Source organism: Myotis myotis, unplaced genomic scaffold, assembly GCF_014108235.1.
Source record: "Myotis myotis isolate mMyoMyo1 unplaced genomic scaffold, mMyoMyo1.p scaffold_m19_p_15, whole genome shotgun sequence".
Lineage (NCBI taxonomy): Eukaryota > Metazoa > Chordata > Mammalia > Chiroptera > Vespertilionidae > Myotis > Myotis myotis.
The window spans coordinates 5307682-5379770 of record NW_023416319.1 but is presented as its reverse complement, the minus strand read 5'-3'; the positions used below and the strand labels follow the sequence as shown (position 1 = coordinate 5379770).

The 72089-nt window shown below is 42.4% G+C and overlaps 1 protein-coding gene across 3 annotated transcripts; it reads right to left on the bottom strand.

Annotated features, from left to right (window-relative positions):
- Positions 1 to 18935: 18935 nt before the first annotated feature.
- Positions 18936 to 63788, bottom strand: CACUL1 (CDK2 associated cullin domain 1). 3 transcript variants are annotated; one of them, XM_036335830.1, is made up of 9 exons: positions 63207 to 63788; positions 52590 to 52716; positions 51622 to 51724; positions 38563 to 38658; positions 36219 to 36321; positions 34318 to 34407; positions 30271 to 30409; positions 23714 to 23802; positions 23133 to 23312 (listed from the first exon to the last, which is right to left on the bottom strand). In XM_036335830.1, exons 1-9 carry the CDS (start codon positions 63553 to 63555, stop codon positions 23272 to 23274), a joined length of 1137 nt encoding a protein of 378 aa, XP_036191723.1. In that variant the 5' UTR covers positions 63556 to 63788; the 3' UTR covers positions 23133 to 23271. The 3 variants fall into 3 exon arrangements, with proteins under 3 accessions (XP_036191725.1, XP_036191723.1, XP_036191724.1); XM_036335831.1 differs by having other exon boundaries at positions 23714 to 23757; positions 63207 to 63787; XM_036335832.1 differs by lacking the exon at positions 30271 to 30409 and having other exon boundaries at positions 18936 to 23312; positions 23714 to 23757.
- Positions 63789 to 72089: the final 8301 nt, after the last annotated feature.

Here is a 72089-nt window from a genome sequence, read left to right as displayed (position 1 = left end):
GAGCAAGGGAATGAATTGTCTGTCCCTAAGAAGTCAGGCAGGTATAAGGAAGACGATTACCTTCCCAAATCTTCCCCACCCTTTTAAAAACAACCCACCTTCCCCATAAATAAAGTCTGTTAATCTCCCGATAAACAAACAGAATCTGTGCTTAAGTAGCTGTTGCCCTCGGGGTTCACAAATTTCCATCTCGTTGGCTGTGTTAACCCTTGGCTCAGCTTCTGGAATTGATTTCAAAGTGTGTAGGTATAGATATTACCTGCACCGAAGCATCGCTTCAGGGCCAACTATCTGAAAAGAGAACCCCAAGCCTCTCCCCAGAGAAACACGACAGAGCCCCCAGGTACAGAGCACCCAGAACCAAGTGCAGAGCACCCAGAACTGAGTACATAGGACCCAGGACCAAGTAGCACACCCAGTGCCACTTAAACAGATATTTTCATACGCTTAGAAGATAAAAATGAAAAAGATAAAAACAACAGAAAATAAACCCAAGCCTTGACAGTCACTGATCTCCAACAAGGGGGCCAAGAGCACACAATGGGGAAGAGATAGTCTCTTCCATAAATGATGTTGGGAAAACAAGACATCCACATGCATCAGCGTGAAACTGGGCCCTTCGCTCACTCACACCCTGTGCAACAATCAACTCAAAATGAGCTGAAGACTTAAACTGAAGACCTGAAACTGTAAACTGTGTGAGGTCACCAATGAGCTTGATTACGGCGATGATTTCACCACGCACACATATATCAATGGATATATCCGAGTGCCCATATACAAAAGCATCAATTCATGTACCTTAACCATCTAGACTTTGTATTTTGTCGGTTGTACTTCAAGGTAGCTGGGGGAAGGAGAGAGAGACGGAAGCCCTGCACTTAGGATGACCAAATAACTCGTAGTCTGAACCCAAATACTTAACTGCATGGCCGGCTTTGCTGGGTCGCCCCGGACTGAGGAGGTTATCAGGACACGGGACTCTCAGTGCTGAGACCGGAACAGCCCTGGGACAGTCCGTCACAATGCCGCCGGGAGAGAACGGGAACGTGACTACCCCTTCAACTTGCAGTCCTTTCTGACCCCCCTGGGGATCTCCGCTTTGCCCAGAGGGTTTTTAAACGTCTGTTAATTGCCAGACTGTTAATTTTGAGATTTCTCTAGGTATCTCCTGTGTTTTTTATGTCAAGTATAATTCTGTTTTGACTAGGGCGCATTCTTTATACGATGTTAACCGTTTGAAGTATACTGAGACTTGTTTTATGATCCGGCCTCCGGTCTGTCTTGGTGAATGTCCCACTTACAGGGGGGAGAAACGTGTGACCTGCTGTCGGGTGGAGGCGTCGATAAACGTCGCCTGGGCCAGGTCGGCCTGCAGTTTTGTCCACATCTTCCGAATCTTCTGTCTACTTGCTCTATGGGTTCCCGCGGGTAATAGCATCTCCTACTGTGGTCGTGGGCTTGTCTGTTTTCCCCTTCAATCCTGCCAGGTCTGCTGCTCCTATTTTGAAGCTCTGTTATTAGGCACATATACATTCAGGACTGTTACGACTTCTGGTGAATTGGGCTTTGTCATCGTTAGGAACGGCCCCTCTTTATCTCCGGCAGGATTCTTCATCTTGAGGTCTAGGTTAAATAATTCATAAGCTCCCTTCTGCTTCTAAAAATGAAAAAAAAACAAGAACGTATGTATGTCCCTGCAGAAGCCCTGGTCATTTTAAAGTCAAAGATATTCGGGGTTGGGTGTTGGTTTTTTCCACTCCCTCTCTTGGAGCACAGCTGATCTCCATGCTTAGAGCATCCATTTATGCAACAAGAAACGGTCCGTTAGGTTTAAACCTTCCCAGATGTGATTCCAACTCGCTGCAGGGGAAGCAGCTGTTTCTGTCAGCTGGGCTGATGAGGCCTTTGGAGGGGGGGGGGGGGGGGGGCGGGGCAGACAATTTATCAGGGCTCTTAGACCCAAATCACTGCTTTTCCAGGCAGATGCTATTGCTGCCCTTTGGAAGCCTCAAGAACACAGGAGACCTTGGGTAGCGATCTCCTCCTCTTGTTGGCCATTTCATCTGCACAGGGATATGCTAGGATAGAGATATATAGGATAGGATAGGATAGGTTAGGATAGGATAGGATAGGATAGGATAGGATAGGATAGGATAGGATAGGATAGGGCCTTGGAACCAAATCAGCAATTTATCACCGCTCACTATGAAGCCAGGACCTGTAGCCGGGCCGTGGGGACCCGAAGGAAGTAAAAAGAGGAGTCAGGAGCGTGGTTTCTAGTTTGGAAGATACGACACTAGGTTCCCACAGGCTGGAGCAGGGCTGCTGGTTGGTACCGTCTTACTTCACTATCCTATCCCCCGAGTCCAGCACAGCGATAAGCACCTCACAAATGCTTAATACTTTTTTTTTTGTTGCTAATTCAACAAATAAGTGAATGAAACTAAAGTTAGAATACACCCTCGGAGAAAGTCAAGGAATAAGTAAGGGTCCAACACCCTTTTCCTTCGGGGGCCCTATTAGTCAGGTTTCAGTTGTAGATAAACCTAACTACTCTAGCTGGCTTAAGCAGAAATGAATTTAATTCCAGGAATTAGATACCTACAGAGTCATCGGTTGCGGGCTCTATCCCCAGGGTGGGTGGGGCATGCAGGAGGCAGCCGAGCAATGGTTCTCTCTCTCATCATTGATGTTCCTGTCTCTCTCCCCATCTCCCTTCCTCTCTGAATTCAATAAAAATATTTTTTTTAAAGAAAGAAAATCAGACGGGCCCACGGAGAGGAGGGGGTGCTCGTGCAGTAATCAGGAGACTGCGGTGCAGGAGCCGGCGCTGGCTCAAGGCCTGCAGCCCTGGGGTCGGGCGTCAAGGTGCTGCCCTTAGAGCTGCGGCTCCAGCGCCGCTCTGTGCCGCTGCACCCACTGCAGCCAAGCAGATGCCGTGACTCTGCCCGCTTACCTGGGTCCTGAGTTCAGGTCCCAGCAAGCACGTCTGATGGTGAGTCTGAGCAGGGCGTTTGGGAAACGCAGAGCTTAGCTTCCCCGTGTCTGCCTTGGACTGGGCAGGGCAGGGTCGAGGGACTGCAGGTCCACTGCTCACATCTGCTATTTGAATAGAAAAGGCACCAAAGAAAATAGGACAAGGTGTTAACAAGCCCTTAAGTTAGGTGCTGGCGACATGGGTGTTGGTTATATTCTGTTTGTACTCACTTTTCTGTGCAATTTAAGTTCTCATGAATTCTTTTTTGTTTTAAGAAAAGGACACGTTTGGATGGGATGATTGACGTCCAGGGGTCCCAGCTAATCCCGCCTCCCCTGAGGTTTTAGGCAAACTGCTGGGGCCTCAGGCAGCCCATCTCCGAACATGGAGGTACAGTTTGAAATCATCACAGCTTCTGCTTCCGGGGACGTCTCTGCCCCCGGGGGTGGGGGGGGGGAGGAGATGGGGGAGGAACAGACAGGCAGGCTCAGCAGCCTGGGGGGACGTGGGCTGGCAGGAGGGAGGGGGACACCTTAGATCCCTGGTCCTCTGCAGCCCCTCCCCTGAGCTCCCCCCCCTCCCCCCCCCCCGAGCCCTGAGGAGTCAGAGGAGAGTGAGTGAAGGATCCAAGGCAGGGATTGGAGCGTCCTTGAAGCAGACAGAGCCTCAGACCTCGGCCCTCGGGGTGCTCCCCAACTCATGTTGGTCGTTTGTCTCCTCCTCTTCCTCTCTGGGGCAGAGACTGGGAGAGAGCCCCGCTGGCTGAATCCACCCGGGTACCAGGCTCTGGGGTACCAGGCTCTGGGGTACCAGGCTCTGGGACAGGCGCTTACTTATACCACGTGACTCGCTCTCGTCTCATAATTTAGGGTTCTTTGGTTACAAGCAAGAGAAACTAACTTCGGAGAATGGAAGCAACAGAGAACCTACTGGAAGGAGATGGCTTAGCTCATGGCAGGGACGAGAAGGCAGGAGAAATGGGGTCGTCCGAGGACCTGGAACCCAGACAGCATTCTCTCCGGAGTCTTGTCAGGGCTTGGCTGCCAGAAGGAATAGCACCTGTCATTCTGAGAGTGCCCCCACCTGGACTCACTGTGATTGGCTCAATTTGGTCACGTGATCACTCAAGTCAGGGGCGGTCTGGGCACCTGGCTTTATGTCTTTCTGATACTATACCTGGAGGGGGAGGTAATTCCCCAAAAGGAAATGGAGGCGCTGTTACCAAAGGAGGGAGAGGCAACGTTGAGCAGCCAATAAACAGCCAACGTCCTATAGTAATATCCTGTTACAATCCAACCCGTTTCACAGATGAGAAAACTGAGGCTCAGAGAGGTTTAGTCAGTCATTTTCCCAGGGCCACACACTGAGGACAGAACTGGGATGCCAGCTCCACACTTTGGGCTCCAAAGCCCGTGCATGGCACTTCCTACCCACTCTCCCCAGGTCTCCAGAAACCAGAGGCAAAGCACAGCCTGTGTGTTCCCTCCGGAGACCAGTCATCTAACAGCTATGGCTTCTCCAATCTTCCGTTCAGTCTCACCCCAGATGGAAATTAAGGCCGTGACCACGCTCAGAACTTGTTGCCAGGATGCGGACGCTGCTGGAATAATTGTCTGATTACAGCAGCCCCACAGATGTAATTCCTCAGACCCTCTGGCTGGAGTCCGTGCTTGCGAAGGGCACATGAAGATGCCCTCGGAGAGACTAACCAAATAATAAACGGCAGATCCAATCCCAAGAGGGCTGGTTCATGAGCAAATAGCCCCGGCAGCGGTTAAGGACCCTGAGCCGAGACAGCCGGCCTGTGTGCCTGCCTTGATGCCTCCCCGTCTCTGGAGTGAGAAGGCACAGCTGTCCAGGTGGGGAGCCGGGGGGCAGGAAATTGGGCTCCAAATGGGAAGCTTTCATAACAAATGAGATGAGCGTTTGTTTCTCTCTTGAGGAGCCCAGTTGATCACACGCGAATAAAGCAATTTAGATACACTCTCCCACGAATCTCATCACCATGATAATGACCAATATTTAAGGCTGAATTTTCTCCAGGAAAGGCTGGGAACGAGCAGGGAGGGGGCTGAACTTGTAGAAACATCCGTCTGAAAGCTGCCTCTGAACGCGGAGCAGGCAGCTTGGAACTGGCCTGAATGGGCTCAATGATGAGCTGGCGTCGGCTGGCATTGAGGGACGATCCCCCACCTCCTAACTTAGAGTTAAGAAGGTGTGTGCATGAGCATGTGTGTGAGCTGTGTGTGAGCATGTGTGTGAGCATGTGTGTGAGCATGTGTGTGAGCATGTGCGTGGCCTGCAGCCCACAGGACAGCCCTGAACAAGAAAGATTCATCCAGCCCAACAGGCATCAGGGGTTCTCAGCCTCCGCACTACCATCACTTGGGGCCAGTTCATTCTTTGCGGTGGGGCTGTTCTGTGCATTATCGGATGTTTGGCAACATCCCGGGCCTCTACCTACTCTACCCACCAGACACCCATAGCGTGTGTGCACACACACATGTGAACACACACACACACACACACACACACACACACACACACACATCTCTCTCCAGCTCCCTTCTCCTTCCAAGCCCAGCCCTGTCCATCCCACCAGCAACTCGGACAGCCCAGGCCAGGAACTGCAGGGCTACTTTAATCAGCTACTCACCAGCAGAAAAGTCAAATTTCCTTCTCATTCTGACAATTCAGAAAGTCTGAGAAAACAGCTGAGTTCCCCCGCTGGAGCAGAGTGGGGCTCTCGCTGCCTCGTCACCATGGCAACCTCCCATTCTGCTCCCTGACTGACAGGGTCACCCTGGCCTTCAGGTGTTTGTACTAATGGGGAAAATGAGACATTTTTGGGGGGCTAGCCATCTGAATCTAGTCACTGCCCCTTTAATTATCTGGTCCTGCAAGACCTGTTGACCCAAAATACTACTCCCATTTCAGAGGCCATAGACCATCCACAGACGGAGTTATCAGTGCTGGCGACAGGCCCAGTCCTACTGCCCCCATCCCAGCACAGGGGGCTTTTTGCAAAGCCCGGGAAAGGTCCGGAAGCCTCATTCCACATTTGGGAGACAAAGAGAGCTAGAGAAGATAAAAAGGGAAAGCCTCCTCCATGGTGGGGCTCAGGATTTGGAGAGAAACAGACTGCCCTGAGTCACTGGACCGGTACATGTGAAATGTCTGGAAATAAATGGGTTTTTCCTGGGCCTCCGGTACGCCTGTGTATTTTTTCGGTCGCCTGGTAAATTCTGTAACAGTGTGTGTAACTATGGTCAGTGCACTGAGCATCTCTGTAAACGCCCCCCCCCCCCCCCCCGCCGCCAACCTTAGGTGGACCCTTCTCACAGCAGGCCCTCTCTCCATGGGGGCCCTCACAGTCTACGGGGCTCCCTCACCATCTCCCGGTCACCTTCTTCCTCTTCAGAACAGTTCTAGAAGGTGGAAGGTGGAGGTACCATCTCCCCCAGAGCACAGGAGGGGAAACTGAGGACCTCAAAGGTGCGTCAGGTCATGTCACCCAAGTGACCCAACCTATAGACAGAGGAGCTGGTTGGAGCCCAAGGTCCTGGACAGGGTGTGCTAGGGACGGGATGCGTGTGTCCCCCAAAGTCATATGCTGCAGCCCTAGCCCCCGGGGGGGCTGTATTTGAAGATGGGCTTCTAAAGACACAGTTGGGGTCACATGAGGTCATGCGGTGATGCTCTGAGAGGACTGGCGTCCTTATAAGGAGACAGCAGAAAGTACCCCTCCCTACACCCCATCCCCTCACGCGAGGACCCAGCAGGAAAGCAGCTGTTTGTAAGCCAGGAAGGGGGTCCCCACCCGAACCGACCCTGCAGGCACCTAGATCTGGACCATCCAGCCTCCAGAGTGAAGACAATAGATGCCCGTGTTGATGCCACCCAGCCCGTGGTGCTCTGTGTGGCAGCCCGGGCAGACCAAGACGTCCTCCACCGGCTAATTTACAAAATCCTTTTCGCCGACTAGTGTGTTGCAGGCAGCTTTGGGGTCCTTCTGTGTCAGGGCTCCCTCACCATTTTTAATGCCTACTTCCAGCTTCTGCAATGGAGGCTTCCCGTGTCAGAGCCAGGCCTCCTCTGCGCCTGGGAGCAGGGACTGCGGAGAGCAGAGCCCACGTCCCCGACAGCTTCGTGGGCAGAGAAGTGAAGGCACTGGTCATCACCACCCGGGACAAGCCCCCTCTCACAGGGCACCCGCCAGGGGGCAAGGGCTGTGAGCTCCCCCTCCCCCAAGGGGGATCCAGCTCAGAGGCGCTGCCGCGGGAACTTGTAGGCAGAGGTTAATGCATTCTCAACGTGATGAGGGATAATGGCTCTGAGTCAGACGGGAGGTCTGACTTTTTCAGCTCAATTTTTCAAATTAGGGCTGGAAAAGCGTGACGACGCCACCCAGGCTGGCTGCCTGCAGCTCCCGCACCTCCACCCCCACCCCCACCTCCTCCCGGGCACAGGATTCTCAGAAATAGGAAAATCCCACGTCTAATTAAAAGGCGTGAGACCCCCTCCCTTCACTAGTGCTGTTGACAAAAAACTGCCTGCGCTGAGCAGGACCGCTGAGCGCCCTGCCCACCAGCTTTCAAAGCCTGGGTGTCTGTGCCTGGCCCCAGCTGGGGCGGGGAGGGGGGGGGGAGGGTGCTCCGGGTGGGGTCTCCTAGACAGGAGGGCAGGGCCAACCTGGACAACCATGATGCAGGCCCCTTGCTACCCCCTCCAGCAGGTCCCTCAGTCCTCCGGATGTAGCTGAGACAGCAGCCCCAACCCCTCCCCTCCCCCTGGGCTGCCTCTAGGATCTCCCCTTCCTCCCCATTCCCAAGACCCTGTGATGGCAAAGAACCACTCTGTGCGCCAGGCCCGGTCCTGAGCCTCTTACTCAGACCATCTCACTTAATGCTCAGTCTGTCTGCGTGGGGCAGGTCCTAATACTGCCCCTCCTCAGACAAGGGACAGAGAGCTTAAGGAAACTCCGTGGGAAGCAGTGGCAGTGGGTTTTGGGCCTAGCCCGCCTGCTCTCCCAGACCGGTGGGTAAAGAGGAGGAGGTCCTAGGTTGCGGGGCAGCGCTCTCTGGGGTGGGAATGAGCAGCACCTCCATTAGATGCTGCTCTACTGTTCTCACATCTGACACTTGGATGGGGTCAGTGGTCATAGGAGGGAGGAGCTTCGTTTTCAACTCTCAGAAGGCACAGGATGCCGGACAGGCTCTACCTGTAAGTTCTGACAAGGTAAGGCCTGGAGCACCTATCTGGTCTGGCTGTGCAACCTCAGGCAAGTTGCTTAACTTCTCTGAGCCTCATGTTTCTCAACTGTCAAAGGCAGCATTTAGATAAAATTAGATGCAGTTTTCAAACACTTTTAGCAGCAGATTCTTTTTTTAAATATATTTTTATTGATTTTTTACAGAAAGGAAGGGAGAGGGATAGAGAGTTAGAAACATCGATGAGAGAGAAACATCGATCAGCTGCCTCCTGCACACTCCCTACTGGGGATGTGCCTGCAACCAAGGTACATGCCCTTGACCGGAATCGAACCTGTGACCCTTCAGTCCGCAGGCCGACGCTCTATCCACTGAGCCAAACCAGCGAGGGCTAGCAGCAGATTCTTGAACTGTAAAACAAGTAAAGGCCCAGCCTGATAAATTTGGGGGTTCTGGGATAGTCAGAATGCTCAGCCAAAGACCTAGCTGTGCGGTTCCTCTCTCAGGCTGGCCAAGGCCCCTTCATGGACACCAAGTGCAGCCCATTCACCGACAATCATTTTGCAAAACAGAAAATTATTCAAACGAACTGAAAACATACATGAAAATTAGCATAAACACTAAAATTCTCTAATGAAATGCTGGTACTGTCTTTCTGTTGATGAAATATCTTAAGCAAAAGTGAACTTTCCCTTAATAGGATACTAAGTATTACATTGACCAAATCACACCAGAAATCGGTGATGTAGACAAACTGGCCACCTGGCAAATGGATCGGTGAGTATTCCTACGCTGCAAACCCTAAAGCTCCATTTCCACACCCACTGAGTCGGGGCCTGAACTGCCCACAAGTTCTCCAAGGCATTCCTAGCGCCCTTCAAGTGTGAGAAGAGAAATGGTTTCTGGTCTTGGCCACATTAGAATCATGGCGTCCCCATCTCCGGGATGTTCACAGCAGCATTAGTCACAACAGCCAGGACATGGAAACAACCTAAGTGTCTGTCAATGGAAGAACGGATAAAGTATGGTGAGAGAGAGAGAGAGAGAGAGAGAGAGAGAACGAGAACACAGTGGACTGCTACTCCGCTATTTAAAAAATGGCAGGAAATCCTATCATTTGTGACAAGATGCATGAACCTTGGGGGCATTATGCTAAGTGACAATAAGCCAGAGAAAGATACATTCTGTAATATCTCACATATGGAACCTATAAAAGCCAAACTCATAGAAACAGAGTAGATTGATGGATGCCAGGGGCTGGGAGGAAAGGAAGAGATACAGGTCCAAGGGTGCAGACTCCCAGTTATGAGTAAGGTCTGGGATTAGTGTACCCCATCATGACTGTAACTAACAATACTGTATTGTACACTGAACGTTGCTAAGAGACTAGGTCTTAAATGTTCTCACCACCACCACCACCACAAAATGGTACCTGAGTGTTAGCCAATCTTGTCCTGGTAATTCCTTTGCAATGTATGCACACATCCAATCAACACTTTATACCCCTTAAATTACACAATGTTAAATGTCAATTGTATCTCCATAAAGCTGGAGGGGGGAAAGGAGAAAGAATCATCCAAGGAGCTTTTAAAAACCATCAGGGCCCAAGTGCCACCCCGGGATCTGATTTCCATGGCTCGGGCTCCCCGAATGCAGGCTCCCAGATGATGTCAGAAGCAGCCAGAGCCCTGCGCGCATACCTGTGCCGTCACCTGCACAGCTGGTCTGCGGCTTACCTTTCCCCATTGTCTCTTCCCCTTCAGTTCTCTTGGGGACCTGGGAGCTCCGGGATGTGGCAGATGCTCTTGCTGATGGCTGTCATCCGAGGCTGACGACCAGTCACAACAAGCCATCAACCTGGGAGATGCATCCCTTTCAAAACAAGTGGGCAGCAGCATCCGTGTCCACGCCACTTTCCATGGGGCTCATTACTGGAAGGGTAACTGTCTGAGAGGCAACCCCCAGAGATCGCAGATTAATGATGCCCAACCGGGAGGCGGGCCAGCAGCAGGGCGACGGAGGCGGGCAGCCCTCACTGACGCGTGCTTCTTGGCCTACTCAGGTCATGAGCAGGTCTGGAGGGGAGGGCCCTGTCCAGGCACAGACCACAGGGCGCCCAGGGCGGACGAAGGCTGCTGGGCTGGGGAGGGAGTTGTGTGGGGCCAGGACAGAGCAGCGGCTGCTCGAAGCCGATTCTCAAGGCCCTGTGAGCTATGCTCCAAGCCCTCGCCTGCCCGAGAATCACCTGGAGGGCTCGTTACAACAAAGATTGCTGGCCTCACCCCCGGAGTTTCTCACTGTTGTTCCAGCGTGGGGCCCAAGAATGACACCCCTTTTCATGGCACCCCGTTCTCCACCCCCATGAACTCACAGACTGCAAAGTAGAGGGCAAGAAAGGAGATCCTATCATGTTCATGTCCTCCCCTGGATAATGAATGGAGCCAGGCCTGGTTGCCCCAGTAACCATTAAAAATCCATGTATTTGAGGAAATCAAGAATCCTGTCTGTGCCCATTAATCTAGATTAATAAGCTCTGACTGCAGCGGGCTCGGGGGGGGGGGGGGGGGAGCTCCCTGTCCCCATCCGCTGCTGGCTGGGCAATCAGTTCGCCCTGACTGGGCCAGTAGACAACGGCCCCCAAGAACCCTGTTCCTGACCAGGACTCAGTACCAAAGGTCGGAAGAAAACCCAGCAGAGCTAACACAGCACCAGCTCGCACACTTGTCTGTCCAGCCACATGGAGGGGGACAGATGACAAGGCCTCCAACATCACCCCTCCCTCCAAGGACCCCATGGTGCCGCCATGCGTGGGGCCGGCTGTGCAGAACCAGAGACCAAACCTCATGTGGAAAACGAGGTGAGTAACTGTTCTCACAGGGCCGAGTGGGGTGCCTGCCTGGCACTGCGTTGGCACAGAGCGAGGATCTCGCTCAGCGGGCTGTTCCTCCATGGCCTCGTTTAGCAGTGGGGGTCCTTCCAGGTATCATGTGCTGGGTAATGAGAGGGCCACCTCGCCCCTGCCCACCCCCAATCATTACGGCCGATATGTGTGGGGCCCACCCACTCCCTCCCCGGGCTCCCACTCGAAGCCCAGGAGACCAGCGCCGAGGACCAGGCTGTCAGGTTGGCCCTGGGAACTCCTGCTGCCTGGAGATTGTTAATGCATTTTCACTGTCGGCACCAGGGCCAGAGCTGTTTACAAATGGTCAGCCCGAAGCCACGGGGTTTTGCAGGTCATTAAACAGTGTTGGCCAGCGCTTCCTCCGCACCGACGACCCTGCAGAGGCTGAGCAGAGGCCGGGCCGTGCCCGACAGGCTGGGGTGAGCGGACACCTGGCTTTCAATGCTGGTGGGTGAGCAAGGATGAAGCTCAGGGACTATTTCCTTGCTCCCACCAACCTGGGAACCTTGGGTTTGGGCAGAGAAGAAACCAGCTCGTCTCCGTCTTTTAACTGTGTTAACTTATTGGTTCACTGCCTTGTTTCAGAAAAGCTCTGAAGTGGGTAACAAAGACGCGTCTTGTGAGGAAGGGGTCACAAGGAAGAGCCTGAGAGGTCTCGCAGGGGTCTCAGAGCAACGAAGTGACCTTCACACTTCAAGGTGAAGGCGGAAGGCAGAGCGGAAGAGCCAGCCCTGGGGACAAGCACCTGCAGCTCCACAGTCATTGCAGCAGGAACCCTGGCCTTGGCCCAGGTGTGTCTGCTCCTGGAAAGGGCCAGCACCTGCCTGTCCTTTTCAGATTTCAAATTGCTCCACAGACAATTTCAACCCCAGGGGAGAGAGCCTGGTTGGCTTGGGTCCTGTGCCCATCGATGGGTGGGGCAGGTGAGACAACTTCACCAGCAGCGCGCCCCAAGACTGTGTCCAACAGGGAGGAGCAGTTCCCTGAAATAAATCCTATGAAGAAGGGCACGGAGGCTGAGCAAAAACAGTGTTCACCACCATGGGCCAATATTTTGTTTTACAGACAAGGAGACTGAAGGTCAGAGTGGTTCAGTGACTTGCCTGACGAGTTAATGGTGGAGCCTAAATTCCCAGTCCGGTGCAGATTCTAGGACAAGCTCTCCCTACAACTGGGTCAGCCTCCCCTGAGTATGTTTGGCCTTGGCCTACAGTAGTGGTCGGCAAACTGTGGCTCGCGAGCCCCATGCGGCTCTTTGGCCCCTTGAGTGTGGCTCTTCCACAAAATACCGACTTCTGCGCATGGGCCACGAAGTTTCAATCACACTGTACGTGCGCGCCCGCACGTGGTATTTTGTGGAAGAGCCACACTCAAGGGGCCAAAGAGCCGCATGGGGCTCTCGAGCCACAGTTTGCCGACCGCTGGCCTACAGCATCCTCCCTCCGAATTGCATACAATGATTGGCCACTCAACTGTGCTTCCTTGATGTGCTGGCAGGACATTCGTTCTAGTTTGGGAGTGTCTGGCCCTGCTGGAAAGAGCCTACTCTTGACAGCCCTGTGGAGCACCCCTCTCTCCGAAAGTCTGGTCTTCCCGTGCACTGGCAGAGCAGAAAGCTGGAAGAAACCGGGGCCCCTGCAGTGAAGGAGCTGCTGTGAGAAATGAATTCCCCATAATGTTTAAACCAGTGGTCTCGAGCAAGATCGATCCACAGAGGTGCAGGAAGGAAACAGCCTATATAATAAAGAGCTAATATGCAAATGGTTGTCACCCCTTTGCGCCATAACAACTCAGACACTCAACACTGGGGAGAGAGGAATGGGGACCAGCCAGGCACAAATGAGCTCGCAAGAGGAATGAGGACTGGCCAGGCTCTGTCCGGGAGAGGGACAAGCCGCCCACCCTGTGGTCCTGGGCGTCTGCCGCTGCGGCCCAGGCGAAGCTGCCCACCCATCGTCCCCTGCAGCTGCAGCCGGCCCAGGCGAAGCCGGCCCGGGTCCTGGGTGCCTGCGGCCGCCAGAGGGAGGGAAGCCTGGGTCCTGAGGGACTGCAACCGGCCAGAGGAGGGAATCCTGGGTGCCAGGTGCTGGGTGAGGCAGAGGTGGTTAGGGGTGATCAGGCCAGTAGGGGAGCAGTTAGGGGCGATCAGGCAGGCAGGCAGGCAGGTGAGTGGTTAGGAGCCAGCGGTCCCAGATTGCAAGAGGCAGTCAGACATCTCCTGAGGAGTCCCAGATTGGAGAGGGTACAGGCTGGGCTGAGGGACGCCACCCCCCAACCCCCCCGCCTGTGCACAAATTTTGTGCACTGGGCCTCTAGTGAATTTTATATGTTCTTAAGAGTAAAGAAGCGTGGCCCATCATACACACTGCACGTGGTCAGGTAGCACATACACCTGAGGGGTCCCGAAAGCACTGGAAGGGGGGACACTGGTCCATTCTTTCAGGACACTGTCATTGGGGTGCCCCCCAAAAGGCACTCTTTACAAGAGTTTACGCGACAGAAAAATTTAAACCCCAAAAGTGGTTTGCTGGTTATCTCAACACCAACATTCTTGGTACTATTAAAGATGTATTTTTTATTGAAAAAAGACAAATGTTTGCAATTTGCCAATCTTTCTGGTGGTGATGACAAGTGCTTAACAGAAATATGTAATCTGGAAAGTATTAAGAAAAAAAAAAAGAACAGATTTTATCTGATGTTTCAAGGTAAAGATGATAGACTGACAGTAAGTAGCTATTTCTAAAAGAAACTCACGTAAAGTGCCTTGTGAAAAGGGTTAGCCATGCTTCAAGCTTTGTGAAAATGTCCTGCCAAAGACTGTTGCCTCCTCAAATTCCCCTAAGTGCACACTTAAGCTTGGGAAGTGAAATCCCAACATGAGTTCAGTAGGTCCTGAACCCCTTCTTTACCAACAGTGAACATGCCGCACCCCAGTTACTGAGCAAGAACAAGGCCTGACCGTGAGAGAGATGGACATTTATTATAAAGATTTCAGCAAACACTTTGAGACTAGCGGATGGAATTGGAAATGAGCTGTTTTTCAGTAAAGCAGTCATTTGGAACCACAGACCGTAATGAAGTCGCTTTTTCAGCTACAACAGCCATGAACATAAACTTACCTTGGAATCAGACATTAAATTGTCTTTATCATAAAGTGTTAAAACCAGGAGTTGCAAAAATAATGAGGCATATACTAGTATATATTTGATTTCAGAGAGGAAGGGAGAGGGAGGAACAGCAATGAGAGAGAATCACTGATCAGCTGCCTCTCCTGCATACCCCCCTACTGAGGATCAAGCCCGCAACCTGGGCATATGCCCTTGACTGGAATCAAACCTGAGACCCTTCCGTCCACAGGCCGACATTCTATCCACTGAACCAAACTGGAAAGAGCAATAATGAGACATTTTTAATCATAAGGCTCTCACTAAAAGGAATTTTTTTTATAAAGAGCAAAAGGTGCTTTTTCAACCGCAAATACACACAAAAATATTTTAAAACATTTAACCTCGTCTTTTTTCTATTTTCTTACATATATTAGCATAGTACATAGACATTAATTTTAAAAGGTCCATGTACATGTTACATACACATACATACTGGAGGCGGCGCTCAGCGGCATGTGGTCAGGTGACTGGTTTACGCAGAGTTGTTTGTCACTGCGTGTATGCATGGAACAAACTTCTTCAGCCCCAAGACAATATTAACTACGATGTCTCCTAGCTTTTTATAACTTAATTGGCTTTCGTGAATGGTGCAATAGGAAATCAATTTAATTTTCTCCAGTTCTACTAATGCCTTTTCCTGAATAATCCATCATGGCTGCAATTATTTCAAAAAGCCACCTTAAAAGTATTTGGGTCTATTTTTAAAACCGTTTTCCATTAACTTGTCTATTTTTGCACCAGTGTAAAAAATTAATTTTTCTTTTAAAAACATTATTCTTTTGTTTTTGGTACAGCTAAGTTCCTTTTATTCCCCTTTCAATGAAGGTTTTCCTACTTTCATGTTTATACTTCCATATGATTTTTTAAAGTCATATATATTTGCTTAAAACACATAACAATGATCTATTTTTTTGAAAAGCCATTCTGTGCATTCCTTTCATAATATTCATCCGATAAGTTCATTATGCAATCTTCTACAAGACCATTTAATGCCACCACTATATGGGCACACTACAATCTAATCAATCCCTATTGTTGGGCATTTAGGTTTCTAATTTTTTTTTTTTTTGAGGTAAAACTGACATATTACATTAGTTTCAAATGTACATGGTGGGTTTTAATTGATATTGAAATACTTGTTGGTATTTGTTTTGGCTCTGCACTGAATGCACCGCATTAACTCAAGAACTGACATGTCATAGTGTTCCAATATCAAGTGCTTAGAGGCCCCCGTGCTCTTCAGCTCACCCCCCAACCCCCACCCCTCAAGGAAACCAAGATCTTGAATGCTGTTCATTCTTTTCTTTACTTTTACTACAGTGGGGCCTTGACTTACGAGTGTCCCGACTAACGAGTTTTTCATGATACGAGCCGTCTCTCGGCCGATTTTTTGCTTTGAGTTGCGAGCTAAAATTCGGGTTACAAGCCAGCTTCAGATACCCCACCGCTAGTTGGCGCAGCGAACGTCATCCACTCATTACACTGTAGATGGCCTTTGGCTTCCTCCTTCCCTTCTTTTTGGTTATTACACATAATGGTGTGACCACTCCCTACACGTGTCCTGGGTGTGTACACCACACAGGAGTTTCTCTAACAGCATAAATCCTGGACTGTAAGATATGCCTGTGTCCAACGTCATAGAAAATACTGTTTTCCAAAGCAGGTAGTGCCAATTGACACACCCACAGTAACAGATGAAAGTTCCTGTTGGCACAATCTCTCCAATTGCTGGTATTTTCTAACGTTTTAGTTGCTGCCAATTTGGTGGCTAGAAAATGGTATTTATGGCTTCAATGTGCATTTCAATGTGCAACTAATGAAGCTGGCCATCGTTTCTTGTTTATGGGCCGTCTCCCTGTCTTCTGTGAAATTCGGGCTGGCGTTATTGCTCACTTCTCTCCCGCACTGCTTCCGTTAGATTTGCACTCAGGTGCTGTTATGTCCGTATGTGGCGATCTGTCTCCTCCTCCAGTGTGGGCTCATTTGTTCACTCTGTGGCGTGTTTGGTAAACCAAAATACTATCAATGTAGCCAAAAAATTACCTTTGAGTTAACGATTTGCTTCTCTATTGCCTTGTAAAAGTTTTACAAATTTACGTTTCCTAGTAATCCTCTAACCCACCTGACTTTTGTCCCTGGTGGAAGGTCGAGGTCCCATTTGCTCTTTTCCTTTGTGAAGCATTTCCTTTCTTCCTATTCATCTGCTCATAATCTCTGTGCCATTCCCACACGTTTTAACCACTATATTTGATGTTACGTTTTACTGTTGAGGGGAATGCTAGTTTCCTTTCACTCTTTTTAAGGAATGTCTTGGATATCCTTGGTCCTTTGTCTTCCATTTATATTTTAGGAACAACTTGTCAAGCACCACAATGAAAACGGTTGAAATTACTTATGGAATTGCATTAATGTATTACCCAATTTGTAGACACAGGTGAGACCTACATGATCTTATCCATCACAGTCTCTCCATACATTTAGGCCAGTAAAGGTGTTTTTTTTTTAAATAATCATTTTCACATTAAAAGGCGATACCTTTTATTAAAATTCATTCTTAGGTACTTTATATTTTGTTCCTACTGTAATTTTTATTTAATTATGTTTAAAAAGTTTAAAGCCATTATTGCTTGTAGCTGGTACATGAAAACATAATTGCCATTTGCATGTTGCTTTTCTTCTAGCAACTTTGATAAAGTCTCAAGTCTTCTAATTTGCCTTGTAGGCTCTTTGGATTTTCATAGACAATCTGATCATGCAATGTTAATCCATTAATAGATGAGACACATTAATTGATTTCCTAATACCAATTTGCATTCCTGAGATAAATCCAATTTGGTTATATTTTAAATATAATGTTAGATTTGGTTTTCAAAAATGCTTATTTTCTTATTAGAGGGTACAATGGGAGATATATATATATATATATATATATATATATATATATATCTCAGATCAAATTTAATAACTATGCTGTTTAAACCTATGCTTAAATCTATCTATTATCATTAATTTTATCTTCTGCGTGATCTATTAATTATGAGGAGGTGTGTTAAAAACGCCCTTTATGTTGGTAGATTACTCTTTCTCCCTGTAGTTGTGGTCATTTTTTCTTTATATGTATTTTGAGGTATATTATTAGTCACTTAGGTGCGTACTTTAATAAGCTTAGAACTGTTCTATCTTCTGGAAAATTAAGCCCATTGCCATATATAGACTATCACTAGCAATCTGGGGTGGGGGGAGTGGACTTAATATGGAGAAACTTAAGTTCAGAAAAATAACCTACCCAAGAACATACACAACTAGTTGAGACTAAACTCTTGTTCTCCGATTATATATGTGATATTCTTTCTACTATATCATGTTTTTTGAAATTCAAACGTTTTAGAATTTTGGATTATTGAGAAATAGACCAATTGAGAAAATAAACATGAATATATACTAAAAACTGGTTCTAGTAGAAAAGTTTTATGCTCAGTTAAAAAAAGAATTGCTAATAGAAGAGAGGACTTAAACAGCTCCCTATTTGGGGGGAAAAAACAAAACCTGAAGGAAAAATGTCAGGTGACTTAAATGTAGGGAAAAAGAAAATGCGAAGTCACCGAATCCAGCTCTGCGTGGCCATCAGAAGCAGACACCATTACAGCACAGCGCAGGTTACTCACAAAGAGGGCAAGAGTCGGCATCTGAGAAGACTAGGAAAGGACACTTGCAAAGGGACAGCGAGGGAAACAAAACTGTAAAGTAAGATTTCAAGAAACCTTAGGGGAAATAACTGATTTCATAGCAAAAAAACACAAAGGCTTATTTTTTAAAAAGCACGGTCTAATCAATGCAAAAAAACCCAATCAGAAGTTTTGATTAAAAGTCCACAATGGATCCAGTGTCTAAAAAAGAAAAACTACATATATTTATGCACATTTGTACATACACTATATATGTATATAGCTAAATACACACACACTGTTTTCCATCACTGGTACAGAGGTCAAGATGGACACTCACTGCAGGCTAATGAACATGGCAGAACAGACGTGTGCTGAGTGTGGTTATCGCTTAGGAGGCATGATGAATGTGCTCTGAGCAAAATCATGAAGTTCTATATATAACAAAGTTCCGGTGAACCAGGTGTCAATAGAACAAGGCCACGGACATCTGTACAAGATTTCATTAACCACAATGTTTTAGAGTGACAGTCTACACCCTAACACAGAAGGACTGACTCAAAGCAACCAAGAGTTAAAGGTCAGAACCCAGGTCGGTGGCTTTGAACCCCGGTCAATGGGAGTGTCACCCACCATTTCGTTTTGCTTGGTCTATAAAGGAGTTGATGTGCGGGACATCTTGTTCTAAGCTCTACCACGCTTTCCAACCAACAAGCACCACCAGGGACCAGATGTCAGTGCTTCACCCTCGCACTGGCCATGCCGGTGGGCTGCACAGCCTCCTGTCTGCCTTGACCTTCCTTTCATCATTAGTATTCCCACTTCCAGCCATATCTCCCCACCACTTCACATGTGAATAATCTCCCCTGGACTGCATGGCTGCAACAGTGACAAACAGAACTAATGACCCAATTACACTGCCATCTGTTCAACAAAACGTGACCTTCTAAGAGAATATCCGCAGTCTTACTGGGTTTAGTACACAGTCACAAAATTAAATGACATGTGGGAATCAATACAAAATATTTATTTTTTTCAAACCACAGAATCCACCCCAGAGCCACACTATAAATTTCCCAGAATTGGAAGCCGTTAACATTTCCCTAAAGAATCCAGTCCAACCAGAAATGAAGATCATTCCCAACCAGCAGGGGTGCAGGGTCTTAATGTGCCTCTGATCAGCATTGTCTGTAATTCTCCCACAGCCACATCCACATAAGCAGAAATAGTGTATGCACTTATGCCACTCGGCTGTGGAAAGAGATTCAAAACAGGGGCTTGGCCAGTGGAGGAGGGAACATGTCAATGACTTAGTTCTAAAACAGTAGAGACAGATGAGGAATCATTTTCCTTGGAAAATAATAGGGGTTCTTTCATATACAGGGTGGGGCAAAAGCAAGTTTACAGTTGTGGGTATGCGAAACCGAATTTATTTATAATTAATTATTTTAGTATTTACTAATTACTATAGTACTTTCCAAACAATGGTAAACCCACTTTTGTCCCACCCTATATTCTGGTGGCCAGAAACTGAGGCAAATGTCAACAACGTAATAAAAATAATAAGAAATCCATTTCTCCATGAACTACTATTTTTAACTTCCAATAAACATAAACGTCATCTTATGCGATTATATTGAAAACAGTAACACAATGAAAAAGGTCCTATAAACCTCTTACGGGTGTCAGTCACGGAATTCACATTCTGACCTTCAACTTCAAAGTCCCCTTAAGAGGCCTTGCCTTGGAGTAAAGTAAACATATACTCTGAAGCTCAATGAGACACCATGAAAAACCAACTGAAAACATCCTAAGTGACTGGATAGCTAATGTGGGTTATCTTGTGTTGGTTTTTTTAGTTGTAAAGTTTTTAATATCTCAGATTAGTGTATACTCCTAAAACAATGTTCAGTCATTTTTACAACAGCTGCTTACTAAACAATTGACTTTTGGCTTAAGGGCAATAAATCTTGCATGATAATCACGAAAATAATTGTGATAAAACAGAATAAATACAGAAGAAATTACAGCCAGCCTCCATAAGATGACGACCAACCTGGAAGGTTACCCCGGGAGAGTAAAGGGTTTATTAAAGACTATGATACAAGTGCTCCTGCTCACTTCATACCTGTAAAAACCATCGTGTCCCTGGGTTACCATACCTCTGGCTAGCGCGTGTGCACCGATCGCCACTCCCAAGTTCTCTTTGTGCTGAAGGACGTTCGAATCCCTGTGCAGTCAGTACAGAATATTGCAAGGTGATGTATGTGCAAACTCTTCCTGAGGAATTCTTTGTGTGTGCAAATCTGCTACCCGACGAGAAGCATGGGCAAGGGCACCGGCAGCGTGAGGGGGCTGCAGTGCTGGGGACTTTGGCGTCCATTCTTCTGCAATCTCTCTTACTCACAAATAGGTTTTCATCCTGTACCCCAAAGAAATGGAGGGGAGCTGCCTCAAACTTGTAAGAGGAACAGGAAAAATGTAAAATGTAGTAACGCACGACTCCTGCATCCAGGTCGGTGTTTCTTCTCAGATTCTACGTAAGAACTATATATGTCAGGGTTTGCTTTCTGCCCCACAAAAAACAAAGTAGTTGGTGGGCTAGGGTACAGCTGTGACAACAGAGGGCATCGGATGACACTGTTACTGAAGATTCAAGCCAACTTTAAAATAAGTACCGTCTCTCAAAACCATTATCATCTGCTCATACTTTTTCATGCCATGACTTCAATGTGATTGGACTGGCTTTCTTGTTGATGGTTTAGATTTAGGCTGCACACACACACTAGTCAATTTAGCCAAATCAACTTGTTGACCATCGACCTGCATGTACAATTTTCTGACTTGGGCCCCACAAAAGTCAACTGGTGGAGAAACGATATACTATCCTGGCAAGAATACAGGTAAACATGAGAAAATACTTTCTGGCCAACAATGCTTCGTCAAAACAAAAATGGAGGACAAATCTTATTTCTTCTCATGTTGCAAACTAAGAATTTAGCTAAGAATTCCAATTAAATAAGCAAGGTCAACTTTGGCTTGAAATAAAGAAATGGGTTCTTCATACTGCAATGTACCTCGGGGGTGAGAATGAGAAACCACTGGTCACGTGCACCAGGAGAGCGTGTAGTTCCTCCTACAGCGCCTTCCCTCCGGCTTTGCAGGACCAAGCCCTGGCCCAGGGCTGGCTACAGTCACTGCCCAAAACTTTAGAGAAACTACGTTTCGCAGACTTTGCCCACTTTTTGTTTACACATATAATAAAAAGAAGACAATATAAAATATTTCTCCATTAACTTAATAATGCAAAAACATCCAACGGTTTTAATGCCAATTCACATCATAATACAATGCTTTTATAGGGAAAGTTCTGTTGTTGGCCAAACAATAGTCTCTCCCAGAAAAGCATCTGGGTATATTATTAAATTACTGAAGAACCTATCAACATTTTTCTTAAAAATCCAATTTTATTCCTGCAGAAATATTATTAAAACCACTCAGGAGAGACTTTAGTTGCAAGTGTTATTTATAAGCCTGCAGCAAGCAGTCCATTGAGAAAGTAAAATTTGGCCTTCATGGTAAAATGGAATTTTTCCTTGATACTAGAATGTTACTGGTGCAGCAAATCAAACTATTCAGGGCATAGGGAGAGCCCGTATATATTCTTACAGTAATTCAGTGTTCAGCAATACAATCCAAAATACTCACAGAATTAATGAGCCTAACTCAAATCCTCCACAAAATCTATCAACTCTGGCTGACAAGTACTTAGAAAAATAAAATCTGACCACCTTTACTTTTACTTCTCTGAGTAATAATTTCACAAACAGAGGACTTCTATTAGATGACTTACGTGCTCCTAAGATCACACTTCTAACTCTCCCACCCCCTAAAAAGAAACAAACTGAATTGGCAGAGGCAACTCTTAAAAAACCCTGCAAATCAGAAGTGTGACAGTATCCCTAATGTCTTCTTTTTCTGCTCCAAGTTCTCTGAAGAGGTGACCATTAGTCTGACATAGCCTAAGAGACTCAAGCATAATGCTCAATGTAGAGTCAAGCAGAATTGAGAACAAAATTTTTTCCCGTTTGCCACATCTTTCTATTTTCCTTTGCCTTTCAAGAACAGCTAGAAAAAGCTTCAGAGTCTAAACAACTAAATAGCACTGTGGGTGTAGAAAACAAAACAGCTTGGCCACAGCTGGAAGGGGGCCTCAAAACCGCAGCAGTGCTACTTCTTTTCAGACTTAGATACAATGTTTACAAGATGCAGACTACAGACTTTAATAGAAAGTACCTATCCTACCCATTTAAGATGAAATGGATCAGGAATCCCACGCCACTGATTATATTGGGATTTAATAACCATATCCGTTTCCTAGAGCATCGCCGGAGCCAGCTTTTACTGTTGGATGATTCTCAACATTGAAAGGGGAGCGTTATTGCTGAAGTGCTGGCCACGCCTGGACCAGCGCGATGCCAATACCACAGCAGCTGGTGAGATCATGTTAAGTGGTAGAGGGAATGGAAAAGTTCTATAAGAGTTGGTCCCTGACATTAACATGAATATGCCATGGTGAGGCGGGGGGCAATCTGACCAACAGGTGCCGTTTCATTTTCCCACTCACTCAGCATCCTGCTAGGAAGCCACTCCTGGCATCTTGGAGGGTTACTCCATGATACCATAAGCTTTTTCAGGAAGCATCTGTGAGTGTGACAACATGGTCACAGAGTTGCAAAGTGCACAAAGCTCAAGGCACAGTAGAAAAAAGTTGTGAACTAATGGGGAAGAAGGTATAGCAAAAGCAGAACTAGCATTTTCCTTTCACAAGACTTCCTAATCTAAACAAAGACCAACTCTTTTCAAGGAGTTCGTTTTGGTTAGGGGTGAAAAATACTGTATTGTAATGATCCGCTTGGTTTTAAAGCTGAAGGTATCCTGATGTGTGAAACCAGTATGCCGAGCGCCGAGCCCACACATGAGCAGAACAGCGCTGTAAGAGATTCTTCTGCTCTTGTATTTGTGGAGGAAGCTGCTGATTCCGGCTGTCGGATTTCACTTAGCAACGGTCACTTTTCAAGATGCCTGTTCCTCATGGATTAATAGATTTCATTAAAAGATTGTCCCATTTCAAAAATCCCCAAGTCTAGCAGCAACTGACAGTTATTTTGTTAGTTAAAATTTTGTTTTGTTTTTTAAAATTACGAATCAAAGTAAGAAGTCCGACATCCTCTTCTGAGAGCAGCCGTGTGAGAGCGCCTGAGTGCAGGACCCGCTGTGCTCGGAAAAGTCTCTGCAGCTCCAGTGTGTCCTTGTGGCAGGAAGGAAAGTACATTCAACACAGTCACTATCTGTACCCTCTGGAACTCGCACATGCTGAGGAGCTGTCTGCAAAAAATCATCGGAACAGGAAAAAGTATGAATAGCAGAGAGCACTTAATAATGGTAGGAACCTGCCTATACACATATTCCTCACCCCTCTCCCCATCGCCCAAAAGGAGGTTTTTAAAAAAGTGACTGTGAGTGGAGTGAAAGGGGGGCTAGATCATCAGCTGCTGAAGCTGGGTCACTCTAGGTCTCAACAGAATCTGGCGGCCTCTTGACAAATGCCTGAGAACCACCACCACCAGCTGGACCTCATCTGGGCACAGCTTGCAGAATAGTCTGTCCTCGGTCACATTCAGAGCCTAATGAGCCCCCTGTGGGTATCATTATTCTCACTGCATGGCCACTGCCAGTGGCTATCTACATCACAAAACATCCAAGATGGTAAGGAACACACTACTTACTATAAGCCAGCTCATCCCCAGCTCTCTTCCGGGACTGGTCACCTCTGGGGTTAAAAAAGGAAGAGTGAGTCAGCAGGGCTGAATGACATCTTCACATACCGACAGGAGAAATGGATTGACATCATTGATAATGGAAGTACAGCAGACATTGCAATTCTAAACCAACCACCTATTTGAACACATATCAAACGTACATAGTAACTGAGTCATTTATAAACTGAATATTCTTAGCTAAAGGTTGCTGTCTTTTAAATATAGAAGGCTATTAAATGAAGGAGAGATTATCTACAAAGATGGTTTATACTGGGTTCTAGAAAGTTCAGAGTAAAATGTCTTTGAAGACTAAATGGGTTTATCAACATCCCTCATAACCTTATACTAGGGCAAATTTCAAATATAAAATACAGAGGATAATTCAAAATCTTACCCTAAAAAGCTCTATTATGAAACTGAAAACTGCTGAAAGCTTTTGAAAAATCTCAGAATCTCATTAATAATGAATAAGAATACCCTTCTAGCAATAGAATAACATGAACCTTTACACACATTAACCAGTTCATCTTCAAACACCAAAGAAATTCTAGTTCCACTTTAGAGATTAAAAAACAGAGATTCTCATCAGGTCCTATGCTACCCATTAATGCTATTTTCATCTCTCTAGTTTCTCAGACAATAATTCAGACAAATGACTAAAATATCAAAGCAATGAGTAATAACCAATTCACCAGCTTTTAGCTCTGGCCAATTCTCTGTCCTTGGCCACTTTTCTTTTCCTTGTATATTCTCCTTAGTCTAGAACAGTGGTTCTCAACCTTCCTAATGCCGTGACCCTTTAATACAGTTCCTCATGTTGTGGTGACCCCCAATCTCATTGTTACAAATTGAACATAATTAAAACATTGTGATTAATCACAAAAACAATATGTAATTATATATGTGTTTTCCGATGGTCTTAGGTGACCCCTGTGAAAGGGTCTTTCGACTCCCAAAGGGGTCGCGACCCACAGGTTGAGAACCGCTGGTCTAGAACAATCATCATACAGGTGCTGTGACTTGAAATACTACCTATACCCAGTGGGTCCCAGAGTTCTATCTCCAGCTCTGATATTTCCCCTGCACGTCAGATGCAGGTCCAAGGGCCTCATCATCACCAATAATTTACACATACTGCCGATGTACATGGCCAAAACGAACGCTGCTGACTCCACTCCTTCCTCAGTCTTCCTCAATAAATGAACCCAATTCCTCAGGCCAGAGTCCAGCTCATCCCTGATTCCCCTCTTTCCCTTACTTTGGAAACATAATCCAAAACAAGCCAACCCTCATCTACTCCACAGCGACAACCCCAATCCAAGACACTATCATCTCTCCCCTACACAACCACAAGTCTTTCTATTAGTCCAGACAAGAGCCAGAGTGATCTTATGTAAAAGCATACATAAAATTATTTCATGCCTCTGATGAAAGCCCTTCAGTAGGTTTCCATTACCATTAAAAATCAATTCACATTCACTTCCCCAGTCCTGCGAGATCTGGCTGCTACCTCTCCATCCTTCCTACCGAGCTCTGGTCCCTTCAGCCGCTCTGGTTCTCTCTCTGCCCCACAGACACATTAGCACGGCTGTACTTACTATCTGCTCTGCCTGCAATACTCGCCCCTAGTCAGCCAATGGCTAGCTCCTGACCACCTCTTCCCTAGCGGGAATGTCTCCTCCCTGGAAGGCATGACATCACCAGGTTAGCTGGAATGCCCCTCACACATGCCCCGGTCACTCATTCTCTATCCCACACTCTGTTTCATTTTCTTCATAACGCTTATTATTATTTGAAATAAACTGTTTACATGTTTATTATTTATCTCTTACATTGAAGCACAAACTCTGTAGGAACAGGAACTTTGTTGCCTTGTTCACCAGTACCCAGAACAGTGTCTAGCACACAGCAGAAAATAAGTATCTGCTGAACAAGCTAGTAAATAATTCATAAACAGCCTCTACAGATTATTAAAATGCCAGCTCAAGTTAATTATTTTCTGCTTCTGAACAATCTTAGTCCAGACAAGAGCCAGAGTGATCTTTTGTAAAAGCAAAAATAATTTCCCATTTTCTTTCTCTGGTTTTTGCTCAAGACTAGGAAAAGAAGACCTCCTGCAGGGCTGGGTGAGGAGCCTTAATGACGGGCAGGAGAGCAATGAAGGCCCCTTGTTCTTCTCTGGGCTGAGCACTGAGAGAAAAATGTGCATACGTTTAGCATGAACTAGCCTCAGGCAGCTTAGAGAACTCTGCATGTTAGAACATGAAAACAGATATTTTAATGCCACTTTCCAAAGACCTCTGTTGTGAACACTATACAAACCAGCTGAGTGTCTTACATCATTACTATTTACACTGGTATTGTCACAGTAGCATTCACCAAATATTCTTGAAACAAACAGTTAATGCTGATCAAAAGGAAAATGTAGAATTTCATATCCGGAACCTCACATTCCCAACCCCCAAACGCCAAATGAAAACTGAACCTGCAGAAAATAACAGGAGAGAAACACAGATGTGAGAATGACAGGGAAAAAAAGGTAGTGGAAAGGCTGCCAAAGACACCTAATGCGGCAAGCAGGGAAAGCTGTAAGCTGCGCTCCAAACCAGACCCTTCTACTGAAGGGAAAAGCTCCATCTAGAGTCACCTCTCAGCGAAGAGACCAGTACCCCTACCTGCCAGGCTCTATTTGGTTTCAGAAATCCAGGTACCAATTATTCAGAAAGAACATTTTATTTGCCCTTAAAAGCTATCGAGTAGCCACTTTGAGGAGGACCACAGGCTGGTTTGAATGAGATACTCCATCTCGGGGCATGCACGTTAGATGTTCCCAAATGAGCTTATCTTCTATAATGCAATATGACAACAGCAGATACCAATCAGTCTTCCCTGACAATCATCAATGCAATTATGCAGGTAACAGATAAAAAGAAAATGTTGCTCTTAGTTTATTTGTTCATTCTAGCTTTGAAATAAGTCCACATTGTATGTCCATGCACCTGAATATTTCACATAACTCCAGCTCAAATGAGAATCTGCCCATCAAATGCAAAAGAGGATATATTTACAACCCTCACACATTATTTTGAAATATTTCAAAGACTTACTCTGTGCCATCCACATTAAAGCTGTGTACTGCCTATTCAGGACTCCATACATCATGTAAGTGGAACATAATCTTAAATGAAAAAATAGTTTGCAAAGCTGAACAGGAATTGTGGTTGATAAGGCATCCTATCCTATATTATAAAGAGCTAATATGCTAATTAGACCAGAAGGCAGAATGACCTTCTGGAAGGACCAGTGGGTGGGGCCGAGGGGCCGTGAGGCAGCCAGGGCTGCGATGGGCCGAGCCCCTTGCACAAATTTTGTGTATCGGGCCTCTAATAAACCATAAAATGACTGCTCATATCAGAATAGTCAGTAACAGAATTCTTGTTAAGATAGCCTGTACTATATTCTTTGTTTTTTGTTATTTTTTTTTGCATTGGTGGGTACAATTTCTTCTAAAACAATTCTAGCCAAATACTGATCAAGGAAGGCATCACAGCTAGTGAGGCAAAACGTGGAACAAGAGCTGAAGTGCAGGCAGACTCCCTCCCAGCGGCTACATGTAGGGTGCTGCACATCCTTTCTACCGGGCTGGGCCAGCTCAGCAGTGGGGCGGAGTGAGTCCAAGAAGGTCAGCTTGGGCAGGGCCTACTCTGTGCTAGGCACTCCTCAGAATAATTTTTGAGGCAAACCTTAATTCTCATAGTAAATGTGTAACGAATTGCTAACTTAATTCTAGAAATGGCCCAATTCAGTCTGTGAAATTAAGCATTTTAATTTTCTCACCTCTGGAAAACTAACATTTAAAAATTTCAGGCAGAAGGTGTATGAAAGAATTCCACTAAGAGAAACAAAAAATCCAAACTCAACTCCAAGGCACTTCCCTGAATATGATCAACTTGGCCTTGGCAAATAGTGCCATGTTAGTCCCTGTACAAGAGCAATGTTCCATGAAGCTGTTTATGGAGTCAGTTACTCATCCCCAGCAAATTTTATAGTCCTGCAACCTATTGTCTTATACCAGTTCCAAAATTAGGGTTAGGAAATGTCTCTGGATGTGTTTACATAGTTGCCCACACTGCTCGGCAAGGTAAATTCAAGATGCTCAGAGAAGTCCACGAGAGCTTACTTCCTAAACTGCTTCATAGAGATAAAAGTTTTCGGAAGGCTATTTGTTAAAGACACCAATAAGTTCATCTCTAAAATTAAAAGCAAACACATAAAACATGAATATAAGCATAAAAGACTTCAAATTTATGGTGATTTCCCCCCACATATTATGGGGGGAGAAGAGGGAACATAAAAGGTATACTCAGATTATTCTGCATTTATTTTTAAATATGTAAGGAAAAACTTTAAACTAGAATTCAAAACACATGAGCCAGAAAAAGACAAAAACCTGACAAAGTTAGTTACACAAAAATAAATAAAAACTTCTACATAACTTAAAATTAAAAAAACAACAACAACCAACATCATAAGTAAATCAAAAGACAAACAAAAAAATAAAGTCTTATCTCAGGCAAAGAATCAATCTTTTCACTATAGAAAGAGCTTCTAGAAACAAAGAAAAAAACAACTGATAATCAAATAGAAAAATGAAAAAAGGACATGAACAGGCAGTTTACAGAAAAGGAAATACAAACATGAAACTATGCTCAACCTCACCCTTAACAAGAAATGCAAATTAAACCAACCCTGTGAGGTTGGCAAAAATCCCAAAGTTTAACAACATACTTCACATGCAAGGCCATGAAGAACAGGCACTTTCAAACTCAGCTGGTACATATGCAAAACAGACAATCCCCTATGGAGGGCAATTTGGCAATATTAATCAAAATTACAACTGCTTTTACTCTTGACCCAGCAATCCCACTTATGGAAATTTACTCTCCAGATATACCTGCAACAGGTATAGAATTATACATGGACAAGGCTATTCATTGCAGCATTCTCTGTAACAGCAAAAGGCTGGAAATAATTCAAGTGGCCATCTACTGGGGACTGGTTAAATAAGTTGGAGTACAGTTACATAATCGAACATGTAAGAAATGAATACAAATCAAAACTACTTTGTATTTCTTGTACCTTAAGAAAAACACTGGAAGGAATCATAAGAAATTTAAAAATGATCACCCAATGGGTGGGGGGAGCTAGGGAGGCAGGCGGGGACACACCGCTCGCTCAGTGTGCATCTTTTATTCTCATTTTGATTTTTGAACCACACAAATATATTAGCTCTTTGACAATGAATAAGTAAAACGACTATGGCATTAAATGGCCTCATTCTGTGTATGAAAATAATGCTGCTGTTAGAAATGTTACAGTCAATGTCAGGAAACAGGTAACCACTGATCATCAGGGAGAGAAACTAGCTGTTTACGTTCTACTAGTATTTCCCACTGGCCTTTCCTTCCCTAACTTGCTCTAAGAAAGTGGTGTTTAGAGGCCTATCTAGCCATACAGCTTCACGGAGCCTTTCCAGTGAGAACTGACAGTGGTTACTCAGTGCCCCCACTACCATATGGGCATAGATGCCACCAAGACAAAATGGGGGAAAATGCCAATCCCTGGGTCAACAAATTATCTGCTTTATTTCCTAACCTGTGCTGAAACCACAGACTTGGTAACAGTGGTCTTGGTCAAGACCAATATTCTGAGATTTAATTTGGCCTCAATGATCAACTTACTGCTACGTGTGGTCACCACTATGCCTAATGAGGGAACCCGCTGTCTTCCTTCCCACAACTTTCTTCCTTTAATGCCATGGATCCAAATAAAAGAAGATAAATAAAAATGTAAGTAAAGAATAAGGATACTGAAAATACAAGGTATTATGCACCCTTCAGTGATGTGGTGACATATAGGGTATTTTCCCATAGGGAATCACAAAGTTTTTATATAATTTATTTTTGTTGAAAAGATGTACTTTGCAAGATTTCCTGGGTTATAGTCATGATACAGAATTGTAAATTTTAGAGAAATTAGCGAAGTGTATATGTTAAAACCAAGGAAGGCAAACATCCGGCAACATTAAAGAGATACCTTCTTTTTTAAGAAGGAACAACTAGAATTTAGGGCAAAAGTGAAAATAAGAAAAAGAGAATCTAAAGCCTCTTTACACTAGTTTAGTCATAAAAGTGCCTATAACTGATCATAAAATTTCTATAATGCTTTTCGAAATGTTCAGAACTAATATGAGGATCAAAGTTTGAAGAGCTCTTGGAGGCTGCCCAGCTAACTGCCCACCCAGTGAGAAATTGCTTCTTCAAAATCCATTTAGTGAAGAGCAGCTTCCATAAAATCAAAACGCAGCCTAAACATTCCACAGACATAGGTAGCCTACCTCTCCCGGGAACAGCTTGACTCTTAGACAGTTATTTCCGTCTAAGAACCTTGGCATCCCTCCCCTGCCAAGCCAAACTGGCCTAAGGAAACTGATGTTATTTTGTCACAAAGGGGAAAAAACTTGCCTCATAAAACCATTCTGCATAAGTTCTCTTTGAAGTTTCTGATCTTGAGCAGCATATTCAGAAAGTTCAGATTCCACCGCCGGAGGGAGAATATTTGGAATAAATTTAGAAAATAGAGTTGGAGCCATCTGAACCCACTCTGTGAGGGAAGGAAACAATTCATTAAGAAAATCATAGAGGCAAATTAAGTTAAATATATATTAAACCAAACTTAGGTGCAATCCCATTCTGATAAAGAACATACAAGAGGTTAAATTTCCTTTCTAAAAAGAATTTACAGTGTAAAGAAAGCAGATGTTTTTACATTTTGCCACTATAACAAAATTTAATGAAAATCTCTAGAGAATTTTAAATGATCCTTATCAAAACTTCTAAACGTGAGGGAAAACATGAACGAGATAACTTAAGAATTCTGAGTGGGGGGCAATTGGAGGGAAGAGACTTGGTGGGAATTAGCCCTATAAAGCATTTGTTAAGATGGCTGGGGAGGGTTGGGGGGCAGAAGGGAGGGCGGTAAGAGATCAACCGAAGGACTTGTATGCATAAATATAAGCATAACCAATGGACGTAAGACACTGGGGGGTAGGGGAGGCCAGAGGATTGTCAAGGGCGGGGGGGGAAAAAAGGACACATATGTAATACCCTTTGTAATACTTTAAGCAATAAAATAAAATAAATAAATAAATAAATAAATAAATAAATAAATAAATAAATAAATAAATAAAAGATGGCACACTGGACCAAGAAGAGAATTGTGCGGATAGTAATAAATAGACATATAAAAGGAAGCCCACAAAAATGGATGGGAAATCAACATTTAACAAGTGGGCTGGAGATAACTAGTAAGTCTTTTGAAGAAAGACCTATTTGACCTGACCCATGCTAAATACAGCAAATTAAATATATGTAAACAGTAAAAGAAAATAATTGTATTGTTATTTAATTATTTAAAAAGATAAATGATCAAGAGAACAATCTAAAGAAAAACATTCAGAATAAATAGACATAGAGAAGTCTAAGGAAATATCTGCATTGATGATTAATTCATATTTTTATTATGGAGCATTTTTACAAATCAGTTAAGACCAGATAAATGAAAGACAGGAATGAAAATAATTTACAATAAAAAAGTAGAAAAGCCTTGTTAATATTCACAAAAACTCAAGTAAAATAAACACAATCTCTTCCCACTGCTCACTGAACTCTAACTGTAAATAATGAGCACCTGGAGCAGGTGTGATGAAACCAGCGCTCCTTGCTGGTGGCCCTACTGAGCATTGTTACCCTTTTGGGTTCTTTTAATCTGACCTCTTCAAATGTTCCCTCTTGGAAAACATCTTAGCTGTGTACCTCAAGAACCATAAAATGTCAAAGCTCTACTTATTCCAGTGAGTTCAATTTAAAAATAATAATCTGAGTAAATGTAATTCTAAATTTGAAAAAAATTGCACTAATGCTGTGCAATGCTGAGTCAGATAAGTAAAAAATTCAACAGAACAGCCAAGTTAGAGATGGTAAAAAACAAAACAAAACAAAAAAAACACCAAATAAATAAGGACCACAAATTACACGGGTCAATCCACTCATCCCTTGTTCAAACTCATGGCAAAATGTTCTCAATCATTTCCTTCCATCTAGCTCATCTCAAACATGGTTTAGAAAGTCTCAATACAGTGCTCAGGGGAACACTAACCATCAGGGTGAGCTGGCAGGAATCAAACAGACCTGCCCTTTTATGAAACTCCACGTAGTCATTAAAATATATATGAACAACAACAAAAGTGTTTGTATAAATGAAGGGCAGGATGGCACGCCTACAACTATTTTCAAGCTGAGCTTCTAAAGACCAAATGAAAACACACCTAAAATGATAACAGTCATCAGAATCTCCAAGGATTAGGGCCCAGGAATCTAGAGTTTAGAAAACCTTCTTGAAAAACAACAACAACAACAACAACAACAACAACAACAAAACCTTCTTGGGTGATCCAGATACATTCATTATACAAAGACCAGCATGTGAGAAGCGCCGTAGTAAAAGAAACTTTTACATTTAAAATTCAACTTTTAATGACGATTCTCAGAGGGAAGGGGAAGAGGGCAGGAAGAGATTAACCAAAGAACTTATATGCATATTAGAGGCCCAGTGCACAAATTCATGCACCAGTGGGGTCCCTTGGTTTGGCCTGTGGGATCAGGCCGAAATCAGCTCTCTGACATCCCCCAAGGGGTCCCAGATTGCAAGAGGGCACAGGCCAGGCCGAAGGACCCCCACCAGTGCATGATCGGGGCTGGGGAGGGACACAGGAGGGCTCCAGGGCATGTACGGCCAGTCTCACTCAGTCCCAATTGGCCGGATCCCAGCAGCAAGCTAACCTGCCAGTTGGAGCGTCTACCCCCTGGTGGTCAGTGCACGTCACAGTGAGCGGTTGAGTGGCCTTAGCATATCATTAGCATATTAGGCTTTTATTATATAGGATATGCATAACCCATGGGCACAGACAATAATGCGGTGAGGACCTGGGAAGGGGGTCAATGGGGGCAGGGAACATCTGTAATACTTTAAAAAATAAAGATAAATTAAAAACTCAAAAATGAATAAATAAATAGATAAAATTCCACTTTTAAAATATTTTAACCTTAATCCATCAGGTGAATAAAACTGCTTTAATAAACCAGGAACAAATATTTTCAATAAAGAATTATTTTTAAAAAATAATAAAATAAACCATGAACACAATAGGCAAGACATGTAAATGTCAAAATATGTTTAATTGTATCTCAGAAAATGCCTAGGGTTACAAAAGGCTAGTCTGTGATACAATTCACCTTTTGAAAAGGACAATTCTCAAATACAGAATTCTCCTCATAAATAGTATGAATCCTGTAAGAGCTCAAACTTAGATAAAATAGCATTTAGATGAACATGTAGCTATGAGTCTTTCTACCCATAGTGATTACTTTCATTCTGCAACTTGTTACTCATGCTGAAAGCCAGAGCTTTTACGATAAAGCTACCTACTTAAGAAGTAGAATTTAGAAATTTGTCAAACTGCACTTGGATGCCTTCCAAACTAAAATAAAATAAATCATTCATAACCTAGTGCTAAAGGACAAATCCATGAGCCATTTCATCACATTTAGTAAAATGAAATTCAAAATTCTGAGAAACTACAAAAAGAAAAATATGAGTTTATTGGACACATGAATATATTTTTGCTACTTTATATAAGTACTTTATACACATAATTTGTTTAAAAATTATGGAGAATGGAGCAAGACCTGGTCAAAGTTAAGTAACATTAAATTTGAATACTGTAGAAGTCACTAACTGTTTAAAGTAGAAAGAAGTATTTGACATCATACTCTACCTCAAATATAATTTTCACCAAGTTTCCATTTTTAGCAAGCTAAATTCTGACATATCTTTTAAATTAAGCAAACAATCAAACCACCAATTAAAACAACCACTGAATCCAACTGAATAGTAATAACAGTTCATGTTAGTATGCTTATTATATTATCAGGTACTGTGTTAAGCAATTTAGATCAGGTCTTATTTCACTGAATCTTCAAACGATAAAAGAATTTCACAAAAAGGTAATTAAAGTAGTCCCTCTTTCCCCAGGGGAATACCTTCTAAAATCCCCAACTGACTGCTTGCAAGTTACATAAGAGGCCAAAGAAGATGGAGTTATGAATTTATATGTCTATGCATAGTATCTGTAGTGTGGGACAGAAGTGAAGGAGAAACTCCCTAACAAAAAAGGCAAAGATTAATGCCAGGCAGGAGAGTCAATTTTATCTAAAGTGTCTCCTACAAATTATTTCTTGTACTTCCGTTGGCTTTCACTAGAATAGAGATAACTGCAACTGAGTCCTGAGTTTACATTTCACAATGATGAGTATCTACTCAATATTTTTTGCCATAACAATCCAAATGCCATTAGGCCTCAGAAAACACAGGGAGAAACAACACTGTCCACGGGTAGGCATGGAACTACCACAAACAAGTCCAACCCCAAAAGAAATGATGCAGGAGTTTACCTGGTCGGAGAGTGTACAGGCCTTTCACAATATTTGCCATAGTTGAAGGTGTGACCTGAAATGGTGTTGACTGGGCTTCTAAAAGTAAAGCTGAAATAAAAAGATAAAATGGGACATAAAAATGATGTAACACCTCTTGTCAAGGTTTCTCTTTCTATTACTATTTCTCCCAAAGATGGAAGAGTAAACAAGTGCAAGAAAAGAACGCCCCAAGAGGCCAAACCGAGAGTTTATACACTAAAGATTGTTTTTAAATCCAATGCAACAGAGCTCGAACAAGTAAATGTGTACAGGTCTGTTGAAATGCTAATGGAAATTACTCAACTCATGGAGGTTCTGAAACAAGTAAACCTTTCTAAAAGCACTGGTATTCGTGGTACCTAGTGAGTAAGCTGAAAGTGCTTCCTATTATGTTCCTGATTCAAAAAATTTGCACCTGGGGGATGAAGTGTTCTGTAATTCTCTCAATCATTTCTCTTTCCCCCAAATTACCATAGTTGAGGCTCTTGGAATTTTCCTGAAAGACATATTATTGGTAATTTCAGTAACTACAATCACAGAGTCAGACTGACTCTCTGAGTCAGACTGACTTCCCCAAATGCTACAGCTGTATGTACTTTTTTTTTTTTTTTTTTTTAACTAAAGGTAATGGCAAGAGAGATCACGCTTGCTCATCCTTCTCACTTCCATAACTCTAGTAACCATGCAACCCTGACTGAACATGACAACAGAATCAGTTTCCTTTCAGGTTATCCACTGCAGGACAAAGATTTTATTAGAACATTTTTAAATGGATAGAAATAATTCTTCTAGGTAACATCATTAACAGACACAAACGAATTCCATTATTTAGTGGATACAAAAGATACTCCTGACACAGAACAACAGTTCATTTTTAATTTGTCTAAGACCTGCGATTTACTAACCAAAATACTCCATAAAACATGGCATAATTTTACTGTATGCCAGGGTTGTAAAATTGGACAAGCTGTTTCCTTCTGTTCTTGCTTTTTTTTAAATGGAAAAGCCATCTCACTTGGCCAACAATCACCTCACAGTTTCAAACAGATGTGAGTTACACTGAATTTATATGAAGGCCAAAGGTGCATTGTTGAAGTTTATCATTCGAATTTTATCATCAGTAGACAGTTATAATTTTGAACGGCATAGATAAATTTTAAAGAGACAAGTGTTAATTTAAGCACTATAGGAAATGTTTTCAAAATATAATGTTTAAAACTGAAATTCTAGCCTGGCCAGAATGGCTCAGTGGTTGAGCATTGACCTATGAACCAGGAAGTCACGGTTCGATTCCCAGTCAGGGCACATGCCTGGGTTGTGGGCTTGATCCCCAGTTGGGGATGTGCAGGAGTCAGCCAATCAATGATTCTCTCTCATCATTCATGTATCTCTCTCTCTCTCTCTCTCTCTCTCTCTCTCTCTCTCTCTCTCTCTCTCTCCTCTCCTTTCATCTCTAAAATCAATAAAAATACATATTTTTTTAAAAATTTACAAAAAATGACAGAGCCAGATGAGGGAAGGGTTTTTGCACTAGAGAGTAAAAATCAGGGAGGATTCTGTGCTACACCTCAAAGATATCACACCAAGCTCCTTCTAGAGTTACCAGTAACAAAGTCAGGGGTGAACCCTTTGATAATATTTACTTCATTGTCAGAAGAGGGAGAGGTAGCAAGTGTCAGGCCAGATACGAAGGCACTGTCCAGTAATGGGGTCAAGCAGCTCCCAGCTCACTGGGTGATCTTCAACTCACATTTTCAATTCCTCATGCCTCTCTCTAGAGAACTGGGCTTCAACACCTTCTGCTGTGCCAGTGTTCTCTGATCAAAAATTATGTATATCATTGCTAGTGTTATCGCACCCCTATAAGCTAAAGTACTTACGCATTAGGCTGTAAATGTGCTTTTCTGCAACATGTTCCGTAAACAGCTTTATAAGGTCATCTTTTAAGTCTCTGTTAAGTTTTGTTTCGATGTAAAACTTATTCTGAAAGGGAAAATAAATTACTTTTCAGTGCATCATTAGGGGAAATGATCAGTCTAAAACTGAAACACTAAAAATAAATTTTTTTAGAAAACAATTCATAAAAGCATCAAGCAAAACATAAAAATGCAACATCAAACAACAGATAGAAAGCCCTGCCCTATTTATGTGTCTTTCTGGCATGGGAGTAAAAGCACATAAAGATGAAATGCAATGAACCATACACCTCCAAAAGAACACGGGCGATACCTGACACGACCTAGACAGAGATGATGTACAGATACATGGAACCACTGTGTGACAAGCACTTAGTGTGCCTTTTGAAAGGTCCCCATTTATTAGTGACCTACGCTGAAAGCAGGTATTGAACTTGCACTGTTGACTCCCCAACATACGCTCCATTCAATGCGTAGCCATTCAGCCTACGGCATTCCTTAGAGATGGTCTCTGGTTCAAAGATAGACCCATGACCCAAGATAGCCCAATAACTGAGAGAAACCCAGGCTCGAGTGAAGAGTATCTTACAGTCCTCTTACCACCATGAGAACATGGTGTGTTCCAAGATGTTGTGTACAAAAGAAAGAAAAAAACCTGAGTCCTTGGTGACACTTAAACCACAGATTCAGCCAACCCTGGAGACTGCCTTATATCCGGGTATCATTACAAAAGCTAATTCTTTCCCTTATTTAAATCACTTTGAATCAGGCCTTCTATTTCTGGCAGCCAGAAGCATCCTGATTAGAATGACTGACAAGTCACAAAAGATTGAATTTGTTCATGTGTAAATGTTAACTCAACGTCTAGGAATGGAAAATGCAAAGAGGAACACTAACAACGTGCAGATTCTCTCAATTCTTAACACAAGTTTTATTTTTCTCTTTAAAAAATTATAAAAATAATATGCACATGGTCAAAAATTAAAACCATGCAAAAGGTTACACAATAAAAAGAACTGTCCCCCAGCCAGACCCTGTCCCATTCCCAAAGGTCCCGTCCTACAGTAGGGACGACACTTTGTATAATCTTTCTAAAACACTGCTTACGTAATATGGGGATATACATTTTTCCCTAAAGAAGAAGAAAACACTTGCTAATGGAGAAATATTACACACTGCTTTGTATCTTGCTTTGTCACCTAATGTCTCTTAGGGAAGATTTTTCTCTAAAATAACATGGACATGTCGTTATTTTTTTTTTAAATGTATTTATTGATTTTTCACAGAGAGGAAGGGAGTGGGATAGTTAGAAACATCGATGAGAGAGAAACGTCAATCAGCTGCCTCCTGCACACTCCCTACTGGGGATGTGCCCGCAACCAAGGTACATGCCCTTCACCGGAATCGAACCTGGGACCCTTGAGTCCGCAGGCTGACGCTCTATCCACTGAGCCAAACCAGTTAGGGCAACATGTCGTTATTTTTAACTGCATATTTTTCAACTGTAATTATCTTCAATAAATTATTTAAATAATAGTCCCTGCTGATCACAGAAATTCCTCCCAGTGTTCTGTTTTGGGTTTTTTTCTAGTTGTTAATTTGTGGTGTTTTGTTTTTGTTTTTGTTCTTTTCAGTAAAGTATATCTTATGGAGAGTAAATAATAATTTTGAAGACTGGTATAAAACATGCAATCTCTATGCTATAGAAAATAGGACCAACGTAAACATCCCATTCCTTAAATCTAATAAACAAAGAGGAATTGGGATAATGATTTTACTCATTGAGATAAGGAGTCCCTCCATTCAATAGGAACACTAACATTAAGATTCTACAACTTTAAATATTTAAAGAGGGGAAGGACTAATCAACAGAGTCAACAGACTACAAATTATACTCAAGGCATTAATTTTCCAAATGAAAGAGATCATCAGAATGGAAGCAAATTTTATTGTTCTATTTTTTTATAGAATGACTTACTTGGCACTCATGATTTTAGATACATGTCTTAATTCTCTTTTTTCTGAGGACAAAAAATCTTTCTTATACATATTTATTTTCCAAGCACAATATCTTCCATTATGGCAGAAATAAAATAAATGCTAATTGGGTGGTTACTGATATTAATGCCTAATTATCTACATAGCAATGTTTTTTATGTAATTTTAAAACAGAAAATTCTTCTATGCCAACACTATCGAACATTCCTAAAATAGATTATTTTCCATTTCTACCATAATATATAGTAAAAGAAAAATAGAACATGCTTCGCACTCGATACTCAGACCAGTAAACCAAGCTCTGACTTACCATGTATATGAAAAGAGGCACAATGCTCTGCAGTGCTCCCATATACTGTCCAAGGGCTATGTTAAATCTTTCAATATAGACATCTGGAGGGCTGGCCTGTGAGAAAGAACAAACAGAATGTGAGCATCCTGGGAAACAGGTTTACAGACCTTCTGTCACCATCTAAATGCAAAGGGTTCTTCTTACAAGCTTAGAATACGTATAGGGGTCTCTCCTTCTAATTCAGCTTCCATTATGGACTACTTAAACGTTTGGTGCACACTAGTGCTTTTTTAACATTTTCTTAGTCTTCCTAACTGTCTGCAAATTGAATGTTATTTCCACTTTACATATGAAGCAACTGGGGCTCAAAATATTTAGTCCCTTGACTATGGTCCCACAGCTAAGAAGCCCAAGAGCTAAGTCTCAAACTTTGGTCAATCTAAGTCCTTCCATCAACTTACATTCATTCCTACAACCTTTAGAAAAAAGTTCACATTTCCAATTTAGGGCACACTGTTTACCTCCTTCTGTTCATATTCTGCTCTTCCTCTTGCACAGCCCAGCACAGCAAACATATGGAAGGAACTGCTAGCAGTTACCAAGTATCAGTCAGTGTGCTGTCAGGCTTCCTTGAGTATTTTCTACTTGAACAAAGTCTTTAACACACCCCCTCAACAGATTCACCTGGCTACTTCTAGCTATCCTTCAAGTTTTATCAGTTCCTCATAAATATCTGGGATACATGGCCTCTCAACAAGGCACCATCACACTTATTCACTTCTCCCACTGTCCCTAAACTTCCAAGTCCTAGGAGGGCAGGATTTATGTCTTATCTTTCTATCTTCAGTGCTGACCACAGAGCCTGGAACATAGTAGGTATACATAAAGGCATGTCTTGCAAGAACAGAGCTTTACTTAAATCTAAGTAAAGTTTTACTTAACTTGTTGAAATCTGACCTAGCCTTTTTAAAATCTAAATTATTTTACTTTGTAACAAGGCTGTATGACATTACACAATACATTTAGTACTCTGAATTTCAATTTCCATACATATAAAATTAAAAAATACTAATTATGCTACTTCTAAGTTGTGCTTAGATTTAAAAAGAATACTGTGTAAATATTACAAGCATATGCTATATTTGCATGTGCAAATACTATATATGCATATGCAACTAATAAGTAAACTTAATGAATTAACTACCCATTTGTCAAGTACTTCATAATAACCCATTAACATTATTAAAAGCATTCCTTATTAACTAAAGAAACTGGGGAAATGGTCCTACATTATGGGCAAACTTTTAACTATAACTAATGAACAGAAACACATGCGGTATCTTTCTCTAAAGTGCTTCAAAGAACTCTAGAAATGGTATTTCAGTATTCAAAGATATAAATTTTAGAAGTATTATTTGAAAAAAAATCTGAAGAGTTTTTGCATTAAAATAATTTTCCCTTTCCATGAAAGGACACTATTTCAAAGTTAAAAGCATGAACATTGATCAAAAGCCATACTTAACAGCAGACAGAATAAAGAAAATTGAATTCCTTAGCTATTCTTTTCAAGAATCCCCAAAGGTTATGAGTAATAAAAAGCACTTTTTGTACTGAATCAAATGTCAGAACATTTACTTAGCTTCCACATTTCATGCAGCACTTATTCAAAACCTTTTAAATGACAGGACTATAAATTATAACAATCTCCTAAAATAAATTTAATCTCTTTACTAGGAACCTAGAAAAAAAACTATTTTTAAAAACTAATCAAATGGTTCGTCCTTAAAACTTAAATTCAGTATACTTTGGGCCCCACTGGGAAAATTGCTACCTATTTGATTTACGTTATTTCAACATGAATATATTTGGCTTGGACATAAAATGAAATTTTTTACCCTTGAAACAAGCAAGCTTCATTTTCTTCTCAAACAAGAAAAAAGCAAGCTGCCAGAAAAATAACTGCTTCTCCAAACTTGCTCCAACTTTTCCTAACAGACCTAGATTCCCGGAAATGTATAACATGGCTGGTAGGAGGGGTGTTTTAAAATTTGTTTTAAGGATTAATATAGTCATCTAGTTTAAAATCCAAATGAGTTCAAAAAGGTTTAGAGAACGTACCTTTCACACCTTCCTCACTGAGCCAACACTTAATTCCTTTATATCCTTCCAGAAGAATTTTATGTATATACAAAAAAACAAGTATCCCATTTATACCCCTTTTGACACAAATGCTAACATACAATCACACTGACCTGCAATTGTTCTAAAAACGTACCTTGGAAACTGTTTTATCCTAGTGATTCTCACATATTTTGGGCTCAGGACTCTTACACTCTGAATTGTTACATATGGCTAGAGGCCACCGAATTGGACACCACAGATGTAAAGTGCAAATAAGTTCCACAATTTCTTATTTATATCCCTCGTCTACCTACACCCCATCCCCATCCCACCAAAATGAAACAGAAAAAATAAGACTATGTGCTTTTATGTTCACAAAAACATTCTTGTTTTCTTTAAATAATGACTTTTCCATGTTAAAATGAGATAGGGAAGAAAAAGGGTCGGAAGGATCTAACAAACACTACAAGGGCACTAACATCTATCTTTACAGAAGTAATGCACGTTCGCTAAAATTTTTAAAAGTTAAAAATGCAGTTATAGGAAAATGACCACTACCAACATTGGGTAGATAATTACCATTAACATGTTCTTCTATTCTTGTGTCAGTGCGTGTAACCAATATGGAACTCCATTATTTTGTAATCTGCTTTTATCACTCAGCTACATAGCATCATTTACCAGGTCAAGTATATTTCTACAACATAATTTCAGTAACTGTCTGGACACACCATTGTCTATTTCATCAGTCCCTCTTCATTAGATTCTTAAGCTGTGATTTGCTGTTTGTGCTGCCCAGGTTTGCCTGGATACCTCTAGCCCAGAACACTTAAGGGGTGCATATGTGAGTAGTAGCTTCAGCAACAACACAGTCTTATACTTAAACATAAGATGGCACCACTCCGAGCTTAAGAGCAGACCAGCTTCGGGATCAATGGTTCTTCGATAGCCCAGTGACTCTCAAAGACTGCAGCTCTTAGCTCTCCAAATCGTCTGAAGAACTTGTAAATGACAGATTCCTTTGCCACACTCCAAAGTCCTGACTCAGAAACTTTCCAGAAGGTATAGCTTTAATGAGAACTTCAGGGGATTCTTTAAACAGCTGCTCTGGCAGCTGTTCAGCATTCAGAAGTGTCCACTTCAAAGGAAAGAGGAGCTCTAAGGGAAGGAAGTCTAGAGAATTCAAGAAAAGGTTGAGCAGTAATTACCGTGCAACACAAGGCATTGACTGCATGACAATAGTGACAATTTAGCTGCCAATTATACTGAAATCAGTAAAAATGCGATACACTAACATTTCCACATTAGTATTAAGACTATAGGTGAATTTTTTCTATAAATTTAACGATTTCTTGACTTATCAAATTCAGTGATTATGAAGTTATTAAAATAGAACAGTGAAGTGCCTCCTCCACTTAGAATGGGAAAATTCATGAGAGAACATCAGTCCCACACTTATGATTATGATTATACTAGAGACCTGGTGCACGAAATCTGGCCTGCACCCTCTCCAATCCAGGACCCCTCGGACATCCCTCTCGCAATCCGGGACCACTGGCTCCTAACTGCTTGCCTGCCTGCCAGCCTGATCGCCCCTAACCGCCTCTGCCTGCCGACCTGATGCCCCTAACTGCTCCCCTACCGGCCTGATCGCCCCTAACCACCTCTACCTTGGCCCCCGCCACCGTGGCTTTGTCAGGAAGGACATCCGGAAGATGTCCAGTCTAATTAGCATATTACCCTCTTATTAGTATAGATTTTTTTTAAAAAGTCTTGTTAACCTACTACAGAATCTATTTTTTGACCTGAAGTCTCTATATTTTCCACACGCCCAACCAAGTGAAATGAATTCTAAAGAGTGACCAGTTCCTCTATGGAAATACCCGAACTGCATCTCCTTTGGTGATGGCAGCCATAAAAGCTGGCAAGAAAACCATAGGAGTTGAATGAATCATTAAAGGCCAAGTGTGAGCTAACAGCACAGAATCCCCCAGAGCCTCACACAAGGGCAGTCCCCACCTAGTCGCCAGCTCTTTTCCATGGGTTTCCACTGGGTCTTTGAGAGATGAGTGAAGGCAGTGAAAGAGATGTGAGAGCCACTCTCTGTGGCACAGAGGTGCCAAGGTTTGAGGACGGGGCAGAAGTACCTGAAGAAGCCCATGCATGCTCTGCACCCTACTGGAGTTGAAAAAGTGGTGATTAGCTGCCAATGGAAGACAAACAAAAGCTGCAAGTACCCTGGACCCTATTCAGATACAAAGCAAAAGTCATTTGCTGAAGGAAGAGGTGACCCACCTACACCTGATGACCCTTCTCTGACCTAAGGCAAAAACTGTCTACTGCTAGAGATCCTCCTGCCCTCCTGTCACCAGCAAAGGTCAGTTACCAAAAATTAAAAAACACCAAAAAATCGCCCTAGCCGGTTTGGCTCAATGGATAGAGCGTCAGTCTACAAACTGAAGGGTCCTGGGTTTGATTCCGGTCAAGGGCACATGCCCGGGTTGTGGGTTCAATCCCCAGTAGGGGACATGCAGGAGGCAGCCGATCCATGATTCTCTCTCATCATGGATGCTTCTACCTCTCTCTCTCCTTTCCTCTCTCTGAAATCAATAAAATTATATTTAAAAAAAGAAAAGAAACAACAAAAAAATCAAGAAACTATAACCCAATGTCAAGAATTAAAGTGTCAACAAAGCCCAGATGCAGAGGCCTACATCTGTGTTTAAATTAACTCTGTTTAATATACGTAATGACCTGGCAGAAAAGGTGTACAACATGCACAAAAAGGTGGGGAATTTCAGCAAATTGAAGGGTTGTTTTTTTTTTTTTTAAGTCAAATGGAAATGCTAAAAATTCTCAAATTTTATTTTAAATCTTTTAACATTAATTCCTATATTACCAAATATGACTTTGGCATTTTGGACACACAAATGAACCTAATTGCTCTCTCAAGGATCCTTAATATTATTTTCTGAGTTAAACTAGAAATTCCTTTTTTAAAAACCTGCCTCTACATGACTAACTTTAGCAAAACAATGTATAATACGCTTTTAGTCTAACTGGCTTATTCCATGACTTTCCAGAACAAGAGCATTCTGCCAATGGACAGATGTGTCAAGGCTCCAGAAGCAACATAAATTACACCTGAGGCTGACAAAGATGCTACATAAAAATGGAATTCCCTTCCAGATACATCTGACATTCCATTCTCATTCCTGCTGCGAAGGTAGTGTTTCCATAGTAGACTATCCAAAAAATGGTAAATTCTATACAAGGTAAGTGAACCACAGGAGCCTTAAGCTATAACATACATATTAGATGCTCCTCAGATAAGTTGTAAGAATGTGTTTCTAATTAAAGATAACAATAAAGAAATCAAAGGGAGTCCAGAAGGCACTTCTCTCTTAACTCTCAAAGTTAACTGCTCCTATTGTTACTACTAGTATGATATGGACATTTCTTCCTCATTTATTTCTAAAATACGACTTTCCACAGTTTCCAAAATAGCTTAAACAAACTGAATTAAAGTCTAGCCTCTGTAATCCAGGATTCCTTCAGCTTATCCATATAACAATGACATAAATCTAGGTTCTAATCCTAGTTTTTAAACTGACTAGCTAGATGACATAGAGCGGTTACAAAAGGCCCAAGAATTACTTAATACAGAAAATATCCAAAGAACTCGGGCGGACGAGGATAACTTCTCACTTTCCTATACACTTCATCTCTTAACACTTGGCAAAATCTACCACCTTAACCCTATTTGCTTATTTTTTAAAGAAAACTTTTTCCTTGTATCTTTTCCAATTTAGGAATATAACTGTCTCAAAACAAAAAGTTTTAGAAAGAGCACAACTCATAATTGTATTGTGATCACTGTGACAATAAACAACAGCAAATAACTGTTCTTTACATGATCTGACTCTCTTGCTCATCCCAAATTTCATTTTCTGAGTTCAGGATGCTGTTTGAACTAACCAAGTAGATGGTTCTAGTAATCTCAGCTGTAAAGCTAACAAATGCCATATATCAATTAGTAAGTACTTTTATAGATTTCTCCTTGGGATCTGGCATTATGTTAAGCCTATGAGGAGAAAACACCGTCCCTTCCTTCAAAAGATAGTAAACTTACAGGGTGCCTCACTGGCAAATTTTGAGACAAGAATAACTTTGCTGTAACAACTGCTTTTTTTTTTAATATATTTTATTGATTTTTTTACAGAGAGGAAGGGAGAGAGATAGAGAGTTAGAAACATCGAAGAGAGAGAAACATCGATCAGCTGCCTCCTGCACATCTCCTACTGGGGATGTGCCCACAACCCAGGTACATGCCCTTGACCGGAATCAAACCTGGGACCTTTCAGTCCGCAGGCCGACGCTCTATCCACTGAGCCAAACCGGTTTCGGCTAACAACTGCTTTTAATCAAAGGCTAGTTTTGATTAATAAATAGATCTCCAAATAACTTACTCAGAAAAAAATTTCAGTAGAACATGCCTGTGAAGAGTTGGCAACAATGTTTATTTTACTAGAAATCTATGTAAAAAGGATAACAGGCAACGTTTTTATCTAAAATCTCCCTCACTCTAGCAAGGCATAAATACCGTATTTGGGGGAATGAACGTTTTGAAAATACTCTTTAGTTCAACAAGTATAAATATTATAGCCTTTAAAAAATATACAAGTTGCGTTATGCTGCCACCCACTGGACAAAACACAAATAGCAAAACAACCCTTGCTCTGATTTTAAACACCTAGAGAATCTGGCTCCGTTTGTTGGCAATTTGGAGGTGTCTCTGAAGAGTGAATCAAAGTTAACTAATACTGACTGACTGTGGTTTATTTTCTATTAATTTCCATTAATATAATAAATAATAAACTAGTTTGAGAGTCAAATTACATTTAATTCAATCAAGATATATTTATCTTTAAACACATAAAAATACTCTTTTTATTAAATGAAAGATTAACATGTAATTAGTTAACTTCTTTTTCATTAAAATAGTTGACAAATACTCATTTAAACTATTCTAAATCCAGCCCTATTTGAGAATAAATTTGCAACATTTTCCTTTTCCACCTGTGATTGTGGTCTGTCCCCCTCAGGATCCTGAACTCAGGTTAGTCCTACTGGTGCTATTCCTAACACTTTAATGTTACTATCCCGGCCTGGGAACCAAATCTCTGAACACTGTTTATTGGGGATAAACTATTGACAAAGAAACTGTTGCTAGTGGATTCCTAACTATAAAGCTACTGGATCAAAACATCAGAACATTTTCATTTGGTAAAAGTAAAAATATAGTCTCAATTCAATAAAATGCATTAACATACACCAGATTTATCAACATTATATGGGGAGAGTATGTCTCACAACTTCTCTAGTGACTTCTAAATTCAGATGTATGCAAAAATAATAAAAATGTGGAACTGTCATTTAAGATAGTTTTAAGAGTGCAGGATGTTATTTATATTCATCAAATTCAATTACCCAAATGGTAGTTGGGTAAAGCAAGATATTCTAAATATTGTAAATTCTAATATTTATTATGTCAATCAAAAACAACCCCCAAAATCTCAGTGACTTAAAATAACATAGCCTGAATAAACAAAATGTGGTATTTATAATAATAAAAGCATAATATGCTAATTAGACCAGACGTCCTTCTGGACAACCTTCCGGAACCCGCAGCGGGCGTGGTTGAGGCAGACGGGCCCACCACAGGGGTAGGGGCTAAGCCCCCTTGCACAAATTTCGTGCATCAGGCCTCTAGTAACTATATAATGGAATGCTATTCAGCCATAAAAAGAAATGAAGTATTAATCTGCCATAAACATGAATGAACCTTGAAAAGTTAATTAAGCCAGACACAAAAGACTACATATTATCTAATTCCTTTTCTATCACTGAACCACCAATGCGCGCTATCTAATTCCTTTTCTATAAAATGTCCAGAATAGGCAAATCCACAGAGACAGAAAGAAGATTAGTGGTTGTCAGTGGCTATGAGGAGGAAAGAATAGGGAGTGACTGCTAATGAGTACTGGCTGTTAGTCTGAGGTGACTAAAATGTTCTGAAATTAGTGGTGATGGTTGCACAACTTTGTGACCATATTAAAAACTAATGCTGACTGATTGTACACTTTAAAAAGGTGAATGTGTCCTGGCTGATGTGGCTCAGCTGGGTGAGTGGTCCCATGCACCAAGAGGCTGAGGTTCAATTCTCAATCAAGGCCTATGCCCAAGTTGCGGGCTTGATCCCTGGTAGAGGGTGTGCAGGAGGCAGCCGATCAGTGTTTCTCTCATATGAATGTTACTCTCTCTTTCCCTCTCCCTTTCTCTCTCTCTAAAATCAATAAAAACTTACTTTACAAAACAAAAAAGGTGAATTTCAGGACATGTGAATTATACCTCAATTAAAATAAAAATTTTAAATGAACTAAAAAATTAAGAGAAAATGTATAGCAAATCTTTTTTCCCCCACTCGTGTTACATGCCCATCTTGAGGGTCTGCTCCATGTCAGACTTATTACTCAGAGATTCAGGTTAAGGGAGACTCTACCAACTAGAACACTTGGGAGGTTAAGGAAACATGGAAAATTGCACAGCCGAACTCAAAGGCTTCAGATTTTGGGATATATACTTCCCTTTCACTCACAATTCATAGACAAAGTAAGTCACTTGGCCAAGTTTAAATTCAATGGGATAGAGAAGTACTCTTGTCATGTATCCAGAATGAAGAGAATTAGAAGCATTTGATCAATAGTATTATGACCAGTACATTTATCAGTGAGTTCTTAACTTGGCTCAAAACTACAGCAGACCAAGGGAAAACTATAAAGTCAGGATTCTTACCCTCGAGAAGCTCAGTGTGGCAAAGGTGACATCATGCTTGATAACTAAATATATGCCAAAGTGCTAAACTAAGGACTATAGTAGCAATACAAATAAATACAGAAGCAAAAAGGAGAAGGTGATTAATTAAGCCTATCAGGAATAGTGAAGTTAAAAGTTGGGCAAACCCTAACAGACAAGTAGAATGTCCCCTCTTTGAAGAGGGAAGGGAGGAAAAGTAGAGGCAAAAGAAACCACTGTTTCCAGTGGCTATTCCATGCAAACAGCCTGTCTTGGCACATGCTTCAGACTTTCCTAAAATTTCTCAAACAAGCAGCACCTGGCCTCAGCAAGCCAAATACCTCTTGTAAATGGGCCCAGTCCCGGTACTAGTGGCAGTGGCCTCCGTTTGCAGCTTGATCTCTCCTTAGCACCTCAGAGCCAAGCACAAGCAGCAGCCATCTGGAGATCACTTTGTAGCTCATGCCAGGTGGGTCCTACAGATGACCTTGGCCTGAACCTACCAGGAAGCCCCAGAACCAGCACAACTGATGAATAGCTTCAGATCACTTTCCAACCTCCTCCACAAGGGACACACTCAAAGGGTGGACACAACAGGAAACAGAGCCCCAGTGAAGCTCCATGGGTTTGACCCCTGCACAGCTAATCCTCCATGGTGGTTATAGTCAGTCCTGGTAGCCAATCTAGCCCAAGGGAAAAGCCCTCCCACTGAGATGCCAACAGCAATCAAGGCTTAACTTCAACAGGACAGTATACATAGCGTACAGGGGGACGGGGGAGGTAAGGGACTTGGAGTGCCCAGCTCAGGTGACTGGGGAGGCTGTGCTACTTACTAGACCCTATAGGACAACTACTATATAAAGGCACACTACCAAGCACAGGAGACATAGCAAGTCTACCTGATACATAGAAACAAACCCAGGGAGTCAGCCAAAATAAGGAAACAAAGCAACATGTCCCAAATGAAAAAATAAAACAAAACTCCAGGGGGAAAAAACTAAACAAAATGTAAACAAGCAATCTACTAGATGCAAAGTTCAAAAACACTGGTTATAAGGATGGTCAAAGAACTTCGTAAGAACTGCAATAAAGATAGGAAACATAAAAAAGGAAATAGAACACAAAAAGAACCAGTCAGAAATAAAGAATACACTAACTGAAATAAAAAATACATTACAGAGAATCAACAGTGGATCAAATCAGAGATTTGGAAGGAAACAGAAAACACCCAATAAGGATAACAAAAAGAAAAAAATAATCCAAAAAAGTAGACAGTATAAGGAGCCTCTGGGACAACTTCAAGCATACCAATATTTGCATAATGGGGATGCAGGAAGGAAAAGAGAGCAAGACACTGAAAACTTATGTGAAAAAATCATGATGAAAAACTCCCCTAACCTGGTGAAGGAAATGCACATACAAGTACGGGAAGCACAGAAAATCCCAAACAAGATAAACCAAAGAGGCCCACACCAAGAGACATCATAATTATAATGCCAAAAGTTAACAACAAAGAGAGAATCTTAAAAGCAGCAAGAGAAAAGCAGTTATCTACAAGAGAGCTCCCATAAGACTGACAGCTGATATCTAAACAGAAACTTTGCAGGACAGAAGGGATTGGCACAAAATATTCCAAGGGATGAAAAGCAAAGACCTACAACCAAGATTACCCAGCAAAGCTATCCTTTAAAATCGAAGGACAGATAAAGAGCTTCCCAGACAAGAAAAAACTAAAGGAGTTCATCACCACCAAACCAGTATTACAAGAAATTTTAAAGGGTCTTCTTTAAGAAGATGAAGAAAGAATATAAAAAATATGAATAATAAAATGACAATAAATACATATCTATCAACAATTACTTTAAATGCAAATAGGCTAAATGCTCCAATCAAAAAAACCTATGGAGGCTGAATGGATAACAAACAAGACCTTCACATATGCTGTCTACAAGAGACTCACTTCAAAAGAGATGGGAAAAGATATTTCATGAAAATGGAAACAAAAAAAGCTGGGGTAGCAATACTTAGGCCAAAACAGATCTAAAAAACAAATTAAATGAACAAGCATAACAGAAACAGAGTCACAAAGAGAGAACATTTTGACAGTTGCCAGAGAGGAGGGGGTTGGGGATAATGGGTGAAAAGGGTGAAGGCATTAAGAAGTACAAACTGGTAATTATAGAATAGTTATGAGGATGTAAAGCACAGCACAGAGAATATAGTCAATAATCTTAAGAGGTAATATGCAAATAGACCATCACGCCCTCACAAGATGGCTGCCTACAACCAGGCCGGCAGGGGGGGTTAGTGAGGGGGCAACCAGGCCGGCAGGGGGGGCAGTAAGGGGTGACCAGGCCAGCGAGGGGGGGGGGGGGGGCGCGATCAGGCAGGCACACAGAGGCAGTGAGGAGCAATCAGGCCAGCAGCAGGGGGCAGTTAGGGGCGATCAGGTCGGCATGCAGAGGCAGTGAGGGGCAATCAGGCCAGCGGGGGGGGGGGGGGGGGCAATTAGGGGTGACCAGGCAGGCAGGCAGGCGAGCGATTAGGAGCCAGCAGTCCAGGATTGTGAGAGGAATGTCCGATTGCCGGTTTAAGCCTGATCCCAGGGATGGGGCTTAAACCGGCAATCGGACATCCCCCAAGGGGTCCAGGATTGGAGAGGGTGCAGGCTGGGCTGAGGGGAACCCCCTCTTCCCGTGCACGAATTTCATGCACCGGGCCTCTAATATTGTAATAACTATGTATGGTGTCAGATCAGTACTAGATTTATAAGGGTGATCACTTCTTAAGTTATATAATGTCTATTCCCTAGGTTGTATGCCTGAAACTAATATAATAGTATATGTCAACTGTAACTGAAAAATATAAATTTATTTAAAGTAAAAAAGAATTACAGTGGGGCCTTGACTTACGAGTATCCCAACTAACAAGTTTTTTGAGATACCAGCGGTCTCTCAGCCGATTTTTTGCATTGAGTTGACAGAGTAATTTGAGTTAACGAACTCCTTAACGAGCTCAGTCCGGGAACGAATTAAACTCGTAAGTCAAGGCCCCACTGTAGTAGGTAAACCTTTCAAAGCTATAATGTACAGATCAGGGGTTTCATCTGCAATTTATATACAATACCTAGGTACTAAATATATTTGTTAAATGAATAAAGATCTTGTATTTAGTGGCAAAAAGATGAAGAAAACACTTTACACTAACAACAGGAAAAGTATATATTTGGCTATGATAAACAATGCTCTGGCTATAATTTAAAAAAAAAAAAAAAGAGAGCTACTTAGTACAACAGTTTGGGCTAAATAAGACTAAGATAATTCAGCACATAGGTAAGTAAAGAATAATATCTAAGCCCAGAGCACAGCCCAGCACTTTCTAGAAACTGTGGCTATTTCAGAATTGCTGGAGTACTTCCCAACTGTGGTGTAGACCCATAATTTATTGCTGAGTGACTTTCCTATACATCATGTTACTTCTACTCCAGAACTAAAATGTGATCTGGCCCTGGCATAAAAATAGTACTTGACCTTCAAGCACTGGAAACCTTACTGAGGCAGAGAGGGGTGTTGGGGGGGATCAAGAGGCCAAGTGTTTTCTTAAGCAGAATATTTTCTACAACTTGCCCCAGATTTTACAGCCAGGATGATGTTTGTCTAAAGAGGGTTTATCAACAAAATTCTGACTTCAGTTGTTCATAATTAGCAAATTTTAGAAACTGGTAGGCAAATCACTCTTCAAAGATAATTTTTTGAAAGTTTCAGAAAAAAATTAACATATACACATTTATATTATAAACGCCACCAAATACCAAAGTGCACCGGAAAAAAATAAGGTTTTAAATAAATATTCACATGGTAATAAATGAATCAGTTAAAGTCTGAAATATATTCAATCTAAAAAATTTCCACAATTTATGTCAAAATTTTTAAATAATAATCTATTACAAAATTAGCTCCTTTGGTCAATATCCACCTAGAAAGTGTTTATAAATTTATCTCATACTCAAATTAACAAGCCTCTGGAGTTATATTATACAGGCTAATTGCAACCAGTCAGAAAATCCCAAGGAAGCAGAAAGCAATACAATCAGTTCTTTACCTGCAGCTCCTTTGAGACTCTCTCTAAGTGATTAGTTATCTTCTTAATCAGATCACTATACATCTGTTCTGAGTGCTGCTGGCATACACATTTATACACACAACTGTGGGGAAACAAAACAGAAAAGCCAGGTTAATGATGAAGCATGTAATTCAGCCTAAGGTTAAAGCATACTCTGTATATACAGCCACTGGTCAAATAACCAATTCAGGCCTAAAAACAGTGACCAATCACAACTTTTAAATAAAAAATTTACCCTGCTCCAATCAGTGTTCAGATAGGAGATGTATTACCACCAGCAACAAATAAATCTTTTATGAGTACTCTACTACACATTTTATCAATACTAGATAATCTAATACTTGGTGATAATCTGAGAGTCTGACTATGGTAACTACTTATAGACCAGCTTCTCTCTCATTTTAATGAATGTCAAAATAAGGAAGAGAGAGTGATAATGGTAGAAAGTTTCTAACTCACAAAAACATGTGCAATGTAACCTCTTTGTGCCTCACTTGTGTGGAACAACCCAGTTGTCACTTCCTCCTCTTGTGACTGGGTTGATCTCATAACCACCCCAGTTCCTCACTAATTTGCTGCTTCCATTTACCAGGAGCTGGGAAACAAAATAACCAGAGAGTTAGAACTGTGTGTCAATAAACATGGACAGATTAAGCTAAAGTCTCCCTGTGAAACTAAACATATATATTTTTGCTGACCTCCATCATTTCTGCATTATATATGGCACAGATGGCAGGCTGAGATGGAGTTAACTCTATCTTGATTTGAAAACCAAGTCTGAAGCAAAAAGTATAAATCAAACCTTCAATCCACATGTGTGTAACATATAAATAACTTAGAGCCTCATCTTATATATTATATATATTATATGCATACATACTATCATAATCAAGTTGCCATGAACCTCAATACCCTCTCAAACCCAGGCGAATTAAATCCCGACTTACCTGTATATCTGTTCATAGGATATGGGGATATAGTCACCAGGACTCTGGGTTAAAAGCTGATCTATGGCACCATCCAATTTTGGCCAATATGTGCTCTTATAATCTTCAATAGTTATAACATTCATTACTAAAAGTAAAAAGTAAAATAAATATTACTATTACCACATGTAAAGTAAACAGGAACTATAGCAATTTTGTATCCTCAGTCAAATTCCTTTTAGATTTCACACTGACACTTTATCACCTAAATACAACTCAATTACTATCCCATTTCAAAAAAACAAAACAAAACAAAAAACACCAAAACAGCCTGGTCAGGGATTCTAAGCAACCATAAATGATGATTTTAAGAGGAATTACTATGAATTTGTCCATCTTTAAAAATAAAAACAAAACAAGCAAATATCACTGGTTTCCCTTCCTGGTTTCTGTAAGCTTCCGTGATCAGTGGAGCCACTCAAACTTGCACTGACCTTCAAATACCCATTTGTCAATGATGTAAAAAGATATCCTATCTGTGAACCACAACAAGGTTATGGAACACCCCTGGGAAAATCTACCTAAGCATGACTATGAAAATTAAAGTCCAAATTTTACAGTAAGGCCCGGTCAGCTTGGCTCAGTGGTTGAGTTTTGACCTATGAACCAGGAGGTCCTGGTTCAATTCCCAGTCAGGGTATATGCCTGGGTTGTAAGCTCGATCCCCAGTGGGGGGCGTGCAGGAGGCAGCTGATGATCAATGATTCTTTCTCATCATTGATGTTCTATCTCTCTCCCTCTCCCTTCCTCTCTGAAGTCAATAAAATCATTTTTTAAAATGCTATCGTAACAAAAGAAGTTACTGAAAACCTGCAGAGACTTACTAGTGCCTCCTAGACATTGCTATAACTCTGGTGGGCTCTTGCTACCTTACACCCTGGATAAGCCCAACAGAAAAAAGCATCGATGAACTAGAGCCTTACACTGAGGCTTACCTCATGCCCAGTGGCTAGCTTACTCCTTCACTCCACGTTTAATAAAGCATTTTTCACAGTGTCCTAACAACTTTGATATCCATGGTGACGGCTATTTCACAACAATGAAATGAAGCCAGTGTTAAAAAGAACTACCCAAAGCCTCTAAGACAGTGGTTCTCAACCTGTGGGTCGCAACCCCTTTGGGATAGAATGACCCTTTCACAGGGGTCGCCTAAGACCATCGGAAAACACATATATAATTACATATTATTTCTGTGATTAATCACTATGCTTTAATTATGTTCAATTTGTAACAATGAAGTTGGGGGTCACCACAACATGAGGAACTGTATTAAAGGGTCGCGGCATTAGGAAGGTTGAGAACCACTGCTCTAAGACATCTTATGTCTTGTGAACTACCTCAGAAGATCAGAGCTAACAACTACTACATCCAGTATTTTATTGTTTTACCAGAAACTGGGGCGCTCAGGGGTTGACTTCCCCAAGGGTTCGTGGCTAATTACTGGCAGAGATACCAAGGAAAACAAAGCCTTTACCTAGCTTCTTTCTATCACATCAGTGATTTCTAAATATTAGTCACTGAGGTTCAAGATGCTTCTCACCCATTATTCTCCAACTCCAACCTATCTAAATATTCAAATCAGAAGTATTGCTCAGTTGAGATGACACAGGTGTAAACCACACTAACTGCATGCAGGTCTGCCATAGTTTTAGAATTCTGTGATTTCCTGCAAGATTTAAAAACAAGTAATCTTTCCATGGCATTAAGACCAGGAAAGTTTAACTTTGAAGCAGCAGCGTAAGGCAGGTGTGCTGAGGTAGAAACACCATTCAGTGCACTAATAGGTGTCCTGCAGGCCTCTGAGCAGTTCAGGACTTGAGGATAGGATACAGTGAGTGTGGATTAAAGGCAGAGAGCTGGTGGGTGAGAGGTAAAGATTGACTGGAAGACTAAACAGTAAAAAAGAGAAGTATTGTTAGTGCAAAAACTGAAAGATAAAAGCTTCAGACTCTAAGATTCATAGTAGATGTGTGTGTGTGTGGGGGGGGGGTGTCGGGGCGGGGGGGGGTGTCATAGGGCTTGTGGATTTTAAGTCAACAGTAACATTAGAAATGCTCAAATATCTAACCCTGCTCTTCTCTTTAATTCTAGAATGCCATCAGCCTGAAGAAATATACTTTTTTTCCTGCTCCACCTATCCACCCCATCCTTCTCCCTTCGAATGGAAGATCCTTCTTTATGGAAACTGAACAATCCCAGAGAAAAGACATTAACATACTATTTGGCACTTCCTGCACAAAATAGCAGTTCTGCAGAGAAGCCCACACTTTTACTTGAAAAGGCCCCCCTCAAACACAGAACTGCCAATTAGCCTTTTTCACTTTTAAATATGAATAGAGCTAAAGATCATCAAGATTTGTAAAATCTCAGACAGGAGAGATCAAAACAAACAAAAATTTATATGATAAAAACAAAGATAATTAAGAAAATAAAACTCTCTCAGAACAAAGCGAAAACTAATGAACAAACTTAGAGAATCAAAACAGGAAATCAACATTTGACTAACAGTATCAATTCCAGAGAAAAGGGAAAATAGAGAAAATGTAAAGGGAGAAAAATATTGACAAATATAAGAAAATATCCCAGAAATGTTCAAGGAAAAAAAAGTCACATGGCATCTGAACTCTCCATTCTAATACTGCAAGCTTAAAGTCAATGACGCAACACTAAAAAAGTCCAAGGAAAAAAGATTTTCAGTTAAGAAGTCTATACACATACTGTCAATTAAGTGTGAAAAGCAGCACTTTTATATATACAAACTTATCCACACACACATTTTCTCAGAAGATATGTTCTGAATACAACACACACATACAACAGAACACACCAATAAAAAAGAAGACATCAAGTAACTATTTGGGAAGTCCCTGAGAAGCAACTGTGCAGAGACCCTAAAGAATAAATAAGAACAGGAAGACTAACAGCTTCACAAGCAGACAAGAAAAAATACTGATTAACTGAGCATTGTGAAAACACCAGTGACAGATATATGGTGAATCTGAGGAAGCTGTTGCAACGTTTTTAAGATGAGTTTAACAAAAATCATGTAAGTATAAATAAGGCAACTAATACCAAAATTCTTTCTATGTGAAAGAATGTGTAATCTGAGTATACTCCTGGCCCTTGAGTGACTATTTACATAGTCATAATGTAAATATGGTCTATTGACTGAACCAAAAATTGTGTTATTAACTGAAGAGATGAGGTATGTGAGAACTAAATCCTCACCTGAATGGGAAGTCAATAGGTAATATAAAAGTGATAAATTAAAGAATAACAATATTAACACATTAAAATGAGTGGATAAATATCAAAAGAAACATCTAAATGCATTGAGTAAAAAGTCCAGGAATGAAAGAGGCAGGGGAGGGCACCACTGATTTTAATTATGTGTCTTTTCACAGTTTGAGTTTTCAAATTACAAACTTGTAATAAGAGCAAAGTTTTGGTTTAAGTCCAAAGAGTTTGCTGAATCTTAAATCCTCAGAAATGGAAAAATAAATCTAATGAAATTAAATTTTCATCTTAGTATTTCCAATACTCTGAAGCACAGAATGAGAAAGCTCAGACTGACTGATTGCCTACTAATCCTCACTACCTTAATGGTCCATAGACATCTTTTAAAAAGAGACAGACACACACACACACACAGACCTACCTATACTCCTCCCACATTCAGGTCAAAGGTAGTGCCAGCTTCCAGTCATCCAAACCCTCAATCTTGAGTCTTCATCCTCCCTCCTTGACCCATAAATTTTGTAGAGTCTAGTCCCCATATAGTTCCAAAATCTGAAACAACCTCTTCCAATGCTGTGTGTCAAGCATGTCAAACTCGCAGCCCACAGGCTGCATGTGGCCCACAATGAGTATTTTTGCAGCCCAGTCAATATAATGGTATGTAAGAAATGTTTTAATAAAAATCAATTTTTACAATATCCTGTTATACACAACTAGAGGCTCGGTGCACGAAATTCATGCACAGGGAGTGGGGGGGTGGATGGGGGGGGGGAATCCTCAGCCCAGCCTGCACCCTCTCCAATCCAGGGCCCCTCGGGGGATGTCTGACAGCCTCTCGCAATCCTGGACCGCTGGCTCCTAACCACTCGCCTGCCTGCCTGATCACCCCTAACCACCTCTGTCTGCCTGATCACCCCTAACCATCTCTGCCTGCCTGCCTGATTGCCCCTAACTGCTCCCCTGCTGACCTGATCGCATCTAACCACCTCTGCCTCGCCCCACACCCAGGACTCAGGATTCCCTCCTCCAGCCGGTCGCAAGCAGCCAGGACCCAAGCCGGCTTCACCCGGGCCGGTCACAGCTGCAGGGGACCGTAGGCAGGGGGGGCTTCACCCAGGCCACAGGCACTGGCGCCTGGGACCGCGGGGCATGCGGCTTGTCCCTCTCCCAGGCCACAGGCACAGGTGCAGCCACTGGCGCCCAGAACCGCAGGGCGGGCTGCTTGCCCCTCTCCCGGGCCGCAGCCTAGCTGGCCCCCATTCCCCTCTCGTGAGCTCATTTGTGCCTGGCTGGTCCCCATTCCTCTCTCCCCAGTGTTGAGTGTCTGAGCCGTTAAGGCGTTACTAAGGCGTTACAGTGTGAGGGTGTGATGACTATTTGCATATTAGCTCTTTATTATATAGGAGGATTATTAATAACAAACTATAACATTCACTAATGACTGATTACTATAATTGTGTTGCATTCATTTCCCTTATGCGCCTTATGCATAGGTGCACTATTTCTCTCCACTAATACTAGCGGTGAATATTTTAGCAGGCAATTGCCATGTCATTAGTTTGTACTGACTTGTTTGGTGTGCACAACAGGAAATATTTCACTTTCAGAGAACAAGAAAAATAGGTTTATTTGTGTTATGCTTATTAATTTGTGCAGTTATTCAGTGTCTGGTAAGTTAATGTTCAAGAAAATATATTAATTTTTATTAAAATGTTCTGTTATTTTATGTTAACGATTACTCATTGATTTCAGCCCTTTGTATTCAGCATGTCTCTATCGAAATAAACCTACGTTTCTATGAAAATTGAAGCTTTTGTTTTTTTGCGGCCCACATAAACTTAAACCTTGTTTATTTGGCCCATGTTAGCCTTTGAGTTTGACATGTTTGCTGTATGTGTTCAAGCCTTCATCTCTTGTCTAGACGATAATAATTACAACCCACTAACTAGTCTTTAGGTCTCCAATCTCTCTCCTTTCTCATCTAAACTAACACACTAAGACAAATTTCACTAGGTTGACTCCCTTGACATCCTTCAGTGGCTCCTACAGAAGAAAATCCTACCTCTAACATGGATCTTAAGCACAGCCTGCTTCCTCTGCAAGAAAGTCTCTTCAAGTCATCCTCAATTCTCCTGACAAACTTCTATTCATTTTTATAAACGTTCTGTTTCCTCTATGCTACCATATACATACATAACTTTACCATTTAATTATAATTACCTGTCCATCATCTCCTACACTAAACTGTGTCTCCATTCATCACCAGAGGCTATTCTGTTACCTTGGCATACAGAATAAATATTTGTTGAGTAAAATGCCATTCAGATGTCTAGACAGCACACCTGCAACTACAAATTACATATCTCTGTAAGTCTATCTACAGAGGTTAATAGCCAAATGTCCACAAAAGTGTAAGAAAAATTAAAGCCCAGCTTGCCCTATCAAGACATATTACAGAAGGCTATCAACAGTATTTTTTTATATAACACTTAACAGTTTAAAATGTAATTACAATGGTCTACAACTTATAGGGTGACAGTTTAAAGGGGAAATAAACAGCATTCATTCTCTTTAGGGATTTGAGACTGGCACTTACATAAACGTTACAATGTCTTTCTCTTACAGTTTCATCAATGCCACTTTGTATAATACATATCAAAAAAATGGCAAGACAAGATCCCCAGTAAGATTCCAGAATGCAGCCAGTCGATCAATAGCATCGGGATGCTTGCTGCAGCACAACTTCCACTAACCCGGAAGGCAAGATGCCGAATAACCACCACAGATGCTGCAAACTGTGTATTTTAAGACCTGAATATATTAACTGATCCACTGTAAAACAATCTACCAATATGAAAACTGGCAGGGCCCAATCAAGTAAAGGGCAAATTTATTTATGATGTAATAAAAATCAGTTAATTTCATTCAATTCAACAGTCAATATTGAACACATTTTTGAACCACAAATTTAAAGAAATAATAATTTCACTGAGTTCAATTTAAAATACTGGAGAGGCCGAAACCGGTTTGGCTCAGTGGATGGAGCGTCGGCCTACGGACTGAAGGGTCCCGGGTTCGATTCCGGTCAAGGGCATGTGCCTGGGTTGCGGGCATATCCCCAGTGGGGGATGTGCAGGAGGCAGCTGATCGATGTTTCTCGCTAATCGATGTTTCTAGCTCTCTATCTCTCTCCCTTCCTCTCTGTAAAAAATCAATAAAATATATTAAAAATAATAATTAAAAATGGAAATAGCTTTAAAAAAAAATAAAATAAAATAAAATAAAATACTGGAGAACAAAAATTTTTGGTGCACTGAGTTAATAATTCTCAAGAGATCACGGCATGGTATGATCAATCAGTCAACTCAAGATCCTTCCTTCCTTCCCGCCCTTGCTCCCTCCATCCATCCATTCTTTGCCTTTTATCCTCATACCCTAGACCCTTGCCCCCACCCCCCAACACATTCAGACGAAACCACTCTATTCTGTTTCATGTTTGGACAATGAGCACATGTGACATTTGCGACCTCTGAGCAGAAGCTGTAAAACCCATTGTGTTTCTGGCCACTCTTCTCTTTGCCTCTGCCAAGAATGACAGGACCCAGAAAAGAGCTGCTCTTCAGAATGAGATGACTTGTGAGGAGCCAGTCAACTGTCAGCCACTAACATACATGAGCAAGAAATAAACCTTTGTTGTTCTGTACGCTCCTGAGATTTGGTGATTATCATCATAGAAAACTGACTAACACAGAATGGAAAGTTAAACTAAATAATTACACCTGAGTGAGACTTGGAAGGTCACGGCGAGGAAAGGATATACTGCAGCTGCTGCTGGTTCTGGAAAGTAAGGTTAGAGGTGTGAGAGTTTGTAGCTGCCAAACCCCAAGTTCCAGGTCTCGTCTCCAACTTCAGGGGTGAGTTAGGGCCATCAGTATAGGAAGGGACAAGTAACCTCCCTTAGATGTGCCCCCTCCTACCAAATAATAAACCTAAAGTATATCCCTGAGGAAACCATCTTCCCAAGACTTGAAAGATACAGGGGTGGTGCCTGTATGGCATTCTGATTTCACCAGCCCATTTGGCCAGTGCAGAGGAGACAGATCTTGAAGGATGTATAGTGAATCCAATCAGGTGACTACAATTATAGCTGCCGTTCCAGGTATGATCTCTTTACAGAAACAAAACACAGTAACTGGCATCTAGTAAGCATCGACCAAACTAACATATGATTTTTTAAAAATCTATTCCAAAACAGACCACCAGAAGCTGTTTTCACTAACAGCCCAAAAGTACACTTTCACCATCATAGCTCACAGCTACACTGACACTCCAGCGATCTTCCATGGCCTAGTCCACAGTGACTCTGGCCAATTTTACAGTTGTTCCTTTCGCATTTAGATCTTTAATTTATCCAGAGTTCATCCTGTTTGTGGTGGTAGGTTTGTTCTTCATGTAGTGAACCACTCTCCCTAACAACATCACTCCTATCTCCAGTGACTTCCGATGCCACCTTTAAGTTCTGAACATATATACACAGGAAGTCTCCACTGTTCCCCCAGTCCATTTTGTTGTTGTTGTTGTTTTGTTCTTACACTAGTTTTTATTGCTACAGCTTTGAAAGAGTATTTTAAATTCTGCTAGGCAAGTCCAATTAAAGCATACCTTTAAGACTGATTTAGCTATTCACAAGCTTTATCCTGCCTGCCATATAAATTTTAGATTTGGAGGACTGAGTTTGTCAGATAAACCAACTGGAATTTTGACAGCACTTTAAATTTATATGTTAAAAATGGAGAAAACTGACATTCTTATAAGTAATCTTATCCCAAGAATATGTAAAGTTTTTCTATTTATTTAGGTCCTGTTCTAGTTCCTTATTAAAGTTTCTCCTTAAAAGTTTTATGTATTCTTGGGTTAATTCCTAGAGACTTTATAATTTTGTTCCTAATATTTTATACAATATTTACCTTTGATTGCTAGTGTAGTAAATGCTATTAACTTTTGTAGACTAATCTTTAATCCACCAACCCTGCTAAACTCCTAATAGTTCCTCTCTTGATTTTAACTCTTCTGGGTGATATTATCCGAAAATAATGAGTTTCATTATTTCCCTTCCTATCCTTATACCTATTTTTCCCTTTATAATAGTGTTAACCAGGACCTTTCTTATCACGTTAAACAGTAATAGTGATGGAGGTATCCTTATTACCCACCTTGAAGTGAATGTATCTAAAATTTCTCTATTAAGTATTATTTGTTGTAGCTTTTTGGTAATGACATTTACACAGTTATCTTGCATTTTGAGCTCGATCTTATTAAATAATTTTATGGTATCAAGATAATCATGATTTTTCTCTTTTGGCCTATTAATGAGATAAATTACATTAATAGATAAATGTTAAACCATGCTTACATTTCTAAAACAAACTCTATAGATCATTATTTTTTTAACACACTATTGGACCTCAACAGTGTTGAAAGCTAGTATATTGTGTAGGATTTTCATATCTTTGCTAATAAGTGCAACAGATCTCTAATTTTCTCATACTATCCCTACCTAATTTTAGAACCAAGATTTCACTAACCTCATAAAATGAACTTGGCACCTCTCTTTTTTTTTTCTATTTCCCAGAACAACTTGTAAAAATGAATTAAGTATTAGTATCTAAAAGTTCAATGCAACTCACTTATAACATTATCTGGGTCCAGAGTTTTTGAAAGGGGAGGTCTTTAACTACCATTTGTTTGTTAAATATTTATTAAGCAGTTCAAGCTATCTTTTTCTTCTGTTACCAACTTTCAGAGTTTATAGTTTTCTAAGTATTTATACATTTCATCTAGGCTTTCAAATTTATTAACCTATAGAAATTCATAAAATTACGTTTTAAATCTGTTTGTAGTTATTTCCACTTTCACTTACTTTATTTGCAATCTATTTTCCTTGATCAATCTTGTAAACACAGGTCTGTCTAAGCTCACTAATCTTCAAAGAACAATCTTTTGGTTTGGCAAGTCATTTGTTCCTTAATTTCACTACTTTCTGCTTTTTTATGTTGTTTTCTGAACTCTTCATAGAACTGTGTTCGCACTAAAGCAAGCTTCCTCCAGCATTTAGGTAAGTCACCCTGCCACTCTGTCCAAGGTCTACTTTCACCACACAGATTTCAACACACAAACTGTACATAAAAGTATTACTCTCGTGCATGCACAACAGGGAAACATCAAATACAGATCTTACCAACCATACCTACACATGAATGCCTTTGATTAAAGCAGTATCTTGAAGAGGTAAGGTTATGAGCTGTTCACACACACACACACACACACACACGAAAGTGTAAGGCAGTGATCATCTATCTGAATCAAAGCAATCCTTGTCTGCAATGCTACCTGGGCAATTCCTGGTGCAGTTTGATAAAATTAGTAACTAGAAACGCAATCTCCAGTTGCTTTACCGGATGCCAATCAAAAACTGCAGTTATTAATAGAAGAGAAAAACCTGCCTGTGATGGTCAATTTTCACATTGACCCTCTCAAAGCAAAATCACTTCCCCCCCCCCCCCCCAACTCTGTGAGCATGCCTCCCGACTGGGGCAGTTTCGGATTCCAGACTTTGGTCTTAATGCTCCCTGCCTGCAGCAGCACGGGAAGGCACATCGCTACAACGGAAGTCCAACACGCAGCCCAAGTTTGGATCTGGACACATGCTGCGCGGCTTCCTCTTACCAGCGCGGACTTGGACCACAATGTTACCGATTACCGGCGTCGGGACGGATGCCACCGCGCCCGCTGCCCGGCTCACTCCACGGGCGCCTCCCGCATCTCCTCCTCGGATGCAGAAGGTGCACCGACACCGGAGGAGGGAGGGCGGGCGCGGGTACGGTCCGCTTCCTAACCCCCAACTTGTTTAACGCAGACTGGCTACCGGCACAAGAACACAAGGTGCCAGATTTTCCTCTCTGGCTGCAATAATAATAATAATAATAATAATAATAATAATACTACGGAAGGCCTCTCCCGACGGAAACTCAAGCTGCCTGATCGTCCTCTCCCGTGTGAGGGTGAAACTTCGAGGGGGTGCGGAGGAGAGAAGCGCTTCCTCGCGCTGAGTGACAGCCGGCGGCGGGAGGCTCGCGTCCGTGGAAGTCGGGCTGCGCGCACCGGGCTCCGCTCTAGGCCAGGTAACCCTAGACGCCGGGGCCGCAGGCACCCAACAGGGGGGGCGGGAGGAGGCGGGGACGGGACGGGAGGGGAGGGGAGGCCCGGGCCTGAAACAAAGGAAGCGGGGCTGCTCCGAAGAGGGTGGGCGCGGCGTCCGGGGGGGGGGGCGGCGGGACTCACAGAACTTGGAGGTGGAGGTGTTGATGTTGATGGTGGAGCTGGGGGTGGGGGCGGGCACCGCCTTGGCCGCGGCCGCGTCGCAGCTCTTCACCATCATGATCACCCCATTGGCCTCCGGCGGCGGCGGCCCCAACGGGAGCCCCTCCTTGGGGCCTTTCCTGTCCGCCGAGACCGCCGGCACCGCCAGCAGCTGTCCCCCCGGCGGCTCGCGGGCCGGGGCCGGGATCGACGAGGGGGGCGGCGGGGGCTGCCGGAAGCCGTCCACCGCAGCCTCCCAGTTGTTGTGGTTCTGGTCGTCCATCATCGCCTCGTAGCTGCCCCCCTCCTCCTCTTCCATGCTTTCCTCCATCCTGCCGGCCCCCAGCACCCGCCCGCCTCACAGGCACCTGCCGCCCGTCTCGACCCCCGGGCCAGGGGGCAGCGCCGCCTCCTCGCGGTCACATCGCCGGGGGCCGGAACGGGCGCGGCGGGGAGGGCGGCGGGGCGCCGAGTCGCTCACTCTCCGCGGGGCTGGCTCTGGGAGACGCGGCTGCCGGCGGTGGGCGCTCCCGGGCTCGCGTCTGGGAGAGGCAGCCGTAAAGCGGAAGCGCCCCTCACGACATTTTGCAGCAGCTTCCAACAGGCAGTTGGGGAGCGGAGCGGGAGGCGCGGCCGGGAGAGCACGTGGTGCGAGAAAGCAAAGCGAAAAGGGGCGGGGGCTGTGAGTCACTCCCCAGCAACAGGGCAGAGGTTCGCCCCGCCCCGGCCGGGCTGCTCTCGGAGGGGCGACAGGTCGGGGAGAGCATTCGTCGGCCCCGCCCCCGGCCCGGCCCCGCCCCCGCCCGGCCTCGCGTCATAAGGGAGTCTGACTGCGCACGCGCGTTCTCCTTCTGGTTGCCCTGACGACCGAGAGCCGGGCCGCTTCCTACAGCTGAATGCCAACCCCAGCTGGCTGGCTGGTGCCGTCCGCCACCCTCTCGGTGGTGTTTTTGGGGGGCTCAGCGGGTCTACCGGGCCTTCGCACGTCCAGGGCCTCGAAGCCCGGCCTTGTTTTGGGGACGGAGCTAGGGAGCCACCACAGTGCTCGAGTCGCACATTGACAACGTTCCTCTATCAGAGAGAGTCTATGGGACTGCTCGCGGCCTTAGCCCATACCACCCAAACCTCAAAACCGAGAATAAAAACTGAAACTTAGCAGGGTGACTAAAAAAATGCATGCGTTTGAAATATTCATGGATTTTTTTTTTAAGTTTCTAACGCCTCCATACATTGAAGCCAGAAATTTTAGCGAACTTAAAACACTAAGCTTCGTGCACTATTTCACAAATCAGACGACAAAGTTTGAGAGTAAGAGACTTGAGGGTCAGAAAAAAATTATGTAACTCCATTTTTTTTATCCCTCTGCATTCTCAAATTATAGCAATAGAAGTAATATCAAAATATAATTGCTTATTGTGGAATTCCTTCTGACTACTGGTGCTAAGAAGGAGTGCCTAGAAAAACCCTTTATTACACTTAAGCTAGCAGATAATCTTTATTTCCACAAATATGTAATTAGTGTGAAGTGAAGAATCACTTCAGCCGCTAAGAAACTGTCTAATGTACTTCAGTGTCCACATTTGTTTCAGCTTCTTTCCATATAGTTTCCCATATATTCTGCACAATCCTAATGGAATGTTTTTTTTTATCAATAACTTAGAATGAATTTCAGACAATGCTCCCCTATATTAAGACATTTTTTTAAATTAGCACACGTTTTTAATTCTCTGGGCCTGGACATTTTGGGACTACAAAATAAGGGGGGACATTTTTAAGTAAAAGACAATTGAATGGAATACTAAGGGGGGAAATGTAAAATTCTATGCCCAGCAACAACAACAAAAATAATAGAGGGAGAATTAGTCTTTTCAGACTAATAGCTGAGTTTGTCACCAATAGACTTTCTAGGTAGGTGGATGGTTATGTGACTGGAGATGGAGGTCTTCACATAATAAAAGATTCAATACACAAGGAAGATAAAAGGCATAAAGGTATCTCTGATGACGTTCACAAAAGACATAAAACAAATATTGGCAAGTACAAGAATAGAGAAATCTACCATCAGAGCAGATGATTTTTCACACATCTCTCTAATAGATTGCATTGGGTTAACAGTAACCCTCCATAAGATAAATTCACGTCTTAATCCCTGGAACCTGTGAATGTTACTCCATTTGGAAACAGGTTCTTTGCAGATGTAATTAAAGATCTTGAGAAGATCATTCTGGATTATCCAATGACAGGAGTCCTCAAAAGAGGAAAGTAGAGGGAGATCTGAGACAGAAGGTGAGACAGAGAAGAAGAGGAGGCAATGTGACTACAGAGGCAGAGATTGGAGTGATGAAGCCACACACACACACACAAATGCTGACAGCCACTAAAAGCTGGGAGAAACAAAGAATGGATCTTCCCTAGAGACTCCAGAGAGAATGCAACTATGCTGATACCTTGATTTCGGACTTCTAGCTTCCAGAATTGTCAGAGAATACATTTCTGTTGTTCAAAGCCACCCTTTTGAATTAATACATGGATCAAGAGCACCAAAAAAATCTTTAAGGGATTTAGAAGATTTAAATAACAATACAATTACCAAGCTTGATTTGATGAATACATGTAAAACATTTCACTCAATAACTGCAGATATATACATTCCTTTCAAGAATATGTGAAACATTTACAAAAGTTAAACATAGTGAGTCATAAAGCAAGTCTCTCTACATGAGTAAGTATTGGCATCATTATTCTCTGACCACTAGGTATTTTAGTTAGAAATCAACAACCAAAAGATAACAAGTAAACTCCCATATTTCTACTCTTCCAATTAACTCATGGGTCAAAACATCAAAATGGAAATTAGAAGACATTTAGAACTGAAGGGATTGGTACTACTATAGCAATTCGTGCACAGGTGGTATCCCTGAGCCTGGCCAGCGATCGAGGCCTATTGGTGGGCTGGCCAGCCAGGGTGAGGGGCCACAGGAGGTTGGCCAGCTGCCCTCCGCATCAGGACAGTGCGCATCATAGCAACGGGTTGACCAGTCGTTCCAGTCCTGATGGTCACTTGGGCTTGTATAGAGAGAGAGAGACTGGAGGCCTAGTGCACGAAATTCGTGCACGGTTAAGGTCCCTAGGCCTGGCCGGCAAATGCCGGCTGGGGCCTTCCTTCAATACGCGCCACCCCCTGGTGGTCAGCGCACGTCATAGCCAGCGATTGAACTCCCAGTCTCTTGGTCAAACTCCTGAGGGAACAATTTGCATATTAGGCTTTTATATATAGAGATAGATAAATAACTTCCATTCTAGTAAGGCCCTACTTCAGCACACTGGTGAATGCTAAACCCTTCACATGTGTACTGCCAAAATTATCAATATAAGACATTCATTTTTACTATAATTGGTTAGATACACCACTATGGTGTCAGAGTTCAGAACGAGTCACCCTAGGATGTGCTTTTGTGGTAAGTGGATTATTTTGAGCTAAAGCAACTGAAATCCTGTAGGCTCATAAGAAACTTCTGGAAAAAAAAAAGAAACTTCCGCCCCACCCCCCTTTAACCACCTAGAATAATTAAAATTAGGGCCTTGCCCATAATAAGAATTATTAATCAAAACTAACTTTCTATGAACTATCCATAGGGCAGGGCAAATTACTAATTACTGAACATCTGCTCTTATCATTTTGCATATTACCTCACTCCCCTCTGAAGCCACAAGGCATCTTCATCCTCAGCTCAGGGACTTTCTATCCTTGAACCTCTCATGTATGTGGTGTCTCTGAGTCTCTTGTGTGTACGTATGTAATTAAATTTGATTATTTTCTCTTGTTAATCTGTCTCATGTATATTTCATTATTAGATGAGCGGAAAGAACATTGAAGGATAGAGGAAAGAATCTTTCTCCTGCACAAAGAAAAAAAAAATCTAATGATGATTGGGTCAAAGCAGTGACTGACAGGGTGCAACCTGCCATAAGTAAGAAGAAACAGGAGCTCCAGTGGCGCAATCGGTTAGCGCGCGGTACTTATAAGAAGAAACACCATCTACTGAGGGGAAATCAAATGAACATATTAATAACTGGTTGATTTTATGGACATTATGAGACTATTATTTTACACTTAAAAACATAATATATCTTAATAGTTATTATTTAAAATCTTTGATGATTTTTTCTGGTATGTGGAGATAAGGAATAGCATTACCAGCAGTCATTGACTCAACAACACAGGTAATAACTGTGCATAGTCACAGATATTAATCTGTTTGGCTTTTTGTTTTGTTTCCTATTTCCCACTAGGCTATGAGTTCCTCTAAAGCAGGATAAATGTATATGTAAAATATGTATGTAAGTTTGTTTATGTAAAGAAAAGACTAATTCCAAACATTAATAGCAGGTACTAGGGTAAGGAGATGCTGAGTGGATTTAATGGTTCTTGGTATCTGTCAACATTTTCTATATTTTCTACAATGAGCATGTATGTATTAGTTTTACAACTAGAAAAATATTCCAAACCTTATAGTTTAAAAATACAAACCATAAACAACATTAAGGAAGTATAAATTGGAATCCTATATGGTAAGACGTGGTTTTGTGTGTTTTTTTGGCTTCCAGAAATAGAAATCTCAAGTAAGAATTGCTTTTAAATCAAGGCTAGTCGTTGGCTCAGTAGTAAGGTGTAGGAAGGGCAAAGGGAAGGGCATAGTTCAGTCAGGGCTCCAGCTCTGTTCTCTGCCATGCTCTCTGTCCCCATCTCCGCTTTTGCAGGCCTTATCCTCAGACTGCCAGTAAAATAGCTGCATAGCCCCAGTCCTCTTATACCTAGTCAACAAGGTCAAGGTGAAGTTCTTTCCCAAAAACTCTCAGTAAACTTCCTCTCAATGTCGCAGTGGCCCGTTCCTAAACCAATATTTAGACCTGTGTTCCAGAGCCATTTACTGGCAAGAGCTGGGATTTATTCCAATAAGGCCTACCCCTGGAATTCAGGGTAGGATCAGCTTCTCCTTAAGGACATTGGCTGAGAAGGGAAGATGCAAGAACAAAAACTGGGGTTAAGTTGGGAGGTTTAACTGAGTGCTGGGTAGGCAACAATGCCCATTATAAGCCCAAGTACCTAATCTGTTGGAGCCTGTCGATTACACAACCCCATGCCAACCTCTCCACTCCCTCCCCTTCAGAAATACCTCCCTAATTGATATACTTATGCAAAATTATGACTCATCAATTGATAATTATGAATTATCAATATATTTATGCAAAATTAGAATCAAGAAAGACATAACTTGTGGGTTTTTTAAAAATATATTTTATTGATTTCAGACAGGAAGGGAGAATGAGAGAGAGATAGAAACATCAATGATGAGAGAGAATCATTGACTGGCTGCCTCCTGCACGCCCCCTACTGGGGATCAAGCCTGCAACCCAGGCATTGCCCTGACGGGGAATGGAACCGTGACCTCCTAGGTCGATGTTCAACTACTGAACCACACCAGCCGGGCAACTTATGATTATTTAACTACAAAATATATATGGGGTTAATTGCCTAAAAATAGTTAAAACTTGGGGTGAGGTGTGGCACAAAGACTTTGTCACTAAGAATTAGTCTTTGTATGGTTTTAAATGCCTTAATGTCACCTTTCCCACAGAATATTTCATTGCAACTGTTCAATATTTTTAAATGAATAAATGCATAACTAACTCAAATCTGCCTTAAATCTTATTTCACATCAACAGTCCTTTTTTCTTTCATCAACTCTTAAAACACAGCCTGTCCTATGAGATACATTTTTCCTTAAGGAAAAGCAAAGTTTATTATTGCCATTTTTAAATCTTTTCATCTCTCCAACCCTATCCCACATAATTCTTTTCATCTCTCCTATCCTATCTCACATAATTCTTAGTAAAGTGCAATTGCTCAGAGGAGAGCGAGAAGAGGAAAGAAGAGAAGAAAAACGTTATGAAAAAATCCAAAAACTGTACATGCCTCTTCTAAGTAGTCAAGTAAAAACTAATTAAATCAGAGAAGATTATGACAGACAACATTCAGACATAGAGGTGATTTATTTTCATTACTACTTCATTTTAGATTTACTATTAATTGCATGAAGGCATTAGCATGGAAAACTTAAAAACGTAGCTCTGATAGAGCTGAACTGTATTAGACGTAAGAAGAATGAATACTTGTTTAATCCCTAGGAGATTATAATGGTACCAATACAGCACCTGACAACGACATGCCTGTGAATGCATCACGCAATTGAAAGTCTAAATGAAAAGCTATTGGAATGATCTTGATTAGAAGGTAAGAGGATTAGAAACATGTAAATAACTCTAGTCTCAATAGCTGAACACAGAGATTACTGCGTACAGTGAAGATGTGTAGCCACTCGGGGAGTATTGTCTATTTGGTATTTCTTTACATCTTGGATTTTGTTCCTTCCTTTTATAGCTTATCGTTCGAATCCTAAATTCCATCCTAGCTGGGGAACAGAGATAATGATGCAGATTTTCTCCAAAACTAATGAAGTTAGGCGCTGAAGGAAATGATTTTAGGCTGAAGGAGGCTATAGAACAAAAGCTTTTCCCACCAGCACCCTGTTGCAGGCCTGTCCCTTTCACTCTGTCATTCACAAATATTTGTGCAGGTACTGTGCTGGGGCTGCAGCAGTAAACAGACAAAAGGGCTTCTGCCCCTCATGGAGTTTCCATTCCACTGAAGTGCCAAGTATTAAGCAACTAGAGGCCCGGTGCACAAAATTCATGCACAGAGGGGGGAGTCCCTCAGCCCGGCCTGCACCCTCTCCAATCCAGGACCCCTCAGGGGATATCCGACTGCCTATCACAGTCTGAGACCACTGGCTCCTAACCGCTCGCCTGCCTTCCTGCCTGATTGCCCCTAACCCCTCTGCCTGCCTGCCTGATCACCCCTAATTGCTCCCCTGCTGGCTTGATCTCCCCTAACTGCCTCTGCCTCGCCCCGCACCCAGGAACCAGGATTCCCTTCTCCAGCTGGTCGCAGGCACCTGGGACCTGGGCTTCCCTCCCTCCGGCCAGCTGCAGGCATCCAGGACCCAGGCTGGTTTCACCAAGGCTGGCCGCAGGCGCTGGCACCCAGGACCACGGGGCAGGCGGCTTGTCCCTCTCCTGGATCGCAGCCTGGCTGGTCCCCAATCCTCTCTCGCGAGCTCATTTGTGCCTGGCTGGTCCCCAATCCTCTCTCGCGAGCTCATTTGTGCCTGGCTGGTCCCCATTCTTCTCTCCTCAGTGTTGAGTGTCTGAGCCATTAAGGTGTGAGGACCATTTACATATTAACTCTTTATTATATGGGATTAACCACATTAAGCAAACCCATGACAAGCATGATGAAGGAAATTACTACGAGAGGGCATAACAGAGAAGATTATTTTACTTTGAGTGACCAAGGAGAAACTTTCTAAAAAGTATATTTCTGCTAAGATGAAAGGATGGTTGTAAGTTAGCCAGTCAGCAAGTTAGAGAACTTTCCACGCAGAAGAAACATGACAGAAGGCATGTGGCATCCCCGAGCAACTGCAAGAAAGATAATGAGACTGGAACGGAGTGAAGGAGAGGGGCAGGGGGATGGCATATGCAGGAAAGGCAGGTAACAGCCAGGTCATGCATGTCCTTGTAAGTCCAGTTGAGGATTCAGTGTTTCTGTTTGAATGGAAAAGAGGTCAGGAAGATGTGACTTACAATTTATAAGGGCAACCAACTGCCCTAAGGAAAGTGATCTGCAGGAAAGAAAAAGTAAAAAGAAAGACCAATGTGAGAGTTAAGGCAACACTTCAGTCAAGAGATGATGGTGGTGCGGACTAGTGGGATGGTAGTGGGGACAGAAAGAAGTAGTAGAATGCAACTTCATTTGGGGGTTAGGGTGGGCAGGACTTGATGCCCTAAATATTGAAGCTGAGGGAAAGAAAGGTTTAAAGGATGACTCAGCTGCTCTGATATTGACTGGAATAGATGATCATGTTCATACACAGCTGGAGTTTTATCAGATGGCGCAATGGAAGGAGAGGTGGACAAATGATGGAAATAATGAATCCACCATGAACTCCAAGCTGGATAAGAAAGTAAAGGCATATGCGGCAGAAGGCTAGAGAAAAGGTAGGGTTGTTTATGGGTGAGAAGCCTCCATGAGGTTGAAGAGCTATTGCAAGGACGGCTGTCCTTAATCAAGAAACCAACAGGATAGGTCCGCACCAAAAGGTAGAATGTTTGAGTTAGCAACCAGGATTGCTTCTCTACACCCCAGGTCCTCACAGCAACCACGTTTCTGGGTGGCATCTACCACCCACACACAAGACAGTGGCATATCAGAGTGCAGGGAGGATTTGAGCACAAAAGCACTTAACTGAAAGAGAAAACAAATTACCTTCTGAGATCCTTTCCACTTGGCATTAATGCAATAGATCCTTGCATACCAAAGTGTCACTTCCCAGTTGTGCCAAGTGTCCGTTTGCATGTTCTAATTCATGGTCTTGGAGCTATTCTCTGTGTTAAAGCAATTTGATTTCATTTAAACAAGATAGAGGGAATGCACTTGAAGAGTTAAGTGAAACATTAGAAGATCCTCAAATACAGTGAGTTATAGTCTCCCGTGGAAAATGGAATTACTTTTATATTTGCACTATCCACCGCTAGTTAGTATGAACTGTTGCTTCCAAAAGAAAACCATATAGAGTTGTTTGTCTATTTCATTTTTTAAAGCATAATTTCTTAATATTAAAGAAAATTTTAGCCGAACTGGTTTGGCTCAGTGGATAGAGTGTCAGCCTGTGGACTCAAGGGTCCCGGGTTCGATTCCGGACAAGGGCATGTACCTTGGTTGCGGCCACATCCCCAGTGGGG

Coding starts and splice junctions, on each gene's coding strand:
- CACUL1 (XM_036335830.1), bottom strand. CDS start 63,555: ATGGAGGAAAGCATGGAAGAGGAGGAGGGGGGCAGCTACGAGGCGATG. Junction 52,717..63,206: donor CACCTCCACCTCCAAGTTCT/GTGAGTCCCGCC, acceptor TTTTACTTTTAG/TAATGAATGTTATAACTATT. Junction 38,659..51,621: donor GAGTCTCAAAGGAGCTGCAG/GTAAAGAACTGA, acceptor TCTTTCTCACAG/GCCAGCCCTCCAGATGTCTA.